At 35.1% G+C, this 72,089-nt stretch overlaps 1 pseudogene; it reads right to left on the bottom strand.

The window, feature by feature from the left end:
- Positions 1-46,054: 46,054 nt before the first annotated feature.
- LOC103020522 (serine/arginine-rich splicing factor 4-like) lies at positions 46,055-53,774 on the bottom strand (annotated as a pseudogene).
- Positions 53,775-72,089: the final 18,315 nt, after the last annotated feature.

The raw sequence follows: 72,089 nt of genomic DNA, 5'->3' as shown, positions 1-72,089 counted from the left end.
GGAAATTAACCTCATAATAATTTTCAAACTTCACTACAATCAAAATAAAAACATCTATTATTAACAAAAAAATAAGGATTTTAGTTTTGACATTTGTAAAAATAAAAGGGACACCAGTCCTGACTAATACAATATCCATTTTCATTCAAATCTATGAATAAAATGATATGCTCTGAATTCAGTTTTGCCAAGAGAGTGTGTGTCCTTGCCAGTTGTGCTTGATGTATATTTTAGAAAAACAGCCTATTACCTCTCTACACACACACACACACAAAATGAAAGAAAATAGTACAAGGAGAGAGAAAAAAATATTTCCGAAGTCTATATAATTATACACATTCTAATTACCTGGCTATTTGTATGCTTCTGAATTTACATGACTGTCTTAAAGAAACAAATAAACAAACAAAAGAAACCAGTCATTTAACTCTCATTGCTCCTTAAATGAAAAGCTGTAGACCCTGTAATGGCCTCTAATTAAATAAGTAGATATGATAGTAAGTTAAATAGGCAGAATATTCTCCCTTGTATCAGGAGTACTATATACTCTCAGTCTAAGATTTTACTACTTTAGAACTGCCATTCATATGATCACAAATGGAGAAGGGATGGATTAAAAAAAACAAAACACAAATCAAACATGCAAAAAATATAACCAAGAGCATATATTTTTCTATAATAGTACAACTTTCTTATTGAAGATCAGAATAGAATTAAAGTTTGAGTTACCCATTCTTCAAGGTCAGATTCCTAAGATATTTTGTGGAATTATTTGGAAATCAGAAAGATTGCATAACATCAAAATAAAACACTGGGTTGCAAACTAGGCTCGTTAAGTGGAGCTCCTTCATTGTCCAACTCGGAAGTACATCATTCACGGGGTACATAATGTGAAAGGTATTCCCTGGGTTTGTGCAATACAGCAGCTCTACAACTGAACTGATTCCATAAGTTCCATTATGCTCAGTGGTACACTTTTGAAGCCTAGTGCAGATCACTGAGGTTCTCTGTATTTCCTATTTAGTTTGTGGCAAAGGTTAGATGATGCTGTAATTTAAATAAATTTTCCTGAAAGTGGTCAGAAGCTATTGACAGATAGTTAGTACCTAAGTAGGAGTCCTGCAAATTTTATAAACTCATCATGTCAGCCTTACCACTATTTAAAATTAGCATGATATATTATGAGAAATTCGGCAATTAAAAAATTATACTGTGTGAAATATGGCAACCAATCATTCATATATAAGATATTTTTTCTTCCCAGAGCTGAAATACAGGGTAGTGTTTGGGGGGATATTTAAATAGCATGTAAAGATCCAAATATTAGTGAATACCCATATTTTAGGGTTGTTGCTCAGAAAAGAACTCAATTGGTATGAAAATGGTGAGCAGCTACTTTGAATATGCTGCATAGGTGCCAGCAATAATAAATGCATCAAAATGTAGTTCTTTAATGGACAGCTGCTGACTTACTTTGATATCAATAGTAAGAATCCTATACATTTAAGAAAACTTAAATCTGATTAAATATAATTTTAGAATCAAAATGGACTCACTACATGGTGCATTATCTCCAAAGTGAAATTCTATTATTGAAATAACGCAGTTCTTTGAGGTCAGTTGACATAGGTTTGTGAAGTTAAGGCAGGTCATGTATTTATTTGTTTGGAGACTAAGATGTACAATGTGCAAAACATCCCCTAGGATTCTGTAATGTATTAAAATGAGTAAACATAGTCCCACACAAAACCTATATTTTAATTGGAGAAGTACACAAATATCTGTGATGTAAGTCCAACTATACTACCCATAATTTTCCAGTAGCATACACTGTGCTTGAGAGTTCAAAGGAGGGACAACAAATTCTCTTGGAGAGATTGAGGAAGGTTTTAATAAAGGACAGGGCATTAGAATTGGGTATCTAGAGTAGAAGTAATTTTGATTGGTAAAATTGATTATTAGCAGGAAACCCAATAAGGAAAAACACCAATAGAGAATTTACGTTGGAGACTGTGATAATAGCAACACAGTTTTGATAAAATATAGGATACATATAAATTATTACTTGGAAATAATGCTGGGGAAGTTAAAGCCAATGAGTTTGGACATTATTCAGCAGATAGTTTAGAGATATTACAAATTATTTATCCTTCAAAATATATTCAACCACAATGGGATTGCTGTGCTGCTATGAAACTACTTAAGTTCAATTATTTCTCAAACACATATTCTTGCTTGTCAATTAGTCAAATCATTATCTCTAGTTGAGATCATTCTTTTGAGCTCCATGTCAATTGATAAATTACCGACTGAGAACTCCTCTTGGCTAACAACTTATTTTCTCCCCTTGGTCATTCTTCATCCACTCTGATTTTTAAAATGCTCTCCTTCATGGTCCCATTATCTTCTTAACTACACAAAGCAAAAAAATTGTGCACTATTTGTACTCCCCCTTTTAACAGTTGTTTCACTGCATAGCAAATTACCTCAAAGCTTGGAAGCTTAAAATACAGTGAAGAATATTTACTGTTGTGTGGTGCTGCCTCAGGTTCCTTATGAAGTAGATGAACTGTTAACTGGGCACTCACTCATCTAAAAGCTTGAAGAGAGCTGGAGGATCTGTGTCTGAGACAGCTCATTCATGACGCTGTTGGCTTCAGATCCTCACTATGTGGACTTACCTCTCCATAAGGTTCCTCATGACATACAACTGGCTTCCCTCAGAGACAGTGACCCAACAAAGAAGCTGTGCGACCTAGTGGGAAGACCTTTTATAACCTCATCTTGGAAGTGACCTACCATTAATTTTTCTGTATTCAATGGTCACACAGATCAACTTTGGTATCATGTGGGAGGGAACGACACAAGGCTGTTAATACCAGGATATGGAGATTAGTTAGGGGCTACTTTGGAAGCTGGTTACCACACACTCTCTATCTCATCTGCCCAATCCCTACCAATTGTGACGCTGAAATAACTCAGAAATCTGTATTCTTTTGTTTTAATTTCCACAGCTTCTTCTTTATTTTAGAACTTAAATTCTGTTTCTGAATTATTGCTTTGGCAACTGGGTTCTCTACTTCAGGTCTCTTCCTTCTCCAATCAGTTCTCCATTTTTTCTATGATGAATTTTCAAACCATATTTCTGCTCATTCAAATACACTACTTAAAAACCACGTAATAGCTCCCCATGACTAGAGTAGAAGGTTCAAATTGCTTAGCAAGGCATATAAAAGTATTCAAAGATTTGGATTCTACTTAACTTGCAGCCTCATTTCCTGTCATAGGTAACTTCAATCCCAACTTCCCTTCAACATAACTGCAATATAAAATCACTTGTGGTTCTCTGAGCAGGAGGTGCTTTATCTGAGTCATTACAAATGTTGTCTTTCTTATTACAACATCCTTTCCTATTTTTTTCCCCTGCCTGGAATCCTCTGAATAATTCTTCATTTATTTGAAGCCTTTGTTAAACGCCACAGATGATTTATTTAGTCTTTTTCCTATGCCATGACCATTACTGAATGCATCACATTGTACTGAGGATCTTCCCAAACTGTGTGGCACATTATTGCTGTGGCAAGAATGGGTTTGTAGCTGTCAAGGCTCAGGTATTGATTGTCTCAAGTTCCAGGCCACTTGACCCAGGATGGCAAGCAGCCTTGTCTGTCCCTAGTGTTATTACAAAGATGGAATCATTGGTTCTCACTGAAAGGATGTGAAATGATCCAGGAATTTTCTTAACTTAATATTTAGATCTGAATATAATCTCTAATCTGTGTTTTTATATTTTGTAAAATTAAATAATTCTTATTGAGGCTCAAACAAAATTGTAATAATATTCTTTAGAAACTAATTTCTTTTTAAAATTTCCTTCTAAACCCACTTACTTTAAAATAATATAATTATTGAAAATAAAGTCTTAAATATAATTATTCTACTGTTACACTTAAAATTAATTTATTATTAAAAAATAAATTTAAAATGGGATCTAGGAACAAAACAGGAAATTAGAATCATAATTTGTTTCTGAGAAAATTTTACCTTTGTCTTAAAAGACTTTTAACCATTTTTAAGTTTTTTTTAAACTATAAGCATATTTTAATATTGTCTTTAAAAAACTTACTTTCTTTTCCTTTAGCAATCAAACGAGACTCAGATTTTCCTCAAAGCACACTACATTCTACTATGTTGGAATTATATTTATATATGGATAAATTGCTCTTGATGTTTTCATCATAGTCAGAAATACTATTCTGTCATTTTCATATTATGCTAATCAAGAATATGTATTATCATATGATACATTATGTCTTCAGTAAAGAAGCTGTGAAAGAAAACATACTGTATACTGCTTATGGTCTGTCTTTTTCACTAATTATTCAAAGGGTATTCTTTTTTAATGAGAATCAAACTTAATTACTTAATTATATAAAAGACCAGAATGGTTTTGAAGAAGTTACCCCATCCTATGAAGTTCATAATATGTTACCAAAACAATGCCCTAATTACATAATTAACTGATAAAATGGATTGGCTCAAAGGATATACATAATACAGGTATTTTAAAAATGTAATCACAGAACTATACTATAATCCATATTTGCCAAGTGCATAATCGAGATTTTGTTTTACTTGTAAATTTACTTGGAGAGGACTAGAAACTAGGACATATAAAGCTAATAAAAATTTTAAGAGGACACATATACAAAATCTTAAAATAATTAGAATTATGAGACACATATCAACATGAATGCTGTTCTTAAATGAATTGACACTTAAAATGGAAAGCGTACTCCTTGGAAATAATTGTAATTAAAATCAGTAAATATTTACTGAGGTCCCACAGAGAATATGGCACTATGTACCTTTCAAAGTGTTATAAGGCTTTGGTTGCCTAGGATTCTTACTCCTACAAATGGCTAGTTGAATTAACATAGGCCAAGGGCCCTCCGAGAGACTGACTTCTTATGAAGTCATGTCATATTTCAAGACCTCAGTTTCTTCATTAGAAAAATGAGACTATCAGTCTTGTTGGCCTCTGGGATTTTTTTCTGCATCTACCTTCTTTTTTTAAAAAAAAATTTCCTTTACTGGAAAGAAAGAATCAGATTATGACAAAACAACAGGCAGCTTAACAAGTAGTTGAAAGATAGCTAGGAGACATTATTCTTCAGGAGATATATGTAAATAATCATTCTATTTAAAGATCAATTGTTCAAATTTATGATGAAACATTTCTGCAGATGGGACAAAAAAAAGCAGGAAGTAAAATAGTATGCAGAATAGAATGTAAAACAATGGTGGCAAGTCTGGGGAAAAAAGGAAATAAAACAAAGAAAAGGTAAAGTGCCAAATACTTATACTTTGTAAAATTATAAAAGGTCTTTTGAGGCCAATTTCTCTCCTGTGTATCACCTACAATAATATTCTACGTTTTTATTATTTTAACTCCTGGTATTGAAAATTCCTCAGACTGACAAATATGGTTCAATAGCTGTATTTAAATATGCTCGTATTTAGAGGGGTTTCTAAAAATGGCTCAAAAATAAATATTTAGGGAATCACAGAGTGGTGTATCATGGAAGTATGCCTGATTAGACGATCCTTTCAGTGTCTTCTTTTCTTTTCAAAAGTTTTTTAAATTTAATTTCTTTTTATTGTGTTAAAATACACATAACAATATTTTCATATTAACCATTTCTAAGTGTAAAATTTAATGGTATTAAGTGCATTCATAATTTTGTACAACCATTACCTCCATCCAACTCTAGAATTCTTTTCATCTTGCAAAATTGAAACTCTATAGCTATTAAATAATAACTCCACATTCCCTCTCCCCCAGTCTCTGGCAATCACCATTCTACTTCCTATGATTCTGAGCACTCTAAATTACATCATTCCTTTTTATTGTTGATTAATATTCCATTATATGGATCCACTTCAGTTCTTAACTCTTTGATTTATAAGCTCATTTTTTTTATAGCTATGACCCATAGGGGAAGGAAGATTTATAGTCACAAGGAAACTTTAGACATACAGATGACCAGAAAGCACACGAAAAGATGTTCAGCGTCACTAATTATTAGAGAAATGCAAATCAAAACTACAATGAGGTATCACCTCACACCAGTCAGAATGGCCATCATTAAAAAAATCTACAAACAATAAATGCTGGAGAAGGTGTGGAGAAAAGGGAACCCTGCCACACTGTTGGTGGGAATGTAAATAGGTGCAGCCACTATGAACAGTATGGAGGTTCTGTAAAAAACTAAAATAGAACTACCATATGACCCAGCAATCCTACTCCTGGGCATATATTGGAGAAAACCTTAATTCAAAAAGATGTATGCACCCCAATGTTCATTGCAGCACTATTTACAATGGTCAGGACATGGAAGCAACTTAAATGTCCATCAAGAGAGGAGTGGATAAAGAAGATGTGGTACATATATACAATGGAATATTACTCAGCCATAAAAAAGAACAAATTAATGCCATTTGCAGCAACATGGATGGACCTAGAGATTTTCATACTGAGTGAAGTAAGTCAGACACAGAAGGACAAATATCATATGATAGCACTTATATGTGGAATCTAAAAAAAAAAGGGTACAAATGAATTTATTTACAAAACAGAGTCACGGGTGTAGAAAACAAACTTATGGCTACCAGGGGATGGGGGGGAGGGATACATTGGGATATTGGGATTGACATATACACACTACTATATATAAAATAGATAAGTAATAAGAGCCTGCTGTATAGCACAGGGGACTCTACTCAATACTCTGTAATGCCTATATGGGAAAAGAATCTAAAAAGAAAAAAAGAGTGTACATATGTACATGTATAACTGATTCACTTTGCTGTACATCAGTGTTTTTCAAATTACATCACATTGATAGATAGCAGTGCTCTTGAGATCGTCTTATTTTTAGAAATTACTAAGACCAACCAAGGCTGGTAGTGGATAGAAGAGTGAGTTCTAGTTATCTGCCCTGGCTGAACATGGTCTATGTAGATAAAATGATGTAAAGAGTGGATTCTGTTTTCAATTATTTAAGAAAAATAAGACAGGGAAATAGTCTACTAATAAAAAAATTAAAGAGCTGTTTGTGGAGGGACCTGAGTATGTCTGATTGACTCTGTGTTAAATCCTTTTGGTTGCAAGCAACAGATTTTGCAGACTACACTCTGCAATGAAGTTGTGATGTAAAAATACACATCACATCAGGGAACAAAAAGTCACAATTCCAGAGATGAACAAGAGCCATGATATTGTTGGACTTCATGGAAACTAGACCTGGAAGGTAATTTAGGTTACCAGGAAACTCTAGAGATGGAGTCTCTTTCTCAGTAGTTGCAGTTCACTTCATTGTTGTTTAAGCTGGTCTCCAAAACAGAATTGTCCCCTTTTTGTGCCAGTTTGTCAATAATTGGATTCTCTCAATATTTCTCAGATTAAATTCCTAAAAGAACTTTGCCACCTTAAGCAATTGTCAACATTTTGCTCCAGCCAGAATTTTGTATCAGCTGTCTCTTAGGCTACTAACTTAATCTTCAATTTCTCTCCATGCCTCCCTATTTATTTCTTCAGTCATCAGATATCAAGCCCTTATATTAGTGAGCTAAGTGCTATGAATAATGTGGCAGATTTGAAAAGAAAGATCTTTGAGCTTATTGCTTAGAAGGGGGAGACCAACAACTACCAGAATGAACAAATTAATAAAAAAGTTAATTAATTAACAGGTAGTGGCAAGTGCTAGGGTATGTCAGAGGGATTACTTAGCTAATTCTAACTGGGTGATCAGAGAAGGCCAGAGGAGCTGAAACACAGTGAGGAAGCAGGGTCATGGCAGGAGGTAAAGTCCTAGACATACACAGTGTCCAGATCACAAAGTCTTCCTTAACTATTAGTGGGAAAATATTTCCTCACTTCAATGTTTTCTTATCTTTTCACTGGTATTTTAATCTTGACTTTTATTCACTCATTCAAAACTATTTGTTGAATGACTATCAGGTACTGTTCTAGGCTCTGTGGATACAGCTTGAACAAAACAGATAAAGATCCATGCCCTTGTGGAATTTGCATTCTAATAGTTGAAGAGAGGCAATAACTGATAAATAAGTGAAGTAAATAATTACTTATCACATTTTTACCTGGATTCAAACTCTTAGGCTACTTCTCTTTTATCCTCTATAGTCTGTAAACCTCTCATGGGCACGGACCACATCTTGGTTGTATATTTATCCATAGTCTGTTACACATCTCGTATGTGGAGGCACAATAGAATACTAGGAGAAACACTGTATTTGGGTACATGATGATTTTCATTTGATGCTGGCTCTACTCAAGCTAGCTATTTGACCTAGAACCAGTGTCTTCATAATCTCTGAACTTTAGTTTTCTTAACTATAAAGCAGGGATAATAATGTATTACTATCTAGGTCATAGTATTTTGTGAAAACCAAAGGTTCCTCATTATTCCTTCTAAACTAAAAAAAAGATACATATTTTAGTATAATAAATGTTTATTGAAACACATTGATAAAACTGCATTCACTATGGTAAAGTATCATTTTTTTCAGAATCATTTTGAACATGATGTTAGTTTCATTTTGGTGCTTATTAAATGAAAGCCCGATCTAATTGTTCTCAACACTTTCTATTCCACATAACCCTAGTGAAATCTGCTGGTATCATGTTTCATAAGATCAGACAAAATAAAATGTTAAGCACAGAAGTTTCAAGAGTAGAATATTACTTTTCATGCCTTTTGGGAGGATGTCTAAATGAGAAAATGTACTTCCATTTAAAAATGGATGGATTTTTTTTTTTAAGACGATGATAACTCCAAAATGAGTGAAGTCAGGGTCAGAGTTTTTTGGAAATTGAATACTGTTGGCTGATAGTGAATCATCTGAATGAAGGACATAGACATACCCTCTTGGTGGTGTTCTATTGTGGAACAGCTACTGGAAATTATATCTAAGTTCCACAGAAGCAATATTATAGTAATTGTTAATAAACCTGGGCAGAAGAGTCAAGCAGTATCATACACGTGAATGTCAGTTTATATTTAAGTAAAAATTGTTCAAAAGCAAGTTTGAAAAATATGACTGTACTGCTAATCAGGAAATAGAAGGTACAACTTAACAACTAAAAAAATCAATACTCTCAAAATAAAAAGTACCAGGAAAAAGCATAAAACATTATTTTGAGTAAAAATTTCCTGTTCTAAGACAAAATCTTTAAATTTTTTAAGAAAAACTGTTGTGATATAAATGATGAGAATAATAACAATTTTTTTTATTAAAAGGTTTTTTTGTCCTTTTTGTAAAATTTCCTTTTAGACACTCTGGTCTTTCTTGCATGGGAAAAAATTCCTTACCGGTGATTGACAAGAATGTTAATATCAGCAAGCAAATAACAATAGGAAAAACTCACAAATAAATTATATGTAGCTTAGAATAAGCGTAAAGTTATCTTCAAGCTTTCCTTAAATGCCACTAATAAAATATTTGGAGTACTTAGATGCATGTGCTTCTTCAAAATACTGGAAGTGTAATATATTGCCTTAGAAATCTTCTCCTGACACTGAAGTCATGTAATAAATTAAAGTATAAGAAGATTAAAGGTAGGAAAAATTAATTCATATGTGGGGTTTGTATACTCTCTACTTGAGGCTTTATTTATTTAGCTCCAAAATGAAACTGAACCCTGGTGTTTGATAAATTTTTTGATTAAAATAGGCACCTAGCTATAGAGATATTTTACTTTTTTCAAGAAATATAAATTTATCTCCATTATCTAGTATTTGTCAAATTCCAAATGCATTTTAGACTCATATCACACCCATCTTTTAAAGCTCATTCTGTGGTTCTATATTTGTACTTGCTTTGCTATTTTTTTTCTTAACTCTGATTTCTGATTTCTTTGAAGACATTATATTTAAGAACCTCTCACTATATATATATATATATATATATATATATGTATATATATATACACACACACTCTCACAAATATGTATTATATAAATATTAAAAATCTCCGCTGAAAGACACACACACTCACTAACATATATTTATGGAGTATGGTGAAATAAGATTGATAATTCTTCTTTAAAGTCATGTTGTGAATAATTGTCCAAAAATATAATTTCTTTCTAAACATGCTGATTTTTGGAGTTTGAGAGAAGTTTAAAACCCTGTAGCAAGAATGACAAAATATTCTGTTCCCTATGCATGTAAATATTTCATTTATTCTAACAGCTATATAGATACTCTGTACATAATTAACATTTTGTTACTTCTAATCATATTATAACAAAGTATTTTACAATATGTACAATTTATTGCAATGGAATTCCTTGCTTATTTTCTGAGACAATAGAAAGAAGTGTTCAATACAAAGAGTTAAAAAGAAAGAGGCAGAAGCATAATCATGGTCTTGAACATATAACTTAATCAGTAATTAATTCATTTATTTAATAGTCTTTCATTGCATACTATTTTGTTAGTCATTATGCTACATACTGGGAAGAAAGTTAATGTGGAACACAAGACGTTATATTATAGAGATTAGAAGATTTGAATTAGACTACAGTTTGATTTTCAATTCAAAATACATAGTATCTGGGTCACCCTGGACAAATTACTTAAATTGGGATAACTATATCCAACTCATAGTATTGTTATGATTAAAGGAGACGATGTTGAGAAAGAACTCAGTACATTGTCCAGCACATAAGCCCTCAATAAATAGTACTACTTTTACCATTCTTATTTAGAGGTGGAATTTGCTTTCCAGAAACTTACAGCTTGGTCAGTCAACCATACCTGCACTGTGTGATAGGAACTAAGAGAGAAGTGAACAAGGTTCCAAGAGAGCTTGGAGAGGAATGCAGTTCATCACAGCACAGTCTCAGGGCTGTGACAGAAGACACTATAATAAAGGAGTAAGCAAGCCTGTAGTTTTTCAACATTATGGTCCCAATTGCTGCAGGATGATTTGCTCTCAGCTTATCTGGTGTTATTTGTCTGTGCAGACTTCAGAGTGGTCATTCAAAAAATGTATGCAGATCAAGCCTCTTAGATAGCCTCAACCACCAGAGGGCAGACAGCAGAAGCAAGAAAAACTACAATCCTGCAGCCTGTGGACCAAAAACCACAGTTACAGAAAGATAGAGAAGATGAAAAGGCAGAGGGCTATGTACCAGATGAAGGAACAAGAAAAAACCCCAGAAAAACAATTAAATAAAGTGGAGATAGGCAACCTTCCAGAAAAAGAATTCAGAATAATGATAGTGAAGATGATCCAGGACCTCAGAATAAGAATGGAGGCAAAGATTGAGAAGATGCAAGAAATGATTAACAAAGACCTAGAAGAATTAAAGAACAAACAAACAGAGATGACCAATACAATAACTGAAATGAAAACTACACTATCAATAGCAGAATAACTGAGGCAGAAGAACAGATAAGTGACCTGGAAGACAGAATGGTGGAATTCACTGCTGCGGAACAGACTAAAGAAAAAAGAATGAAAAGAAATGAAGACAGCCTAAGAGACCTCTGGGACAACATTAAACGCAACAACCAGAGAAAGGACCAGAGAAAATATTTGAAGAGATTATAGTCGAAAACTTCCCTAACATGGGAAAGGAAATAGCCACCCAAGTCCAGGAAGCACAGAGAGTCCCATACAGAATAAACCCAAGGAGAAACACGCCGAGACACATAGTAATCAAAGTGGCAAAAATTAAAGACAAAGAAAAATTATTGAAAGCAGCAAGGGAAAAACGACAAATAACATACAAGGGAACTCCCATAAGGTTAACAGCTGATTTCTCAGCAGAAACTCTGCAAGCCAGAAGGGAGTGGCATGATATACTTAAAGTGATGAAAGGGAAGAACCTACAACCAAGATTACTCTACCCGGCAAGGATATCATTTAGATTTGATGGAGAAATCAAAAGCTTTACAGACAAGCAAAAGCTAAGAGAATTCAGCACCACCAAACCAGCTCTACAACAAATGCTAAAGGAACTTCTCTAAGTGGGAAACACAAGAGAAGAAAAGGACCTACAAAAACAAACCCAAAACAATTAAGAAAATGGTCATAGGAACATACATATCGATAATGACCTTAAACGTGAATGGATTAAATGCCCCAACCAAAAGACATAGACTGGCTGAATGGATACAAAAACAAGACCCATATATATGCTGTCTATAAGAGACCCACTTTAGACCTAGGGACACATACAGACTGAAAGTGAGGGGATGGGAAAAGATATTCCATGCAAATGGAAATCAAAAGAAAGCTGGAGTAGCTATACTCATATCAGATAAAATAGACTTTAAAATAAAGAATGTTACAAGAGACAACGAAGGACACCACATAATGATCCAGGGATCAATCCAACAAGAAGATATAACAATTATAAATATATATGCACCCAACACAGGAGCACCTCAATACATAAGGCAACTGCTAACAGGTATAAAAGAGGAAATTGACAGTAACACAATCATAGTGGGGGACTTTAACACCTCACTTACACCAATGGACAGATCATCCAAAATGAAAATAAATAAGGAAACAGAAGCTTTAAATGACACAATAGACCAGATAGATTTAATTGATATATATAGGACATTCCATCCAAAAACAGCAGATTACACGTTCTTCTCAAGTGTGCACGGAACATTCTCCAGGATAGATCACATCTTGGGTCACAAATCAAGCCTCAGTAAATTTAAGAAAATTGAAATCATATCAAGCATCTTTTCTGACCACAACGCTATGAGATTAGAAATGAATTACAGGGAAAAAAATGTAAAAAAGACAAACACATGGAGGCTAAACAATACGTTACTAAATAACCAAGAGATCACTGAAGAAATCAAAGAGGAAATAAAAAAATACCTAGAGACAAATGACAATGAAAACACGACGACCCAAAACCTATGGGATGCAGCAAAAGCAGTTCTAAGAGGGAAGTTTATAGCTATACAAGCCTACCTAAAGAAACAAGAAAAATCTCAAGTAAACAATCTAACTTTACACCTAAAGAAACTAGAGAAAGAAGAACAAACAAAACCCAAAGTTAGCAGAAGGAAAGAAATCATAAAGATCAGAGCAGAAATAAATGAAATAGAAACAAAGAAAACAATAGCAAAGATCAATAAAACTAAAAGTTGGTTCTTTGAGAAGATAAACAAAATTGATAAGCCATTAGCCAGACTCATCAAGAAAAAGAGGGAGAGGACTCAAATCAATAAAATCAGAAATGAAAAAGGAGAAGTTACAACAGACACCGCAGAAATACAAAGCATCCTAAAAGACTACTACAAGCAACTTTATGCCAATAAAATGGACAACCTGGAAGAAATGGACAAATTCTTAGAAAGGTATAACCTTCCAAGACTGAATCAGGAAGAAACAGAAAATATGAGCAGACCAATCACAAGTAATGAAATTGAAACTGTGATTAAAAATCTTCCAACAAACAAAAGTCCAGGACCAGATGGCTTCACAGGTGAATTCTATCAAACATTTAGAGAAGAGCTAACACCCATCCTTCTCAAACTTTTCCAAAAAATTGCAGAGGAAGGAACACTCCCAAACTCATTCTATGAGGCCACCATCACCCTGATATCAAAACCAGACAAAGACACTACAAAAAAAGAAAATTACAGACCAATATCACTGATGAATATAGATGCAAAAATCCTCAACAAAATACTAGCAAACAGAATCCAACAACACATTAAAAGGATCATACACCACGATCAAGTGGGATTTATCCCAGGGATGCAAGGATTCTTCAATATACGCAAATCAATCAATGTGATACACCATATTAACAAATTGAAGAATAAAAACCATATGATCATCTCAATAGATGCAGAAAAAACTTTTGACAAAATTCAACACCCATTTATGATAAAAACTCTCCAGAAAGTGGGCATAGAGGGAACCTACCTCAACATAATAAAGGCCATATATGACAAACCCACAGCAAACATCATTCTCAATGGTGAAAAACTGAAAGCATTTCCTCTAAGATCAGGAACAAGACAAGGATGTCCACTCTCACCACTATTATTCAACATAGTTCTGGAAGTCCTAGCCACGGCAATCAGAGAAGAAAAAGAAATAAAAGGAATCCAATTTGGAAAAGAAGAAGTAAAACTGTCACTGTTTGCAGATGACATGATACTATACATAGAGAATCCTAAAACTGCCACCAGAAAACTGCTAGAGCTAATTAATGAATATGGTAAAGTTGCAGGATACAAAATTAATGCACAGAAATCTCTTGCATTCCTATACACTAATGATGAAAAATCTGAAAGAGAAATTATGGAAACACTCTCATTTACCATTGCAACAAAAAGAGTAAAATACCTAGGAATAAACCTACCTAGGGAGACAAAAGACCTGTATGCAGAAAACTATAAGACACTGATGAAAGAAATTAAAGAGGATACCAACAGATGGAGAAATATACCATGTTCTTGGATTGGAAGAATCAACATTGTGAAAATGAGTATACTACCCAAAGCAATCTACAGATTCAATGCAATCCCTATCAAATTACCAATGGCATTTTTTACGGAGCTAGAACAAATCATCTTAAAATTTGTATGGAGACACAAAAGACCCCGAATAGCCAAAGCAGTCTTGAGGGAAAAAAATGGAGCTGGAGGAATCAGACTCCCTGACTTCAGACTACACTACAAAGCTACAGTAATCAAGACAATATGGTACTGGCCCAAAAACAGAAACATAGATCAATGGAACAAGATAGAAAGCCCAGAGATTAACCCACGCACCTATGGTCAACTAATCTATGATAAAGGAGGCAAAGATATACAATGGAGAAAAGACAGTCTCTTCAATAAGTGGTGCTGGGAAAACTGGACAGCTACATGTAGAAGAATGAAATTAGAATACTCCCTAACACCATACACAAAAATAAACTCAAAATGGATTAGAGACCTAAATGTAAGACCGGACACTATAAAACTCTTAGAGGAAAACATAGGAAGAACACTCTTTGACATAAATCACAGCAAGATCTTTTTTGATCCACCTCCTAGAGTAATGGAAATAAAAACAAAAATAAACAAGTGGGACCTAATGAAACTTCAAAGCTTTTGCACAGCAAAGGAAACCATAAACAAGACGAAAAAACAACCCTCAGAATGGGAGAAAATATTTGCAAATGAATCAACGGACAAAGGATTAATCTCCAAAATATATAAACAGCTCATTCAGCTCAATATTAAAGAAACAGACACCCCAATCCAAAAATGGGCAGAAGACTTAAATAGACATTTCTCCAAAGAAGACATACAGACGCCCACGAAGCACATGAAAAGATGCTCAACATCACTAATTATTAGAGAAATGCAAATCAAAACTACAATGAGGTATCACCTCACTCCTGTTAGAATGGACATCATCAGAAAAATCTACAAACAACAAATGCTGGAGAGGGTGTGGAGAAAAGGGAACCCTCTTGCACTGTTGGTGGGAATGTAAACTGATACAGCCACTATGTAGAACAATATGGAGGTCCCTTAAAAAACTAAAAATAGAATTACCATATGACCCAGCAATCCCACTACTGGGCATATACCCAGAGAAAACCGTAATTCCAAAAGACACATGCACCCAAATGTTCATTGCAGCACTATTTACAATAGCCAGGTCATGGAAGCAACCTAAATGCCCATCAACAGATGAATGGATAAAGAAGATGTGGTACATATATACAATGGAATATTACTCAGCCATAAAAAGGAACGAAATTGAGTCATTTGTTGAGATGTGGATGGATCTAGAGACTGTCATACAGAGTGAAGTAAGTCAGAAAGAGAAAAACAAATATGGTATATTAATGCATGTATGTGGAACCTAGAAAAATGGTACAGATGAGCCAGTTTGCAGGGCAGAAGATGAGACACAGATGTAGAGAATGGACATATGGACACCAAAGGGGGAAAACTGCGGTGGGGTGGGGATGGTGGTGTGCTGAATTGGGCGATTGGGATTGAAATGTATACACTGATGTGTATAAAATTGATGCCTAATAAGAACCTGCAGAAAAAAAAAAAAAAAGAAAAAGAAAAAAAAATGTATGCAATATTGTTGGAAACTATACAATATAATATCTAAAATTAAACTAGATAAGTATTTAGGGTAATGTATTATTATTTTAAAGACATTTCTATTTTTCAGCAGATATTTTACCATATAATTATTAAGTAGGGAATTGCATTTGAAATCTTTATTAGTATAAAATCTCTCTGTAGAGTTGGAATCGATGTACAGATCTCCTGTTTTACAGCTAGTTCATGGTCATGAGCAATCTACCATACTGGCAGTTTGGTTTGTTTATTGTTTAATCCAGCTTTTTATGTAAATCCTAGATCCACTGATCTCGCAGTGTATAAACATGTAGAGTCTTTTCTTTTCATCAGCTCCAAACAAGACTTTATTATGTGTTACTTATAAAGCACGGCTTGCTATTTTCAAATTGGTTTTGACACAAAAGTTGAGAAATAAGAGAAGATGCCATATCAAGAATAGTGGCAATGCCTTTTTCTCAGGTTAGCGGTCACCCCTGACTCCCTAACTGCTGACAGGAGAGCATTTCAGACAGATGGGTCCCCAGGGACGCTCAGCAAAGTAGTAATAAGGAATGCATTATGAACATCTTCCACTTTGTGAGGAGGGCAAAATGCTGCAGAGCTGAAGGAGAAAAAAGAGTATGCAGAGAAATGGAATTAAAATGACTGACATTATCTAGCCAGCTGAGGAAAATTATAGGTTAGTCAAATAGATAACGATTTACTGCCCAAGCTTCTTAATCTTTGTGATTGAGAATCAGAAAATACCTTTTGAGGCTGCCTGCAGTCAAGCTCAACCATACATCTTTTTGGGAGAGGGGATCATCTAGCCTGTGGGTTCAACCCTCATGAACATTTGTACCCAGTGGGAAATCAGTTTAAGATGAACATTGAGTACTACCATTATGAGTAGGATTGGCAAAAACAAAAACAAAAACAGGACATTCAGTTATATGTGAGTTTTAGACAAACAGTGAATACATCTTTACTACAAGTATGTCCCACATATTGCATAGAATATACTTATACTTAAGTATGTATGGGGCATAGTAATATTAATACTAAAATGCTAAAAAAAATCTATTGTTTATCTGAAATTCACATTTAACTGAGTGTCTCATATTATTGTTTTAAAGCTGGCAACCTTATTTAGGAAAGAGTATGTCTTAGAGGGCTTCTGGTTTAATGTGTATGGAAGAGTGAGAGGCATTTTGCCCTCTGCCCAGAAAATTTTTTAATTCGTTCAAAGTAACAAAGCTAGTGAACAAACGTTATTTGTTGTTTTTGATTATGATAATATTAACACTGACTACCAAGTTTCAGCAAATTTATACTAGGCCCTGAGATTAACTGCTTTTCATCTGTTATCTCAATTAATCTATGAACTGACTATTAGTACTTTTGTATCAGTTTTACAGATGAGGAAAAGGGGGTTTTGATTTATTAAGTGTTTTATTTTGTCCATGATCTGAGAACTAGAAAATTTGGGGATCAGTATTAGATACCAGTCCTGCTTTATTCTAAATTCCAACCACAAATGGATGGGCTTCAGTAACTTGTAAAACACGTGGAATATTGTTTAAAAATACAAATGTTTACTGAATCAGAATCTCTGAGGTTGTGACCAGAGTGCCTCCATATTAAACGTGCTGATCATTTTCCCAGTTGATTCTTATACTGGTAAGCCATGGACCTGTAAAAATACTATGTTTCAGACTCAGTGATAGCTCTACTTCTGATTCTGATTGGCAACTCAGAAGAAATGGAGTAGACTTTAGGCAGCACCATCGGTTAATGCTGTATTTTATTCTCAACAAAAATTTAAAAAATACCTAATAGACATCTAAGCTCTTTCAGATTATTTCACTATTCTGGCACCACAGCTTGACAATGATCTTCTCCAATTTGTGCTCAATAATGTTCTCTTTACAGAATAACATGCTTTATAGGAACTGAATTACTTGTCCATATATTATTGTTTCTGTGATTCTCTAATGATATTCTCCTCAAATAAGGATAAAATAATATTTCAAAATAAATCAAATATTATCTGAATTATCATTGCTTATATGATACAAATTTGAAACAAGTACAAATCACAGAATAGAATTAGGGAGGCATAGTTAAACAGCAGAAACTCTGAGAGACAGTAAATTAAGGCATGCAAGTGTCTTCTGATGGTAGGAGACAGGAAATATAGATAGAATTCAGGACTTCTGAATCAGGAGAGAAGAGTTTATCAGGCCCACTTAACCCAAGGAGACTATAAAAAACATTAAACCATATCCTGTGAAGGCACACACATGTTGATTTTTAGAAGGCATTTGTAGAATCTTTGGCAATTCTAGGAGATAAACAGCTTCAGCATTTCATGAATTTCTAAAATGGAAAACAAGAAAAGTGATTGTTGTAGTTATTAGGAAAACTGCTCATTCATTTTAAAGACTGAGCTCTAGATAATTGAAAAAAGAAAGACTGAGAAGTCTTTGCACTTGTTCTTTGATGCTGATGCAAGGATATGAATTGTGTGACTTGGGATAAGGAGCATAGTCAAAAATAGATTAATTGCCCTAATATGGACTATACAAAAACATGGTTGATAAGAAATTGGTATGTCAATTACCCACATTTTAAGACATATTAAGTAGACTTAATATGTCTACTCTCCTTATAACCCCCGGACCTAGCCAACTGTATGTATCACATGATTCTGTATTTCCAGCTAGCGATGATTTGATTTCCAATTTATTTTCTGGCCAGAAATAAATGTGTTCTTTCCCTGGATTTTGAATGAAGAGGTACATGAACAGCTGTACAGTCAGAAGCAGGATAGGGAAAAAAAGGACACATTGGATATAACTGATTAGTGTTAATTGCTCATTATTAGCACATGGGCACGTTAATTCCTGCTGCCCAGCTCTACCCACAAATGTCAACATTCTTTCCCTTTGTAATGTCAGAATGATAAGAATTTCCTGAATTTCTATGAGGTGTCTTTTCACCCTCAAAATAGCCCATCTCCTTTGATTTTAGCTATTTGGAGTGGATTTCTCTTTCCTGAAATGTAATACATTATAATTTAAAGAATAATCTACTAGTACTTCTCTCTTTTTCTACCTCTCTCATATCATCTATGAAGTGGAAAGCAAGCAGAAAATGAAGTTTTCACTTAGTGGCAAGTGGAAATGAGTGTTAAATGCATGTATGATCTTTGAGAAAAAAGAATCAGAAATGATCACGATCTCCCTCATAGGTCTCTCTCATTAACTGAACTAAGAAAAGCTTCAATACTACAATCTAAGCTACATCTGGCAAGGAGCTGAAACCTTTTTGAGTGCTTTGTGACTTTCCTGCATAGCTTTTAATCACAACTGTCATGTGAGTTTTAAACATTTTGTATACAAGATTATAATTTTTCTAACTCTTAGAAAAGGCAGCTTTATTTCGTAGTTTTTTTTTTCTTTTTCTAGACCTTACCTGTTGTCAGAATGGAATTTGGAATACCCAATTAAATGGAATTTAAAGCATATGAAGCAATTGCGAGCACGAGCATGCACATGATCCATTGTAGCTCATGTTGCACCTTGATACCAAGATGGAAATAAAACTGCTTTGCTTGTGGTTGTTGCCAATTCAGGAAAAGACATTTATAGAAACTGTGAAGAAACAGCTGTGATTTACAAAAAATGACTCATTTGTTAATGCTCTAATAAATGACATTCACTGACTTCATTGAACCCAACTCATGCAATATAAAATGAGATGGTATTTTGGGTCTCAAAATTTAAAGTCAAGTATGAAGTCAGCTATAATTTACGGTTGCCCCTGTATATGTATAAGCAATTCAATTAAATATATGGTATTAAAAGTTGAATTTTATGTTTTTGTTATAGAGAATTACAGGTGAATATGCAATTATTCATATACATAGAATATTTTGAAGACTGGAAAGCAAAACTTCACGCCGTGACCCTCCCACTTACTAGCTGTATGATTTCCTAGAGTTCCCAGATTTATAAAATAAAGATAACCAGAGTAGGCACCCTATAGGATTATTGTAAATATTAAAGGAAATAAAACAAATAAACACTCAACACATTGTTTGATACTAAAATGACCTGAAAAGCAATTAAAACTCAGGTGAAGTAAGCTAGAGAACAAAATGCTGTACACAAAGTTAGTTAATAATCTTTGATCAGGGAATGGCTAGATATAGGGAGGCTGGGATGGAATGAGTTGACCCCCCCCAAAATTCTGAGTATTTTTGACAAATTTAAATTGTTACTCTAGGCACTTAACCTTAACAATAAATAAAATTTCATCTCTATGATTCTGACTGTCTGCAGTAAGTATATAACTCTCTGTAACTTTCATAAAAGATAGAAATGAGTCCCTTCCCAAGGCCCTATACAAGTTAGACACTCTATCTAATGGTAGTTTTAGTACAGGGTGGGAGAAGATGGTGCAAGGCTCAACCACAGAGCCAAGGAAATAATGAGATCTTTTAGCTTGACCACTTGGAGCAGTGGAAAAATAGAGCCAGGATCAAGCAGTGAGGGTAGAAGTGAAGGACAGGAAAGGAAGAGGGGAGAAAAGAACCCAATAAAAAATGTTGCAAATGTAATTTGAGAATAACTGTAAAATAGTACCCAATAGGAAATTAAAATTTGCTTTACACTATCCTGTTTGTCCTGATTTATGGTCATCGTTTATGTTCAGATTCTTCATGGGCCATGAATAGCACATTCAAGCTGCAAGTAAATTCTGGATACAATCTGTAACATAGGACTTTGAGGGGGTAGTATGACTACTGGGATCAAGGTTATCTAGCCAGTTTTCTACATCATAGGCTGTAAACCTACATGTTGGGCAAAAGACATCTGTTGCCTCTCACAGGAAGTAGAAGTCTGAACACTCCAGTTCACTGTATCTTAGTATCAGAGTTGCCAAGAAAAACACAACTCAGTAAAGCTCTGGATAAAATAGTGCTGTACTTACATAGAGAAGAGACAAAGAAATGTTAGCTCCAATAATGGGTATCAGTCCTCCATAGCCAGCAGATTCTTCCCAAAATTAGTCAGAATTTGTCATTTTTAACATGATCATAGGTCCCATGAGAGAATTCTTCTTTGAGCTAGTTGTCCCATTGCAATTATTAACATCACAGTCTTTTACTCTCAAATTATTCTGATGCAGACGATTAATTATGTGGTCACCATTAATCATATGCAACCTCATGCTGGGGATTCGGGAGAAGTCAAGTTAGCTTCAAAATCGGTAGAATTTCCCATTCCATTTCAATCCCACCTAGTGGAACTGCTGAAGATAAACTGGTCTAAAAGACATGAGCCATTGCTTCAGGTGTCGTTTTCCAACCATTTTGTGCTAAATGACCCACAGTGAGCTGGCTTGGGGTTCAGTGAAGGTCTGGAAGGGATCCATATAGCTGTCACTACACAGCAAGTCCTGATGGATTTTTCTTCCTAATCCTTCTTCTCACTAGTAAGTTGCAAAGAGAACTTTGGAGACTTGTTTGTATTTATTGACCATTTAAAAAATGAATTATTGTTTAGAAAACACTACTCTTGTTAGTTTTTTTATTGTTTGGAGAGTTCCAGAATGCTTTTAAACCACTTTTAAAAGAATAAAGCAAAATGCAGGTCAGTTGTCATAAATTCAACCAACAGGCAATGTATTGAGAAGGTAAAGAACGAAAGGTTCAGCAGTGAAACGAAAATGTCCATTTAAGTTGCAGGTAACTTACTGAAACAATCTCGAGGACAAAACACTTTCATTCTCTCTCCTCTCCTCCCCTCTCCTCTCCTCCCCTCTCCTCTCCTCTTCCTTCCTCTCCTCTCTTCTCCTCTCTCTCTCTCTCCCCACCCCCTTCCTTTGGTAGGGCTACTGGGGACAAAGCTACTTAGATTATAGACCAGTTTCTACATAATCATAGACAATTAACTTTTATTCCTCAAAACAATGAAGTTTTAATACAGGCACAAATCTATCACTCTAGCATAATATCTTCAACCAACTCAGTGGACAGGATGCATTTAATTCATCCTTCTGAGTTCAGTAAGACAAATGCAATGTGCTAGTTCCCAGAAACTATTAGGGGGGTACTCTCATTTTCAGCCCCCTTGATGTAGAAGGTAAGGAGAGTATAGTACATTTGACCTCAAAGTTTGCTATGATTCTTGCTTAGAATTACAGATGAAAAGAGGAATTCGAAGCTGCCAAACAGGCTAGGGCTCGCAAACTAATTACATCACTTTCTCATTGTGAAACTATAACCAAGTTATTTGGTCAATTAGAGACCCAAATTTTTACTTTAAAAATGGGGATTTGTTTATTCATTTATTAATTAGTATTGGCTTCTGTTATGTGCGAAGTGCCATAGCACTGAATAAAAATTGATAAACAAAATGAACATGGTTTCTGCCCTTATGAAGGGTATAATCTAGTGGATACTCATTTATTCTATCATCAAGAAAATAATAGTATCTATTATTATTTCAGAATTAAGTGAGGTAACTTATATAAAGCTCTTAGTCTAGTTCCTGGAATAATATAAAAAGTTGTTGCTTGTCATACTGCTAACGAAATAAATGAGATATTGAGTCAAAAACTGTTGTAGCAGAAAGAGAAGTATAATTTATATACTTTTTATCCATTCTCTATCACTAGTACCACTCTAATAAAGGCTTGATTTCCCTGAATTTGGGGGGTAGTGACTTACTGTATCATTGTCCTCATGAATAAAGGCAGGGTTGTGAATTCCATGAAAGATAGTCATCTCCTGTTTGTGTCTGGCAATATCTGATGTTTATTTTCCCCCTTATCAGTTATGAGAGAAATAGACTTTTGGGTTGCTGGTTCTTAAATATACAAAATTAACACATATGACCTGCAAGTAATAATATTATATCAAAACAATATTGTAGCAAAAACATTAGGGCATGCATTATCAACAGGTTTCTTTATCATCCTCATTTATAGTTCTCTCAAATGGCGTAACTCCACTAAATAGTATGTCTAAGATATAAGCAGAAATGCATCATGGCATATTTGTATATATATGATAAATATAGATACCCCTAAAGACTACTTTAAGTAAATAAATAAAATTATATACGTTTTATTAATTTTAAAAATTTTATAAATATTTTAAAATTCAATATGATGGTACTCCTATAGAATGATCTACTTTTCTGAAGATATATTTATGAAAAATTATGAGCATGCTTTCATTTGGCACTTTTGAATTTTGATATCAAGATGTGTAATTTATTTTCTTGAAAAGCAGGTAGTATGAAAGTACTATTTCTTCACCAATAACATCTTCACTTTGAGGTGGCAAAAGATGAATGATTCTTACAAAAAAATTTGGAGGAAGATAAAAATCAAATCTCTTGATGATGCCACACTGAATAAAAGCCCACTTCCAGAAAAATAATTTTAAAAACAAAATTTTGTTGTGTTGTAAAATATGTAAATCAGGCAACAGAAATAATTATCTAGCCAAAAAAAGAAAAAAAAATAAGCAATCAAATATTGAGTAGCCTATCCTAGATTTGAGCATGAAAACCTGTGCTTTTACCATAGCTTTTCTTTAATTCACTTTAACTCTTCAATCTTGCTTTTATTATGCATAAAACCATCAGGTTGGAATATTTACATGATCCTCAGAGTAGATAGTATAAATAGCTTCCTGTGTTGGGATATAATTCTCCCTGGATCTGATTTTTATGCTCATCCTCTGAGCAGGAAGCATATACAGCTTTGTTGAGAGATGTTTGCCTAACAGCCTTGGAAATAAAAATGGCAACTCCTGTAGATATTTAGAGCTATCTCTCCCTGGACTCCCTCTACAGTAATAAAGCTAGAGACATCTCCCTCCCCTCTCCAGAGACATTTCAGGTCAGCATAAGATAATATTTCTATCTTCAAAAGACAGGAGAGGAGAATTTGCCAGAAGCACCTATATAAAATCAGGATCTCAAAATTTTGGAGTCCCTCAGGAGCATCCATCATAGCACTCTTCCTAAATCTTAAATCCTTCCTAATGGCTTAATTTGCATTATCTAATTTAACTCTCATAAAGGTCCAGATAGATACTATTATTTCCATTTTACAGATAAGGAAATTGAGGCTTAGAGAGCTAAAATAATTTGCCAAGGTAATCTAAATAGAAAATGTCAAGGCTGGCATCCACACCTGTATAGTCCACCTCTAGAATGGGCACACCATGGCAGGAAATAATATTGCCTCAAGTGAGGATTAAAGAAATAAATTAAAAAGTAAATATAATGGTAGATTATCAACATTTTATATTATATGTAAATATACCAGTTCCTAATTATCTTAAGCCAGAAATCTCAATTTATCCCAGTCTCAGGGAATGAAATTTTGCAAGTTTTCAATGGTAATGAAAGACATTTCTTTCAGGCACAAACCAGCATCAGCTAATGAAATTCAGATAATCCTATATGACCATAATAAAAATACTTCTGTGCCATACTCGTGTTCCAGTTGGTCTGCCACTTGAATAATACATACACCCTCTGGTCAAAATCAGAACAAAATAGCATGTTGTGATAGTTCTTACTTTGCAAGGCTTTTAAAAAAGACAAGACGATAAGAATAAACATATGAAGCATGTAAAGAACCTCCATGTAAAAGGGAATCCATAAATCTCAGTAGACTGAAAATATATATTCAAAGTAAACCTAACTGAATAACATATGAATATTATAACTAGCTGAAATGCAACAGCTTGTTGGTTAGCTATGGAAAGTCATCAGGTTCATTTCAGTGTGTAGCTTGTGTTCCTTTTCTAGAAATAAGCATGAACCAGATGGAATATAAATATCAGTCAGGCCTGCGGGGTTTATATCCTACTGAACTACTATTGAATTTTTCTCTTCTTTCTTTTTGTGGATTGCCAATATTTGAAATTTCTTCAAGTATTCCAACTTCTTAAAATAGCATATAGTATTTTGAAGTCAAAACTAAAGTAAAACGCTAAAAACTCTCAACTATGTTTCATTATATGAAACTGATTTATTTACCAATATAAGTAGAATAAGTTGTTTTCTAAACATGTAGTCACTTCCACTAGTTAAGAGAATGTAGTGTTATGTCCCTCATATATATTTCACACATATGAATTTTAATATACAGTTCATATATAAATATATTTATATATATATTTCATTTCATATAAATTCACATATATCAATTTTAATATAAGGTTCATATATATAAATGTATACTCAATTTTGCACTTAAAGTAAACAAAACCAAACAAAAAAGGTATCTAGATTGAGCATGACTTCAAAGTTAACAAGTACTTCTAAATCTTAGCAACTAAAGTGATGTTTGATCATCATAGGGACTTCTCGATATCAGAACAAATAAAGCTATGGAAGACCAAATCATCACAATACCAATTAGTGTATTAAGTCCAATATAAGATAAAATAATTCAACCAGGAAAGTCAAAGAATGCAGTGATGGTCCCAATGGAATCCTTGTACATGTAGGATGCCAAGCCAATGACATTTCCTTGCCAGGAGGCTTAAGCATTATTGCAAACTAAGCCAGAGGAAGGTTGCCCACTGAGACTACAGAAAAGAAGGATCAATATTTTCTCCATTGGATATTTCCTAATAACAAAGAAAGATTCAGAGAATGCAGTACTTCCTCACATCTAGAAACAAAAAAGTCCATTACAAAACCCACTTTGTCCATAATATCTCATTTATAGAACACAGCTGTGCTTTACTTTTCATGAGCAACGAATATTTCTACTCTGTAAGACAATACTGATGAGTGGTGAAGGGAAATCACCCCTGCTTGCAACATGTGCCTTACCAAAGAGAAGGCAAACATGCAGCTCTGCAAAATTATGCTATTGTCATATGTACAAAAATCATATGCTCTAAAAGAAAATGTGTGATGTTTTTCATCAGAACTCCTTAAATTTTCCTGGAAATCCATGTGATATTCAGCACATCTTATTGTGTCAAGGGTTCCTAAGATCATCCTTGGGCTTGATGAAAAGCTAGAAGGACTAAGATGCTCTTACATTCATGCTTATTGTTTATGACAGCAGAAGGATACAGATTAAAGTCAGCAAAGAAGAAAGGGACAAGGAGCAAAGTCCAGGAGAAATCAGGGGCAAATTTCCAGGTGTTCCTCCTAGTGAAGTTGCGTGGAGATGCCCTTAATTCTTCCAGCAATGATATGAGATAACGTGTGTGAAGTGTTGCCACTTGGGAAAGCTCAGCAGAGCCTTGTGTAGAGATTTTTATTGGGAATCCGCCCACATGACTGGCCTTAGTTACTCAGATTCCAGTCCTTCCCCACTCTCCCAAGCAAAAATCAGTCTTCACCATAAATCACATTGTTAGGATAAATGGCACAGCAGAGTGGTCCAAATCCTCAAGCATATGTAATCCTAATTACTGCGAATATTCCAAGGAACAGTCCTGAAGGCAGGCCTTTCTTTGAAATGTATAGGATATGAGCATCCCAAGTCAGCAAAATGGACTCTTTCCTGCCTAATTACATCTTATTGGTCTTAATTCCTTTGCAGTATATAGATATAGTAATAATAATATTTATGTTATGTACTCCAGAAGTTATTTTGAGAATTAATTTTGATGTGTCATGTGAAAATCCCAAGCATGTTTTGAGTTATTACTGTTACCATACTGATGATAGGTGATGAGTCAATAAAAACCAAATGAAGAATGTGACTTCCTTCAACCATATAGATAATATTTTGCTGCTATTTAGCAATTAATTCCATTTTTTAACATGAAAATAAAATTCCGTTTAAGAATGGGCATTGTTTGCACTATATGCTATCCAATTATATAAGTATCAGTGTGGTATTAATTTTTTTTAATATTCCCAGTAAACAATATAGACAATGAACTAATCTTACAATATGGTAATTTATACATATATGTGTATATATGTATATAAAATACAGCAATTGATATATATGGAGGTACACTGCAGATGGAAAAATGACAGGCAAAAGAGATTCAAACCATATATTAAGTAATCTATTTCTCAAAAGAGATAATGATTTAAATTGGGATGTAAGTTTAATTTACCTCAGTGAAATGCTATGAGAGAAGGGGAACATTTTATTGTATTTTTCTATTCCCCATCTCCTGCACAACCCCTGCCCAAAATAATAAATGTAAGTAATGCATTTTATTCTTTGATTTCCAGGTGTGAATGTTTACACTAGGTAATTTACACAAGGTATAAATTATTAGGCACTGAATAATATTTGGACATTGTAGTGAACGGTTCTCAATGGAGGCTGTTCACATTTTTATGAGGCTTTCTCCACACTCTGCTGGTTTACTCACAGTGAAATTAACAGCACTAAACCCTACAACTACATTACCCAGCCACTATTATGTCATAAGGTACAGACTCATGATACAGCTTTTGCTAATAAGATACACGGTCATGAATCTTAGATTTGGAATTAAATTAACTGGAGAAAGAGACAGAATGTCAGCCATTCATTTTGATAGTGTGAAATGTGGTAGAGATAAAGGGATTCTAGAATTTTCAGCCTTGTCAGTAGCTTCTAGATTCAGCAGCTTGTTGACTGTGGCAAAGGTGGAATGGTTCTGAAGCTGGCAGGTCTCATGGTGCTTTCCTGTTATCCATGCTTCCAAATAGCGGAAGCAACTTTGTCAGGCTTGTTTGGGATTGTGTTTCTGGTAGTCAACCCTGGAAATGCTCCTAGTGTATTTTTCTTCAGTCCTTCCAAAAATTCTGTGAGATCACTTAATAAACCCCTTTCTAATTAAACTAATTAAAGTTGATCATCCTGTAGTACAAACAAAGGAAGAGGAGAGAAGAGTAGAATGGGTAAGAACACTCAAATTACGGCATCTTTGAGATACTGTATCAAGTTCCAATTCTGCCACTAATTCTCACTTTTAAGATTCATCCTTCTAAAAAACTGTACCAGGACTTCCCTGGTGGTGCAGTGGTTAAGAATCCACCTGCCAATGCAGGGAACACAGGTTCGATCCTTTGTCTGGGAAGATCCCACATGCCGCGGAGCAACTAAGCCCATGCGCCACAACTACTGAGCCTGCGCTCTAGAGCCCACGTGCCACAATTACTGAAGCCCGTGCGCCTAGAGTCCGTGCTCTGCAACAAGAGAAGCCACCACAATGAGAAGCCCGCGCACGGCAATGAAGAGTAGCCCCGATCTCCGCAACTAGAGAAAGCCTGCGCGCAGCAACGAAGACCCAACACAGCCAAAAATTAATTAAAAAAAAAAAAAAATAGTACGTACCATGAAATATTATTTTTTGGAAGGTAATGGATGTTAAGCCTTTGCTACTTCACTCAACAATAACCAAAGCTGATGATATTATTGCTAATGCCATGTCAAATTCCTTAATTATGTCTCATAGACAAGAGGTAAACATTCAGGCTTAGAAAGGAAAAAGTTGTTCTTCAAGCGTTAACTGTTAATTAGCCAATATATAATTAAAGGGTATACTTGAAGTTGTTAGAATATTGAAGGCTATTTATTTATTTATTTATTTATTTATTTTTCTTACTCAGGTTCTATACTGTTCATCTCATTCTTTGGAGGCTGCCATGTTATCATTAAAATTGTTGTAATAGATTAGATGAATATGGAATTTTGCATCATTCACCTCAGTAATTCCCGAATGGGGTGCATCCAACTTCAGCAGAATAGACCAAAATAAAATACAAAATTGAACAGTAATCCTTCAAATTATTCTGTCAATAGGCTTTTTCGATTATTCAAGAATGGGAAAACTTATTAAATAAATAAATATTTTCCAAGCTGACTTAAAATAGAATTTGTTGATGAAAAGTGTACTAACAAATAGAATCAGAAACACCTGTCCACGTGTGCATACATACACAAGTGGCCATTTAAGTGAGATGAGGGTGGCAAAAGGGGCTGAACTAAATTATTTATAAAGTCTGTTCCAATACTGATAGTCTAAAGGTCCATGAAACTGTGAAACTAAAAAATGGGTAAATTTAATTAGGAACAGTTTCCTGGTGAGTTTTGGGTTGGATACGGACGAAAGGAGAGAGGCAGCAAGACCAGCCAGCTGGAAAGGAAAAGGGCTACGTATGGTGACACATCAAAATAAGCATTTACATATTAAGCTCAGCCTCTGCCTCCTGAAGTCATATTATGCAAAGACATAATTGTCCCTCTCTTAATAAAACATAAGTATTAAATAAGTTATTTTTGCTGCTCTAGTATGTACTTTCATCACGCTCAGGAAAAGTTGCTTACTATTCATCAGTTCTTTGCTTTGCTGACATTTCAGGGTGAATGCAATAATTCCATGGTTCACTCCTGGTTGCTTCACCCTGGCAGTGAGCATTTGCACATTAACCGATGACAACACATGCTGTCTCTATCCAACTTTGTACATTTCACACTGTGAAATGCTACTGTATTATCATTTTCTTTCATGCTACACTAGTAAATAAAAGCATCAACCTTTGAAGACACTTTGTTTGTTACAGGAGTCTATTTCAGACTATTAATGTATTGTGTACAGAACTGGTAATTTTTTTTTATGATAAGGAAAGTTGAATGAGGCCTGACCTTTCAAAACTCTTTCATAGATATGCTTAATATATGTGATTTCCTAATTGGTCAGGATTGGTTTAGAATAATTCAGTATAAATATTCAAATAACATGTCTCCAGTGGGAGTGGTAATTCACTGAAAAAGAGACCAAAAACTGAATACTTGTTTTAAGTGAATTCAGATAAAAAGACTAATACAAATAAATGTAATGCTTTCCTATCTCTTTGGACGAATCACCTCAAATGTACTCAAGTAATATAATTTGTATTATTTTTTATTTTAATGGAAATAAAAAGTACTAAAATTCTTTAACTCAGAATCCACAACTAAGAAAGAGGAAAAAACTATTTAGAATATAAAATTAGTAAAGCTCAGTAAAAACTCAGTAAATATAATGGTAAACTAGTTCAGTCTATACTTTCTCCAAAGCAACTATAAATCCTAGTCCTTCTACATACTATAAAAGTGGTATACCTACCCTGAAAATATTTAGACACATATGAGTTAAAATATTCATGAATACTTGATACAACACTGATTGGGGATCACTGATTATCACCCCAGTGGTTCCTGTTTCTTGTTCTGGCAATGATTCATGCATTTCAGAGAATCATGAAAATTTAGAGCTAGAAGCAGTCTCAGTATCTACATGGAGACTATTAAAAATAATCTATATTTTATAGATTATAAAACTGAGAATTTAAGTGACTTATTCAAAGATCCAACTAGAAGTTATAAACAGAATTAAGGGCAAGATCTTATAATCATTCAAGCACCTTTTTTATGAAACAATGTTGGTTTCCAAGATGAACCTTCCCAAACTGAAATATGGTCCCGGAAAAATTTTCCTTAGTCTCATAATTTTTTTAACCAAATTCTTTTCTCCTGTAAAGAACATTTTGTGTTGTTTGTATGTAAAAGACACTATAGTTCTTTGTTATTGAAGTGTTGAGCTTTGTTTCCTGTAGATAACTGTAGTAAATCAAGATAGAATTTGATCATTGAAGATTTTGCTTAATGAAGTTTTCAAGGATAATTGATGAACACTGTTACTCTAGCCATGTTATTCCTTCCAGCAAGGAAGACTTGATCCTGTTTGAAAACAAATATAGGTTGACACTAAAACCTAAAATCAAATTAAATAATTTACTATAATATTCTACTGGTAACTATAGTAGTTTACCATTGCAATGTAAAAATATTACCACAAAATTAGACTTAAAATAACACATATGTATTATCTCACAGCTTCTATGGATGAGGAATCCAGACATCCTCTGCTACGGGATCTAACAAAGCTGTAATCAAGGTATCAGCTTGGGCTGTGGTCTCTTCTGAGGCTCAGTTGAGGAGGACCCACTTCCATGCGTATGTGATTGTTGGCAGCCTTCAGTTTTTGTGTGGGCTGTTGGACTGAGGGGTTCAGTTTCTTGCTATCTGTAAGCAAGGACTAGAGGCAACACTTGATTTCCTGACACGCTTTCTCAGAAAAAAACCCAAAAATTATGGGAACATTTTGCCATAGCTTTGTCTTGCCAGAAATGTTAAAAGAAGTTCTTCAGAGAGAAGGAAGATTATACAGGGCAGAAACTCAAATCTACATAAAGAAAGGAAGAACATAGGAGAATAAGTGAAGGTAAAATAAATTTTTTTAATTTTTCCTATTCTTAATTGATCTAACAGATAATAGTTTGTTCATGATAACAGTAACAATTTATTTGATTATGAATAACTATATATATGTATGTATGTGTATATATATTGCTTAGGAATTTGTGATATTAATATTATTATAAGATACTTGAACTACTGTCACATGGTATAGTATTAATTGAAAGTGGACTTGGATTAGCTGTAAATGTATATCGTAAATTATAAGGCAACCACTAAATATATTATAATAGATATGCTAAGAAAGGAGAGGAAATTGAATAATATAAAATGATAAGTGTAAAAGGCAGAAAAAGTGTGAATGACAAAAATTAGGAACAAAGAACAAGGACAACAAATAGAAAACATGGTAGATATCAATCCAACTATATTAGTAATAATCACTTTAAATAGCAATGGTCTAAACATATCAATTAAAATACAGTGGTGGCCACAGTGGATCAAAATCAAGACCCAAATCTGTGTTCTCAACAAGAAACCCACTTAAAGTACAAAGACATTATAGATAGATAGATAGATAGATAGACAGATAGATAGCTAGATAAAAAGTAAAGCAACAGATAAATGTTACATACTAACATTAATCAAAAGAAAATATACCTCACTAAAGAAGATATACAGATGACAAATAAGGATATGAAAAGATGCTCCACATCATATGTCAAAAGGGAAATGCAAAATAAAACAGCAATGAGCTACCACCACATTTACTGGAATGGCCAAAATTTGGGACGCTGACAACAGCAAATGCTGACAAGGATGTAGAGCAACAGGAAATCTCATACATTGCTGATAGGAATGCAAAACAGCTCAATCACTTTGGAATGCAATTTTGTGGTTTCTTACAGCTAAACATAATTTTAGCATAAAATAAGATCCAGTGATTGTGTTCCTTGATATTTACTCAACATGAATTTGAAACATAGGTCTACACAAAACCCTGCACACAGATGTTTATAGCAGCTTTATTAATAATTTACAAAACTTGGAAGTAACCAAGATATTCTTCAATAGGTGAACGGATATACTATTGTACATCCAAATAATGGAATATTATTCAGTGCTAAAAAGATAACGAGCTACCAAACCGTGAAAAGAAAATGTGGAAACTTAAATGCACGTTACTAGGTAAGGAAAGTCAATCTGAAAGTCTACATAGTGTATGATTTCAACTATATGATATTCTAGACAAGTCAAAACTACGGAGACAGTGAAAAGTTCAGTGGTTGCCAGAGGTTAAGGGAGAAGGAAAGATGAATAGGCAGAGCATAGAGGATTTTTAAGGCAGTGTTACTATTCTGTATGATACTATAGTGGTGAATACATATCAGCATACATTTGTCCAAACCCATAGAACATACAATAACAAGAGTGAACACTAATGTAAACTATGAACTTGGGGTGATAATGATGTGTTAATGTAGGTTTATCTATTATAACCAATGTACCACTGAGGTGCAAGAGGTCAACTATCAGAGAGTTTATGCATGTGGGGGAACAGAGAGTAGATGAGGACTCTCTGTATTTTCCAATCAATTTTACTGTGAATCTGAAACTGCTTGAAAAAAATGTTTATTAATTTAAAAAGTGGTTTGACAGTACTTTTCTAATGAGATACATCCAAAGTACAAAAAGAACTGCAAACAATAGCTTATAATAGATTCAATAATCATATTCTTGGTGGTAGTGTTGGTATAGTGATTTTAAGGCTAAGTGTGTATTTTGGGATAAAGGAATGAATACTTATGATAATTTGGTTGATAACTGGGAATTATCAGTATGAGAAAAAGAAGATAAAAAATACAAACAATTTTGTAAGTTTAAACAGAAATATCACACCCCTGAATTTGAAGCGTCAGTTTAAATACAAAGTATTTTATCTTTTAAAAATATATGTATTTTCTGGACTTCCCTGGTGGTGCAGTGGTTAAGAATCCACCTGCTAATGCAGGGGACACAGGTTTGAGCCCTGATACGGGAAGATCCCCCTTGCCGCAGAGCAACTAAGCCCGTGAGCCACAACTACTGAGCCTGCGCTCTAGACCCTGCGAGTCACAACTACTGAGCCCACGTGCTACCACTACAAGCCCACACGCCTAGAGCCCATGCTCCACAACAAGAGAAGCTACAGCAATGAGAAGCCCTCACGCCACAACGAAGAGTAGGCCCCTCTCGCTGCAACTAGAGAAAGCCCATGCACAGCAAAGAAGACCTAATGCAGCCAGAAATAAATAAATAAATAAAATTTAAATATATATATATATATGTATTTTCTAACTCTGTCTGCTATAAACAGTGACCAATTGAGTAGCAATGAACTCTCCTAGAAACCAAACTTCAGTCTATAATTACCATTTCCCCATTAATGATTCCTTAGTATGATGACTAGTTGTATATATCAAGTTGGATTGGCTGTAGTATCCAGTTATTCGATGAAGTACTAATCTAAGCGTTGCTGTCAGGTATTTCATAAGTGATTAATATGCAATCGGTTGACTTTAAGGAGATTGTTCCTTCCTTGGTAATTTAGGTAAGCTTCATCCAATCAGTTGTAAGGCTTTAGGAGTAAAACTGAAGCTTCACTGAGGAAGAAGAAATTCTACATATAGGCTGCAGCCTCAACATCTCCCCAGCTGTTTCCAGTCTGCCATCCTGCCCTCTGATTTTAGACTTTCCTAGCAAGTCCCAGTAAGCCAATTCCTTACAGTAAGTCTCTTATGTACATGTATGTGTAAGTAAGTGTATGCACATATTTTTTAAATAAATATGTTAAAATAAATTTCATGTTTAAAAAACTTATTTTAATGTGGCTAACAGAAAATCTAAAATTACACATGGGGCTTATATTTGTGGCTTACATTTTATTTCTAATGGACAATGTTGATCTTTAGGCTCCCTATCCATCTTACTTTTTTCTTGCAAGGTATTTGGTGAAGAAATTAGGTGGTTTATCTTACATTTTACTTACTGGTAAAGATTCATACAGCCAAGACTTTACTTACTGTATCTAAGTTTCAGTGTATATTTTTGCATATATGTTATTTCCATTGGTGGTTAGAACTCAAGAGCTGATCAAATCTAGGCTTGATTTTGTCTGGGCATGAATACCTCATCACTGACTTCCATCAGATGTCACATAATGTGTTGTGTATATCTTTATGGTGCTGGTAGCCTCTGCCAATGATTGATTACATTATTTTATCTGTGCTTGCAAAATGGTGAGAATATAATTTTATAATCCCTTACATATTTATCAGTTTGAATACTTTAAAAATGAATAACATCTATCCATCAATTATATGGAGAAAAAAACAGTTTTTCCAGTTTGTGGAACTCATACTTCAATAGTATTTTTTGACTAAACAGAATTGTTGTTTATAATGGCTAAGGAAAAGGACCCTATCAATGAAACTGCTTTCCTGCAGGTCACAGAAATACTAAGGACAGATTTCAAATGTCACTGACAGAGGATTCCTGCCAACAGATTACAGTTCATAACATACCCACTGAATCTCTATGGTTTGATTTAGACCTACCAAGACCACTTGCAGATTCAATTACGTAGCATGCAGATATAGCATAAGGAAGAGCAGTCCTGAGAGATAATCCTGTTCACATCCCATTAAAGCAATGAAGAAGGCTCTTGAGGAGCAACTAGCATTTCAACAGCTCAGGTCTGGGGTCCAAGGTCTGCATATGATTAGACCAACCCAGCTAGAAGTAATTATCTACAGATTACTTCAGGCATCCTCTTAGGAGGAATTGCTTATGAGAGGACACAGTATCATTCAGTCTGAATTCAGTAATTATAACAATTCATTAGAAAGATAGAAATATAACCTCTGCTTGATGGATTAAAAAAAATGCAGAGCTCAAAAATTCACTACTGCCTCCAAAAGTATTCCAAGTCTCACCATGCCAACATTATCCTCTTTCTTTGTAGAAGCTTTACAGACTTCAAAAGTACTCTAATTCAGAAAATATGAATATAATTTGGAAACATGAAACATTTTACATGTTGATGTAGAAACAAATTATATGAACTGAACTCATATTAGGTGTTTGGCACAGAACAAGGACACTGTTTGGGAGTGAGGGGGAGCCATTTATTTATTAGATAGGCACTTTTTGATCCCTTTACATGAGTCAGATATTGTGCTGTGAAATAAAAATAAGAAAAGGTTCAAAGGTTTGTAGTTTACACTTAGACAAATAATAATGTTACAGTGTGATAAATGCAATACTAGTGTGCAATCTGGGGGCATGCCTGGGAAAATCATCCCAGAAGTGGTCACAGTTGGGTTGAATATTAAAAGATAAGTAGGAATTAATCCAAAAACATAGAGTTATTTAAGGGAAGGAGCATGTGTAAAGCATTCTTGCCTATGAAATAAAAGATGATACAGCATAGAAGCAGAGACTATCTTACTTGCTTATTTTTGACAGGGATTTTCCTGTTATATCTATATGCCTGGCATATATAAAGTTTGCATAAAATTATTTTGGTGAAGGCCACATTACTAACGAATTTAGGCATCAGGCTTTGAAGGACAAGTTAAAGGATATCAAAATGAAATGCAATCTTATTTACCACTACATTTAGTAATATGTAGTCATTCTCCACACACAGCTGTTCTCTACATACTCTGTAGTCATCTCTCCGTGGCCACACAGACCCAGTCTTTCGTAGCTAAGTAACAGAAAGCCTTGTTTCAATTTTGGTGGCCTGATTGTACTCCCGGATTCTATTGTATGTGATCTTGTCTTGCCACTTGATGTTAATTATAGCCTGTAGCCCATGCAAATGAAACTGAGATGAAACATGTGATTTCAATTACAGGGCCGACTCTCACAGTCTGAAGCTGTCACTGCTATCACTTCTCTATAAAGTATGAGCTTTGCCTCTATCTGGACTTTTAAAGCTACCTGTAAAAATGCTGATCACATCAAAGAGCATTGTAGTATGGCATATTTAACAGTCACCCTAGATACTGAACTCTAGTACTCATCTTCAATGAGTAAACCACAGCAAACAGGAAGGAAGGAATGGAGGGAGGGAAGGAAGCTACCAAACTAACAGAATACAGGTCTTCATATCAAGTATAAAGTCATTTCTTTATTCCTGGAGAAATTGCTATTGTTTGACTCTGATTCCTTAGATAAGATTCTTCACATCAAAGCATTAGATAAACTGCAAGCAGTTATACAAGTATTAGTTATTTAAAATAACAAAATCTTACAGATATTTTACTCACTATTCTGCAGTCTCTCACTACACATAGATTAACCTAGAACTTAAATACTGGAAAAATATATGTTATAGTCAAGTGGCAATATTCTATGTGCACCACCCCTGTAGGCAAAGAAGAATACTGAAAACAAATAGAGTATAAGTTATTATTAATAATGTAACAAGTTACCATAATAGAGGGGTACTCTGGGAAAAAACAAATTGGTTTACTTCTAATGTGTGTGTTAGTATGCCCCTGTGCATTTTGTGTATATGTGTGTATGTGTTTCTTCTTTGGTAAGCAAAGTACCAGGAAACCACCTTGGAAATGTCTAAAGATGGTAGACTTCTTGGATTCACTTTCATTGTTCACTTAAAAAGATGTAAGAATCAGAACATATAGCCTCCTCGATCAGGCTGGATACAGGGTCTCCTAAAGTCACCGAGAATACTATCATTCAGAAGAGTAGATGTAGGACAAGATGCAGTTTGGCATGTTTAAAAATCACACTGGAGTTCAGTGCTCATCTTCATCGAGCAAACCACAGTGAACAGAGGGAGAGGAAAGATAATTAGCACATCGTTTTTGGAACAGCACCTACTGTGGATCTCCCAAAGAGAAGCAGATTCACTGACTCTACGTCTATGAGGCTGCAAATAAAGACATGTCTCCAAATCTAGATTTAGTTGGCTGCCCACAAACCTGGAAAGTAGTTTTGAAGGGAACTGAGAGAGCTGAGATTTTTTTAAAAACTTGAGAATACTGACCTTAGCCAAGCTTATCAGTGAGTTAGTAGGATCACCCTCCCTTATTATCCTAATCAAAAAATACAATAGAAGTCATTGCCCTAGCAGTGGTTCAGCATCTTCTACCAAATGTTCAATAGCCGTATTATATAGTATTTATTTATTTATTTATTTTTTATTTTTTATTTTTTTAAGAATTTTCTTTTTTTTTTTTTAATTTTTTTTTATAGCTACTTTTTATTTATTTATTTCTTTATTTTTGGCTGTGTTGGGTCTTCGGTTCGTGCGAGGGCTTTCTCTGGTTACGGCAAGTGGGGGCCACTCTTCATCGCGGTGCAGGGACCGCTCTTCATCGCGGTGCGCGGGCCTCTCACTATCGCGGCCCCTCCCGTTGCGGGGCACAGGCTCCAGACGCGCAGGCTCAGCAGTTGTGGCTCACGGGCCCAGCTGCTCCTTGGCATGTGGGATCTTCCCAGACCAGGGCTCGAACCCGTGTCCCCTGCATTAGCAGGCAGATTCTCAACCACTGCGCCACCAGGGAAGCCCTATATAGTATTTAGATTGGATGACCATAGCTCACAGATTTCTTAGATTCTGCATCTGATTTACACATGTTGTCCCCAAGAAATGATATTAGTAAATATTGTATCTGTCAGTGTATCCTGATTTGGGTGATATATGACATGGTCCCTCTACATTTAGACTAAAAGGCAGAAGTGAACTGATTCCACTCTCAATTTCTCTCAGTCTGTATTTGGAAACTTGATCTCTCTACACATCTGGGTTCCTTGGAACACTCAGGGTTGGGCAGATATGATAATATCAATACTATTAATAATTGTATGGGTGGGACATTAGGAATTTAGACAACATGCTAAATGTTTAGTCAAAGAGTCTCATTACATTATGATTATTTCTCACTGGGTGGAATAATAGCTCCATTTTCTCACATTCATGGAGATAAAATCTAGGACTTTGTTCTTTTATTGATCAGTAATGTGCTTCTGTGAAAGCCTACAGCCTTCATTCCTTTATAATTATCCGTTTAATCTCTAAGTAACATGGATTCTAAGTAGAAATTCATCTCCACGTAATAAGATATTCAGCATTTTCTAAAATTATCCTAAGCCTTGCAGTCAAAGTGAGGGGAAAGATTATATGGAACATATGCACCACCACTATTTTCTTTGTGTTTAGACAGAGCAGGCTAGAAAGCTTGTTTGAGAATCAGGAATGTTTGACTCTGGTTTTGTTATTACCTAGGAAATCAATTATGTCAGGTTATATATTTCTGATTTTTGCAATGATAATGTTATAATACATAATATTTGAAGATCCTTCTTTTGTTTGAAAGTGATGTAACTCCTTGACTATGATATAATAGGACTGACTACACCATCTAAATTTAATTCTCAAATTCTCTTTCATTAAGTGGACATAGCTCCCTAGGAAAGATTTTCTGATACAAGTAGATGTTAATGAATCTAAACTCCAACATTTGCCAACTGGATAACATTGGACATATATAACGCTAGATATTTAAAAAACTCTCAGCCTCAGATTTTGCATCTCCAAAATGAGAGAGCTGGAAGGATGACTCTTTTTAGTTTTCTAAAATAAAGAATCTATTCCTTAGTGGAGAATTTGTTTCTTAGAAAAATAAGAACTTTGTCTTTTTCCCTATCCTCTGTGAATAACACATCTCTTCTTTTGTGTTCCTCTGTCAGGATAAAAGCCTTTTGTCCTAACTATGATAGGTTAAGGCTTTTAAGAATGTATAGACAAGAGAAGTCAATTATGGGTTTAAGCTTTGGTAGTATACTCCAAGTTTCTACAGACAACTGGGTGATTTCTCTCCTTTTGCACTCTCCTTGCTCTGTTTGGATGCAGCCTGGAAGAGAAAATTCACTTTTCAGCTAGTTGCACTTATGAAAAGAATCTGGGAAAAATCTCACAAGCTCTGAGCCAGCTGCAGAGAGGCTTGAGTGGTTCCTTAATGACTGCAGCTTAGGGACGTGGGAGTGTGGCCACCAATCTGATTTCAGATAAGCACTGTACTTTTGTGAGACTATGGAAATAGTAGGTCAGACACGACAACTGGGCCATTCAGCACTTGGCCTTGGGGCTAACCTGTGCTTCTTCTGAAATCAGCAAGGAAGCTGCAGAGGCCTGCCATTCCTGGAAACCACCTCAGATTCTCCTATCATGGGGACTGGTCCAGCCTGCATTATGGAGGTCATCCAATCCTATAAATCTGCTCTGACAGAAAAATAATATTTTTCCAACCTGCTGCAAAGTTAAACTGTCAGTTTAGACATTTGCCAGCTTTTTATAAAAGCATCATCAAACCATAAAACAGCCTATAAATGAATATGGTTCCTTCTTCTAGTAAGGTGATTAGAAATAATTATTTCACACATATGCTATGTTTTATAGCCTATTAAATAAAACTTACATATCATATTCAACTTCATTTCCCCTTGTTTTAATCTTATTTTTCCTAAATATATAAGCATAGTTCTATTGTTTGAAGGTAAAACAATCTTCTAAAGAATGTCTTAGTGTTTTATACCTGTTTGTATGGTGTTTCTTTCCTCATACCAACTAACTGGATTGTTGCCACTTCGTTAGCCAGCTCTCAATCAAGTAAGGCGAACACATGAATTGAGAGATTGCTGCATATGGCAGACAGTACTGAGTAACTCTGCCGGGAATACTTTCTGCCAATTTTGGGTTCTAAATCTGTTTTGTGTGCACATAGTGTCCTCAGCTGAGAAGAGAATTCCAGCTTCATTCAAGCCACAGTACGCCTTGTTTTCCTGTTGGAATCAGGATGTATTCCTGAAACTGTGTGCACAGAACAGTAAACCAATCACAGTGGAATGAACTATCAGTCTGAAATGCCTAACATAACAATTTGTTCAGCCAGTAATAAGAAATAGTTTTGCTTTACATTTGAAAGTCTGGCATTTAACTTATGATTTTGTCAATATACACCAAAGGCCACAGAAAAAGAGCTATGATGAATCTGCTATCAACCTAACTCTGGGCAGTTGTGTGTTTTGTTCTGGTGAGTTTCTGTAAATGCATAACAATAATATTGCCTAGGTTCAAAAGAAAATGTGAAGACCATTTCCTGAATAAAGTACATGTACCTGGCAGGAAAATCATGTGAGGAAAGTTTGAATGCAAAGGTTATCAGTTTATTACAGCAACCAAGAGCAGTGCTTATATTAAAGAAGGTGTTTAGCTTTTTATTGGTTTGTCCTTTCAACAAATATTTATTGTGTATCTTTCTGAGAAGCACAATATACCACTGGCTAAGGAAGCCACAGGTGAATATTACACAGGTTTTGCCCCAGGGAGATTAAAATCTATTGGGATGAGTAAACATATAAATGTAATAGAGGGAGCTATAAATTACTCTCACTCCTCAAGTAGATTATACAAACATCTTAAGGTCAGTACCATGTTATGTCATCCCTCATCCTTCCTCAGCTTAGGTTGATCCTGAGATAAGGACTTGAATGCAAGTAGTTAGTTGATTTGAGAAGTAACCTTAGAAAGTACTGGTAGGGAAATGAGGAAATGAGACAAGAAAGGGAAGGAAACCAGTACTGGCTGCATTAAAGGAGCAGGCTACTGCCATGGCACCGTGGGGATAATCCCACTGGAAATGCCCGGAGATTGCCTAGGACACACTTCTGAGTTAACCCGCTGAAGGAAGGGGTAAAGAAGATTGTTCTTTATCCACCAATTCCTCCCATAATATTGTTTGAGTGCTACTGCAGGTTGCACTAACTCCTGGACACTTCCAGCCTACCCTGAGCACTGACCAAGTACATTCCTGTGGCCAGATCTCAGGTAGAGACTTAGATCCAGACTACAGCTCCTATCAGGAAGCTGTAAACACATCTGGAAATGGTGAGTACCAAGGGGATATTTGGGTGACAGTGACTATGTCTACTTACTCCCTTAGCTGTAGCTCATACATAGATTTAAACACATTGTGAGCATTTTGACAATACCAATTTATGTAACAAATACTATACATTCTGTCCTCTATTGTATTTTCAGTTCCTGCAATAAATAAATAGATGATCTTCTTTCTCTCTAATTCCTACTTCCATTTATTTATCACTTGTTATTATATAAGTGAGTATTATAATGACTTCCTAATTGATTTCTTGGCCTCCAGTCTGCACCTGCTTTAATCTGCCATATAGAGTGTTATCAGATTAACATTTTGTGTCTTCCTTTATTAAGCAGCTCCAGTAGTTTTTTCCCATGCCTATTAAGGCATTCCTAAATTTCTTAGTCTAAAGGTCCATAAAGGCTGCATTTGCATTCTATAGAATACTTTTTCTTGTATCATTTTGTTTCATCTTCTCAACAATTCTGTGAATAGATACTATTACCCAGTTTTGGTGATAATCCCTTAAAAGTTTGTGATTTTCCCCAAAGAATTTAAGAGAAGTTTTTATATCTTACACTAACACAAGGCTTGGAATTTGAAGCCAAGTGTGCTGTTATCATTTATTTGCAGTCCATTTACCCATTCTCTGGGTTTCTCTGTCCAGCTATGTTCCCAACAATCCCAACTCATACTCCTTTGCTTGTGATTGGTGCTAGAAGGCACCAACAGGAAGTCAGCAGCCCTCATGGGTTTGTAAGCACAGGATGCCACTGGAACCAGTGCATCACTTCAGTGGTATTGGATGTTCTCATGTGTGACTTAACATTTACTGTGTATCAATTTGATAACTCATAATGTGCAGGGTACGTAAAAACAGTCTTATATGTCATACACACACATAAAGGTGGGCATGCACACACACACACATCAAAAATATGTAAATTGAGACTTTCTGTCTCAATATTAGTTTGTCTCTATCTCAGAATAAAACACATATTTTAATGTGAGGTTCAAGACCACATTAACTTGCTAAGGAGATGGGCAAGAACTTATCTGTTTTACTACTGTAATCTGACCATCTGTCTCCAGCTTGTCAGAGAAGTTGGAAAAGCCAAGAGGTAAGTTGTAATTAAAGCAAGTATTTCTTTGACAAGAGCTATGCTATGAGTCCCATCTCCCAAAGGGGACTGGGGTGGGATGGTAGTCTTCTGACCTTAATCTTAGTGAGAGAATCTTCAAAAAGATAACTCAGCAAGCTTGATTGTCTTCCCAGCAGTGTGGTGACACACTGGATGAGGGTCAGACTCACAAGTGAGAATTTTAAAGGGCAAAAGGCTGTAGCTGAAGCTGCCTGCTGGGCAGCTAAATGAAAATAAAAGTATAATTGAAAATAACTGCACTCCCACTGATGGTATATCAAAGGGGCATCTTTCCTGTACTATTACATAAAAGAAATCTGGCCAGATTTGGTTTAGATACTGCAAAGAGGGACAAATGGAGGGGCAATTGGACTTTAGCAGAAAGAGGTTGGGAAGGTGTTGCCAAATGCTTAGGAAATGAGGGAGGAATCTTGAATGTCCAGCTGGAGGAGATACATTTGCATGTGTCAAGGGAAGTAGAGAAGAGAGAGCCTTATGACGAGAGAATTTTCTAAGTAACCCATAAAAGCACCTCTGAGAGAGAGAATATCAGCTTTAAGCTTTTGCCACAGTCAGAGGAAACATGGCAAATTGGTTCAGGTAGGTAATATATAGAGAATCTACACATTTTTTTCCTACTATAGATAGTCACTCCAAAAGGGAAAAGAGAAGCTTGAATTTTAAACAAAGTTTAGCAGCTTTATTATTGTTGTTATAATAGAGTAGATAGAATGACTACTAACCTTACACACTTCTTTGACAAAATTGTTTGGAGGACCTTTTATTTTCTAAAGTGAACAAAATTAGAGATCAAGTTCTAGTGGGCAGATTGAAGACATTTACCCTCCTATGACCATAAAACACATGCACATTTGACATCAGTAGGTTCTTAAGGAAAACAGACCATTGTTTTCTGAGATAAATTTCCTAAATATATTTGATCTTTACACAAGGAAACCAAACTAGCCTGAAAGGTTATCTTCTTGACATTAAATTGCATGTAAAATGGACTGAGATAACTTTTAGTATCTCTCTTTTTAAAAAATGTTTCAAATATAAGAAAATCCCATTATATTAATGGCATTAATTTAATCTACTTACCAGATAAATGCATATTATTTTACCATTAACATCTAAAGTACATAGAAAAAAAGGTATATCTGAACATTGAGTATAAATTTGATTTCAAAATATTGAAGCAAACTCCCTTCTAATTGTTTCATGTTTAACAAAATAATTCATAGTATATACAACCCAATGGATCAGAGGCATCATATAATCAGTATGATTTTATGATGCCTTTAAACAAGGGCTGAAAACCTCTGATTTACAAGTCAAAGCTTTAAAGATCAACACAAAAGCAAAATGAATGAATGAATGAATGAAGGCCCTAGGCAGGTTTGGGGAGAGAGGACTTAGAGATCACATTGCCCCAATGAAAACAATATGACATCATTTATACATTTTTAAAAAGGTTTCTCTAAATAAGACTATACAAAGAAAGTTAAAACAAAGCAAAAATGAGAAAAGAACAATCATCATGTAAGATAGTAGATAAAGGCACAGAAAAGAAAACAAAATGTTAAGAAATACTGAAATGGCCAATTATGGTTTAAAGTTTCATTCTGAGATAGACCTGTCATTTTAATGCATTTTAACATAATTTTCTTAAGCCAGAATTTTGTACATTGTAGAAAAGTTTAAATATATTACACTCCACACAGATAATCAAGAAGTATTCTCACAACCAGCAGCAATACTTGGATACAACCACCGCTCTCATTTTCTTCCCCCCAGAATTCTATCTATGGATTACATTTCCCTGGATAGGCTTTGCAATCTGGCTTAAATATCTTACTGTCCTTGAGTTTATCAGTGCCTGCTTACTATTTTAATTTTTGCCTCTTTTGGCTACGCATTCTGTAGCTATTCCTTCGAAATACTCATCTTAAATACAGCTATGATGGAAGCAACTGTACACAGGAGAACCGTATAAGAGCTCATTATGAAACAAATTGAGCCATATTCAAATATACAGTAAAAGCAGATGAGATATGAGAATTCACGTGATCATAACTTGTTGTGTCACTAATGAGGTATTTGTCACATGACTTCAGTATCTTTTTTGAACTAGGATATTAAAACAAATATGCCATACGGTGAGAAGCAATTGTCCTTATGGTAGACTATTCCCATCACTTTTTAATGACAAGGAGAATATCCTTATGGGTGAACTGTCTGGGTCACTTTCTAAAAGACTTCAATATAGAGGAGGGTGATTTAAGCAAGATTGTTCCACCTACCTCTTGCTAGAATTACTGTAATTTTTCTGCTAAGAAGAAAATGGGCACCTCTGAATGAATGGATGATCCCATGCTTATGGCTGGACACATCTGAAACATCTTGTCAAAAGTGAAAGCAAAGAAACTATCAAATTTACTACAGATATGACAGAAGGATTCAGGAGTGTGGAGAAACACACACTGACCAAAGAGGACAATTTGAGCATCAATAAAAATAATTATCAAGTAAATTTAAAACATCTGAAATTTTCATGCGTGTAAGTTTGTGATGATAGTGGGAGAAATGGGTATTTTTGAAGGATTCTAGGAAATCAAATCATTGTTTTTAAAATTGATGAATCAAGAGAAAGAAGTCAGCATTAACAATAAAAGCAATACATATGTAACTGGAGTGTAGTAAAAGTTGGAGACGTTAAGAGAAATAAGTTAGAAAGTAGGCAGGAGCTAGACCTTAAAAGATACTGTAAGGCATAGTTAGCCTTTATTCTAATTGCAATAGAAAGCTGAGTCTTTGAAGCTGGTTAATGATATAATTAGGAAGAAAGAAAAAGTAGAGATAATAATAATGTTAATTTTTTTTTTTTTTTTTTTTTTTTTTTGTCAAGCAAAAATAGTCTTCAAATTTAATGGAAACAGGGGTCACTATACTTTGCAAGACGGGGAAAAATAAAATTTAAAAAAAATTCTTTTCTTTTCTTTTTTAATATAAAACAATATAATCACAATACCAGAATATGGAACTCTACAGTTTATTTCCTATGGGTTACTGCAGGTATCAATTTTCCTCGACTGTGCTATTCACAACTTTGTTAAGTCCAAAAATATGAAACCGAAGTGGTAGGAAACTTAAGACTTAGCACTTTCACTAAATGGCATACATCAAAGGGCATCAATTCAAGGGCAAAATGGTTGAACTCACCATACCTACCTATGTCATCATTCCAGCCTTAAAGCCATCCAGGTACTGAGCTCCCTGTAGGAAAGGCCAGGCCTCAAAGCCAAGGCATTTTGGATATTCTACTGTGGGCCATGAGGAAAGGGGGTTTTCAAAGAGAAGACTGCTTTCAGTCGAGCAGGAAGGCCTGACGCCAGGAGGCTTTACAGAGAGGAAGCGCTTAGACTTAACAATTGTAGACACACCATTAGGGGAGTTAAAAATGTACAGCAGTGACATAGGTTCTACTTCAATCACTTGTGCTACGGCTACCAAACATGTACGAAAGACTTCTTGGGTAGTTCCAGCTGTGGTCGTAGCCAGTTAGGACCTTGAGTGGGACCTAGATCTAGACCGGGAGGGCGATCTGGAGGCAGACCTGGATCTAGACTTGGACCGGGATCGGGTTTTTGACGCGGACTTTGATCTGGAGCGTGATTCTGACGGAAGGTTTGGTTTTGATTTGGAAATTGGACCTCGACCTGGACCGGGTCTCCTGATTGGCGCCAGCATCCTCACTCTCCGCCCGGCCTTCCCTCTGGCCAGACTCGGACTTGGCGTGTTCCCGCTCCTGCGAGCCTGAGCGGGATCGAGATCTGGGCTGGGAGCGGTCGTTGTCTTCCTTCTTCTTCTTCTTCTTGCCAACTTGCTGTCTCGCTTGCCGCCTCGTTTTCTGCTCCTCTCGCTCTTGCTGCGGCTGCGGCTGCGGCTCTCCTCCCTGCTTCTCCTCCTCCCCTTCCTCTTGTCCTTGCTTCTGCTTCTGCTCACGCTGCCCCGCTTCTCCTGCGCGCCCCACTCCTGACTGCGGCGTCTACTTTTGCTCTTGCTTTTCTGCCTGCTGGGGCTGCGGCTCTTGGACTTGCCGGTGCTGTCGCTGTTCTGGACCTACTCCTCGGCCTGGTCCTTGCTCTTGCTGCGACTCTTGTCGGCGCTGCGGCTGCGGCTCTTGCTCCGGGAACGGGAGCCTGAGCTAGACCGGATCTACTCTTAGAATGACTGCTTTTGCTGCTGCTGCTTCGGCTTCTGCTCTTACGAGAATGTCTGCTTCGAGAGCGAGACCCTGAGGGACTCCGGCTCCTGGGGTAGGACCGGCGTCGTCTAGAACCCGGCTTGTCTTCAACGAATCTGATTTTTCTGCCATTGACTTCAGTTCCATCTAACTTTTCCAAAGCCCTTTTCATATCAGAGTAAGACATACATTCAATCACCCCTTCAATTTTGCGTCCCTTGTGAGCATCTGCATAGGTCACTTCTCCCGCCTGACGCCTATAATCCTTTAGGTCTTGCCAGCTGCACCGACTTGACAAATTCTCCCCAATAAGTCCGTATTCTGTGCGGGTAGGAGGGCCATATTTATCTCGGCCACTTCTTCTATAACCATATCCACTGCGTCCAGAACCATAACTGCCATCTCGTCGCGGGCCGCGGGCATGCTCAACGATTACTCGTTAATGATATAATTAGGAAGAAAGAAAAAGTAGAGATCATAATAATGTTATTAAAATTAAAAGGAGGAAACATGAAAGAAAAGATCTCATTATCTGAAAAGGGAAATGGGTGTTGGTATTCTGACAAAAGAAGGGTGAGAATGTTGTCTCTGTCATTGGAGAGTTAAACTTGGTAAGGGAATGGAGCATAATGCTGTACAATATTAAATGTCCATCTGTAACTTTGTAAAATACATTTAAGTGACACAAATCAGCATGGATGGTTGTGTTATTCACTGAGCATTTCAGATGGAGGTACATGTCAGGTTAAACTTAGAATTAATTCAGACTTGATGTTTCCAAGTGGATATGGCAGGAGAATAAAGATGTGAAGAAGTTAAGAGATTTACAGGAGAGTGATTGTGGTGCTGAAGCATGAACTCTAAACGGGTTACGGGGAGGTGAGGACATGAGTGAAAAGTTTTAAGTGGACTGTAGGTCCTGAGGAGATTGAAGAAATGTTGGAGTGAATACTTGAGTAAATGTGTGATAATAAAAAATGTGGTGATTAAAACTAGAGTAGAATACTAAAAAAAATGTAGATTTGACAGGTGTTATCATTTTTGATGATGAAAAGTGGAATATGAGCATGGGAGTGCTTGCTTAGGGTGGAACAGAGGAAAAGATCACTGATATTTAATATTTCAAAAAACTGAGGGACCAGAAATGGCTCATCTACTATGTTAACATGAATGTTGAAATGCCAAAGTTGATAATAGTAATAGTAGATAAGGAAGAACAGTTAGATTTATTGCAGCTGCGGTTTGGTCATATAAGTGTAAGAGAAATTTCTAGAACCAAAGAGAATACAGTTCCAGGTAGGAGTTTAGGTGAATTGATTGGAAAATGATCCCTAAGTAAAGTAGGAAAAAATTATAATCAGGGAGTAAATGAGCTTAAACCACTTAACCTCATTTAATCTCAAGTCTCTCACAAACAGAGCAAGAGCATTGGGAAAAAGTGTTGACTAAGGACTTTTCAAATGATATCGGTCTTTATTTCTAGTAAGTGTCAAGGAGGTACTTATGCATTCATAGATCTGTGCTCTAGACAGTTATGTGTTTGGCCAACTACTTTGCCTCACTTTTTAGTTTGAAATGATTCTCAAACTTTGAAGAATGATAAGGAAAAATATAATGGTTACATAAAATTCTTCATTTTAGTTGATGCAGAGTGTTTGGTCTTACCAGTTTCCTAAATATTGAAGCAGGTCATTATGTGCTTGAGACTGAATCAGAATGATGGGCATCAATCACACAATGGAATTGTTATTATCATAAATTACATTTATTTGTTTTGGAATATTAAATAAATCTTGCATTTCTGGGATGAACTTCACTTGGTCATGATGTATTATTCACATACAATTAGATTCAATTTGATAACATTTTGTTTAGATTATTTGCATCTATGTTCAAGAAAGTATTGGTCAGCAGTTTTCTTGTAACAGTTTTGTTTGGTATTGGTTTCAGGGTAATGTTTACTTTACAGAATGAGTTGAAAGTGTTTTTTCCTCTCCTAATTTTTGGAAGAGATAGAATAGAATTGATATTATTTTTTCAAATGGTTGGTAGTCACCAGCAAATACATCTAAGTACAGAGTTTGCACAGTGACAATGTTTTTAACTACAAATTCAACTTATTTAAAAGAGATGAAGGTATTTAGGTTACATATTCCTTCTTTTGTTAGTTTGAGTAATTTTGTTAGTGTCAGTCAAAAAGTTAATCCATTTCTTCTAAATTGTCAAAATAAAATTGCTTACAACTTTCCCTTTTTCTCCTTTTTAATATCTGTAGATTCTGTAGTAATGTCACTATTCTTACTCCTGACACAGACTTGTGTCCTTCCTTTCTTTTTTTCCTGATTAACCCAGCAAGAAGTTTGTCAACTTTACTGAGTTTTTCAAAGAACAAGCTTTTGATTTCATTATTTTTCTGAATTCATTTTCTGTTTGCTATTAATGGATTTTGCTCTGATACTTATTATTTACTTTCACTGCTTATTTTGGATCTCATTTATTCTCATTCTCTTAGTTTCTTAAGAGGGAAGTTCAGATCAGTGATTTGAGATCCTTCTTATTTTCTAATATTTGTGTTTAGTTCTATAAATTTCCCCCTATGTACTGTCCTAGCTGCCTCTTACAAATTCTGTTATGTTGTGTATTCATTTTTCATTTAACTCAAAATACTTTCTAATGTCACTTTTGATTTTTTTCTTTGACCCATATGCTATTTAAAAGTGTGTTATCTAATTTCTAAGTATTAGGGATATTTGAAAGATCTTCCTTTTATTGATTTTTAAGTCCATTGTGGTCAGATAACATGTTTTGTATGACTCAGATCCTTTGAGAGGGGTTTATGGACCAGAATATGGTCTATTTTGGAAAATAATTGGCATACATTTTAAAAGAATGTGTTTTCTGATGTGGTTGATAAGAATGTTCTGTAATGTTAACTAGGTCCAGTTTATGGAAATTGCTTTTTAAATTTTCTATATCTTTACTGATTTTTGGTCTAATTGTTCTATCCATTTTTAAGGGCACAATATTGAAATCTATGGCTATATTTTTGTATATGCCAAATTCTCTTTGTATTTCTATCCGTTTTTTGATTCATGTATTTTGAAGCTCTGTTATTAGGTACATCCATGTGTAGGATTGTTATTCCTCTTGATGTATTGATCCTTTAGCATTATTATTATTTTTTATTTTTTATTGAAGTACAGTTGATTTAAAATGTTGTGTTAGTTTCTGGTGTATAGCAAAGTGATTCAGTTATACATATATACATATATATATTCTTTTTCATATTCTTTTCCATTATGGTTTATTACAGGATATTGAATATAGTTCCCTACATTATGTAGTAGGACCTTGTTGTTTATCTATTTTGTATATAGTAGTTTGTATCTGCTAATTCCCTAATCCCTCCCATCACCTTTCCTTTTTGGTAACCATAAGTTTTTTTCTATGTCTGTAAGTCTGTTTCTGTTTTGTAAATAAGTTCATTTGTACCATATTTCAGGTTCCACATATAAGTGATATCATATGGTTTTTATGTTTCTCTTTCTGACTTACTTCACTTAGTATGATAATCTCTGGATCCATCCATGTTGCTGCAAATGGCATTATTTCATTCTTTTTTATGGCTGATTATATATATAACAAAATGGAATACCAATACACAATAGAAATATAAACACACACACACACACACACATCTTCTTTATCCATTCATTTGTCGATGGACATTTAGGGTGCTTCCATGTCTTGGCTATGTAAAAGTGCTGCTTTGAATATTGGGGTGCTTGTAGTTTTTCAAATTGGCGTTTTCTTCAGATATATCCCCAGGAGTGGGATTGCTGGATCATACGGCAACTCTATTTTTAGTTTTTTAAGGAACATCTATAGTGTTCTCCATAGTGGCTGTATCAATTTACATTCCTACCAACAGTGTAGGAGGGTACCATTTTCTCCACATCCTCTCCAGCATTTATTATTTGTGGACTTTTTAATGATGGCCATTCTGACCAGTGTGAGGTTATACCTCATTGTAGTTTTGATTTACATTTCTCTAAGAATTAGTGATGTTGGGCATTTTTTCATGTACCTATCTGCCATGTGTGTGTATTTTTTGGAGAAATGTCTATTTAGGTCTTCTGCTTATTTTTCGATTGGGTTTTTTGTTTGTTTGTTTGTTTGTTATTGAGTTGTATGAGCTGTTTATATATTCTGGAAATTAAGTCCATATCAGTTGCATCATTTGCAAATATATTCTCCCAGTCTGTAGGTTGTTTTTTTGTTTTGTTTATGGTTTCCTCTGCTGTGCAAAAGCTTGCAAGTTTGATTAGGTCCAATCTGTTTACCTTTGCTTTTATTTCTACAACCTTGGGAGACTGACCTAAGAAAACATTGCTACAATTTATGTCAGAGAATGTTTTGCCCATGTTCTCTTCTAGGAGTTTTATGGTGTCATGTCTTATATTTAAGCCTTTAAGCCATTTTGAGTTTATTTTTGTGTATGGTGTGAGGGTGTGTTCTAACTTCATTGATTTACATTGGCTGTTCAGATTTCCCAACACCACTTGCTGAAGAGACTGTTTTTTTCTCCATTGTATATTCCTGCCTCTTTGTCAAAGATTAATTGACTGTAGGTGTGTGGGTTTATTTCTCGGCTCTCTATTCTCTTCCATTGATCCATATGTCTGTTTTTGTGCCAATACCATACTGTTTTGCTTACTGTAGCTTTGTACTGTTGTCTGAAGTCTGGGAGTGTTATACCTCCAGTTTTGTTCTTTTTCCTCAGGATTGTTTTGGCAATTCTGGGTCTTTTATAGTTCCATATAAATTTTAGGATAATTTGTTCTAGTTCTGTGAAAAGTGCCATGGGTAATTAGTATCATTAAATGAACTTATTTATCCATTGTGTTAGTTTTGTATTGTTCCTGTGTCTTATTCAGTCCAGGCTGCTTTAACAGAATATCATAGACTGGATCAACATCATAAATTTATTTCTCACAATTCTGGAGGCTGGGAAAGCCACAGTTCAAGGTGCTGGCAGATTCTGCAAGGGCTTGCTTCCTGATTCATAGATGGCAGTTTTCTCACTGTGTCTTCACAGGGTAGAAGGGGGGAAAGAGCTCCCTGGAGTCTCTTTTAAAAGGGAACTAATCCCATATATAAGTACTTTGGTCCCATATGTAAGACCTCCCAGAGGCCCCATCTCCTAATACCATCACATTGATGTTTAGGATTTCAACATATAAATTTACAGAGGATGCAGACATTCAATCTATAACATCCTGTAACAAACTATCAAAAATTTTAGTGCCTTAAAAACAACACAAACGTTTTATCTGTTCTGTAGGTTAGAAGTCTAACCCAGGTCTCTGTGGGCTTAAAAAATTAAGGTGGCAAGGCCATGTTCCTCTCTGGAGGATCTAGATGAAATCTGTTTCCTTGCCTTATTCAAATTCTAGAGACAACCCAAATTCCTTGGCTTGTGGTCACTTTCCTTCCTTTTCAAACTCAGCAACATTTCATCTCTCTTGCCATTCTTCCATAGTCATATTTCCCTCTGACTATAGTCGGGTAAAGTTCTCTCTTGTAAGAACCTAAGTGATTAGATTGGGCACACCTGGATAATCCAAAATAATCTCCCCATTGCAAGGCCCTTAACCTAATCACACCTGCAAAGTTCCTTTTGCCATATAAGGTAATATTTTTTCACTGTTCTGGGATAAGGACATGCACATATTTGGGGGGAGGGGTATTATTCTGCCTACCACACATTTGGCATGATGTATTGTCTGAAATCTATTTTGCCTAATATTTATATAGGCACCACAGTTTTCTTTTTGCTTAGTATACACATGGTCTTTTTTCATCCTTTCATTTTTAATCATTTGTGTATTTAAAGTTTGTTTCTCATAGGCAACATATGGTTGATTATTGCTTTTCTATGCAATCTGACAATCTTTGCCTTTTAATTGGGGTATTTAGAATATTTACATTAATATGATTATTTTTAAATAGTTAAGATTAAATCTATTACTACTTGTCCCTTCTGTTCTTGGTTCACCTTTGTCTGTTCTTGCCTTTTTTTAAATTGAGTATATTTTATTCTATTTCTTTTTATTTTTTGCTTATTAACTACAATTCTTTTTAAATAAACTTTAGTGGTTACTTCAGGATTTACAGCATACATCTTTAACTTACCACAATCTACCTTTAAGTGTTATTATACCTCTTTACATATAAAGTATAAGAATACTTGGAAGAGCATGCTTCCTTTTTTTCCTTTCCTAGTTTTTGTGTTATCTACATTATATTTCTACATGTGTTTTAAAATCCATACTGCATTGTAATTATCTTTTTAAACTGTCATTATCTTATAAAAAGGATTATATAAGAAAAAATCTTGTATATTTACACATGTAATTGCCACTACTGTTAAACTCTTCATTCTTTTGTGTAGATTCACATTTCCATCTGATGTCATTTTCCTTCTATTTGAAAGATTTCCTTTAACATTTCTTGTAGTATAGATCTGTCTGCTGATGATAAATTATCTTAGCTTCTACATATCAAAAAAGTCTTTATTTCACCTTCAGTTTTGTAAGATATTTTCCAGAGTTTAAATTCAGTGTGGATAATTTTTATCATTCAGTACTTTAAAGTTGTTACTCTAGCACTTTCTCCCTTGTCTTGTAAGCAATGAAAAATGTGCTGGTATCCTCACCCTGGCCCTTTTTCTTCTGTTCATGATGTATCTTTCTTTTTTCTGAATGCTTTTAAGATTTTTTCCTTTATCCTCAGTTTTGAGTAATTTAATTATGATGTGTCTTGATGCAGTTTATTTTGTGTGTGTGCTTGGGACTTATTGTGTACATAGCTTTGTAGTTTCTACCGAATTTGAAAACAAAATGTGGTCACCATTTTTTTAGATTAAAATTTTTCATTTCTATATTTATTTTTATATGGTTTCTATTGCTACATCTTCAAGCTTACCAATCTTCTTCTTTCTGCAATGTCTAATATACCATTAATTTCATCCATACTTCGGATGAAAGTAATTTTCATCTCACACTTTGTAGCTTTTATCTTTAGAAGTACAACGTGTCTTTTTTAACACATTTTATTTCCACACTTAACTTTTGAATAGATATAATAGAGCTATATTAACTGTTTTAACAACGTTGCTAATTCTAACATCCACATCAGTTCTGGGTAAGTTTCAAATGATTGATTTTTCACCTCATCCTCCATTCTATTTTCTACTTCTTTGCATGCCTGGGGATTTTGATTGGATATGACACATTGTGCATGTTACCTTTTTCTGTGCTGGATATTTTTGTATTTCTATAAATATTCTTGAGCTTTGCTCTGGGATGCAGTGAAGTTACTTAGAAACGGTTTATCTTTTCAAATATTGCCTTTTAGCTTTGTTGGGCAGGAGCAGAGAAGCGTTAACACTCGGGTAATTATTCCCATCTACTGAGAAAAGGCTCTTCTGAGTTATTTATCTAATTCTTCATGAATTATAAGGTGGTTCAGTTGCTGGTAGAAACAGCCACTATTCCAGACCCTATGTAAGCACTGAGCACTATTCTCTTTAATCCTTTGGGTGATTCTTTCCCTAAGTATTTTCCGGGTTTGAACACAGTCATTGGTACTCTGTTGAATACACTAGGAGGACCCTCTGCAGCTCTCTGGAGTTTTTTTTTTTTTTTTTTTTTTCCCTCTGTGCATTCACTTTTCTCCCATACTCTGTCCTGCAAACTCTAGCCACCTTGGTTTCCCCAGACTCTCAGCAATGTCTTCTCAACTCTGGGAGTCCTCTGAGCTCTATCTGTATTTCCCGCCCCTGTCTTGTGGCCTGAAAACTCTTTTACCTGGGCAGTTATAGAGCTAACATCAACTGTTTCTCATCAATCAAGGAATGCAATCATTCATTGCCTAATATCCAATGTCTTAAAAACGATGATTTTATATTATGACATATGTTATTTAATATATGAAATTGTGGCTTTTCAGGTAGGATTGTAAATTAATTCTAGCCCAGTTACTTTATCTTGTCCAGAAGTAGAAGTTCCATTGATTTACTTTTGCTTTTAATGAATATCCTCAAGTTGACACATTTCCATTTCCTCCTCACATTTGAGAAGTATGGGGTGGAACTGAGAAATTAGGAGCGAGAGCCCTGTTTATACTTTCTGAAAAAATCTATTGGATATCAAATTTAAAAATTATAAAAATTATGTATTATTAACACAAAATAGCTACATAAGAAGAATGTTGCTTTGCCAATAGCATACCTAAACAGAGGCAGGATTTTGTTTTTGTTTGTTTGTTTGTTTTGAGGGAAGCTTCATTCTTCAGGGTTGGTGGGTTGATCTGGCATATCCTATTGTACATTCTCACCTTCAGAAAATTATTCCCTTTTCTTCTTTAAAAAGCTTCCTTACCCTAGAGGTTTATATAAAAAGAATTTATTTTGTTCTTCTCATATACTTTGCTATTGTCTGCCCTTCGTTCACTGAAAACTTAAGCACTTTTCCATCTTGATTCCATGTATATCCATATGGACAAGTCATGGAACAATCTATTCTACTAGTTCCTAAACTTTTTTAACTTTAATAGTCTTTGTATCACCCTACATCAGGACCTTGGTTTTACTTTTGATATTATTAACATTAGAAACTGCAATGCCTCCAAAATATTAAATCAATTCCAATTCCACTTTTTGTCCCAAATGTTATTTTTCCCTTATTAACTTCCACCTGCCTTCAGTTTTCTTTTTATTTTTCAGTTAATATTCCACAATTTATTAAAGTGATCAATTCCTTACAATATTCTAATTTCTTCTGACTGATTCTCTTCTAGGAATTATTTGGAAAAACACCATTCCTACATATGCTAACCACTTAGTTTCTCTACACCTGCCCTTATGAAGCTGAACATTGATGTGAAAATCATATACAATAAAGATAGAGGTCAATATAAATGTATGACCCCCACACTCAAAGAGAGTCTGCATATTGCCCAATAATTCTTCACATTTCACTAGTAATAATCATCTTAAGTGCCCCATATAGACTATTTCAAACCTTCTCATGCCTCAAAACATCCACATTTCTCCCTTAGTCTCTCTACATTTCAATAACTCACAATTTATTTCTTGCTATTTACAGGCATTTGTAAACAAATATTTTGTTTTTATTTGATGTATTGAAAATATTATCTACATATATTTTCTTCAAATTTTCATACTCCATTTAACCACTTAAGACACATTCCAGTATGACTTCAATCCTCTACTTACTGAACAGGTTCTTTAATATCACCAACCACCTCTGTTTCTAAATAAGACATTTCTAATTCCTCAGTTTCCTGAAAATCTCCCTGATAGTCGACTCTGTAGTCAACTTTCTCTTTTACCTGCTCTCACACACTCCTGGATTTTTATTTCCACCTCTCTGGCTTCTCCTCCTGAAATCTTTTTCTTCCTCCTCTATCATGCAGAATAACTTTGAATTTCCTCACGGTTCTTCTTTTTGTCTCTACCATCTTTCCATAGATAATCTTATTCAAGCCCATGACTTTAGTTAGCTACCATGCTATTCATAAACTGTTCTTGTCTAATTTTTGTTAGTGATACATACAGAAATTTTAACTTAAAAACATCAGAGTCATCTTTGATTCTTTGATTTCTCACTCTCTCCTACCTCCCAAATGCAACCCATTTCTAAGTTTGATATATTCTACATTAAAACCTGTCTTTAATCAGATCACTGTTTTACAGTGAGGTAGTGTAGCATCATAATTAAGACCATGGACTGTGATATAAAGTTTCCTGATACCCACTCTTTTCTATTACTAGTAGCATGATCTGCAGGAAGTAGTAACTCCTCTAAGCTGTATCTTCTCATCATATATTAGTTATAATAACTCATACATAAAATGCTTAGCATGCACAGACCTACACCCTTCACAAAAATTAATTCAAAATGGACTTTAATATAAAACACAAAACTATAAAACTCCTAGAGGATACATAGGAGAAAATCAAGATGATCTTGAATATGGCAATCACTTTTTAGATACAACACCAAAGACACAATTAATGAAATAAATAACTGATAAGCTGGACTTCATTAAATTTTTAAAATTCTGCTATCGGAACTACCTATCAAGAGAATGAAAAGGCAAGTGACAGAATGAGAGAAAATATTTGCAAAAGACACATCTGATAAAGGACTGTTATCCAAAATACACAAAGGACTCTTAAAACTTAACAATAAAAAAAGCAAACTACCTGATTAAAAAATGAGCCAAAGATCTTAGCCGACACCTCACCAAAGAAGATGTACAGGTAGCAAATAAGCATATAAAAAGATATTCTACATAATATGCTACCAGAGAAATGCACTTTGAAACAACAAGATACCACTGAACACCTGTTACAGTGGCTGACATCTAGAACACTGATAACTCCAAATGCTAGCAAGGATTTGGAGCCAGGAAGAACACTCCTTCACTGCTGGTAGGAATGCAAGATGGGTCAGCTACTTTGGAGGGCTGTTTGGCAGTTTTTTGAAAAACTAAACATACTCAACATAAAATAATATTCAGCAATTGTGCTCCTTGATATTTACCCAAAATTAGTTCAAAACTTATGTCCACAGAAACCTGCACGTGGATGTTTATCGAAACTTTGTTGACAACTGTCAAACCTTGGAAGTAACCAAGATGTCCTTCAGTAAGTGAATGGATAAATAAATTGTAGTGCATTCAGAAAATGGAATATTAGTGAGAGCTAAAAAAGACATGAGCTATCAAGCCATGGAAAGATATGGAGGAAACTTAAATACATATTACTAAGTGAAAGAAGCCAATCTGAAAAGGCTACATACCGTCTGATTCTAAGTATATGACATTCTGGAAAAGGCAAAATTTTGGAGACAATAAAAAGATCAGTGGTTTCCAAGGGTAGGAGTCCAGAGAGATGAATAGGCAGGGCAAAGAAGATTTTTAAGTAAAAATATTTTAAATCATACCATAGTGATGGATAGATGTCATCATACATTTGTTCAAACCCATAGGATGTACAACACCAAGAGTGAATCCTAAGGTAAACTATGGACTTCGGGTAATTGTGAGGTGTTAATGTAGCTCATCCTTGGTTAAAAAAGAAAAAAATGAACCATTCTGGTTAGTGATGTTGATAATGGGGGAGGCTATGCATACGAGGGGGCTGGTGATATAAGAATAATCTCAATACCTGTCTCTTAACTTTGTTGTAAAACTGGTGCTGCTCAAAAAAAAAAAAAGTCAAAAAATAAACTGCACAAACTTCAGAGGAAAATAAATATCTAGGATGGTGTGTGGCACATCATAAAGTCTCAGTAAATGTCCTTTATTATAATTGTTGTTGTCATTGTCATTGTTATTATTATCATCCATGGCCAGTACTACAAGCCTAGTTTATGTCAATAGGCCTTATCCTCTGTAATATCACTTGACTGGTTTCTCTCCTTCCACTTTTGCCCCTTCCTATACATATCTAGTCAGCAGTAGGAATAAGCTTTTAAAAATATAAATTGGAATCACATTATTTATCTGATTTAAAATCCTCTATGATATCCTTTTGCAATTAGATTGAATTTGAAAATATTTGTGTTCTGTGATGCCAAATATAATCTGGCTCCTGCCCAACCTTCCAACTTCAAAACTTGCTACTCTTCATTATGTTTCATTCATACCTCTTAGCCAAAAGAGGTTTTCTTTTCCTAAAGTATGCCAAGGCCTTTCTCCTGGCTACCCTTCTTCCCCCTACCTTCCCCATCCCCTCGGCCCAAGAGATTTTATCATTCTGGAATACCCATCCAATCACTCTTCCCTTCGGTTGTTTGCTTTCAAATGTCAGATTACAACATAAATAACACTTCCTCAGACAGACCTTCCATAACCACACTCAATCTGAAAAATCTCCTCATTCTTTACTCTTAAAAAATTTCTGTTTCTTCCTGGACCGTATCATACTTTCTAATTAAATACTTAACATGTGTGTTACTTGCATATTGCCTGTTAGCCACATGACTCCATGAAGGCTGGGTCCATGACTGTGTTGTTGATCACAATATATCCAGAGACTTATATAAAACATAGCAAATAATCCAAGTCTAATAAAATAATTGTTGAATAAATAAACACTCAAATAATTAACTAAAAGGATGTGCATTTTGATTAAATATTAAGAGGAAAATTAGGGGCTGCATGTTTTCAAAGCTTTTATAAAATATTAATTTAGCTAATATTTATTGAATACCTACTATCTGCCAGGCTAATTACATAGGTTAATGTATATTCCTCATGACAAATCGGTAAACACAATTATATACATTTTTTCTGGTTAAAAAAATGAGGCTCTATTAGATTATGTAACATGTCAAATTACCCAACTTGTAAAGAACAGAGCCTCTAGATCTGTGATGTTCCAGGATCTTCCTATAACAACACAGCATGACTATCAGTATAGATTAGACATTGTGCATTCAAAATTGTTAATTTTTCAGAAAATTTACCTCAGAAACTGAGGTACAGAGAGACAAAAAATGCCTTACCAAATGCCATACAATTAACAAATAAGAGAGGAGGCCTCTGGACTTCCATCCAAAGTGTGTTTATCTCCCCTGTGTTGAAATACAAAGAGCAGCTAAAACAATAGTCAATCATTTCAGAAAATCTTAATAACTTATCTTGTTCCAGCAGGAGGTCCATAAGTAATTTACACTATTGTTAAAGAGTTTTCTTCCTTCCTTAGAGGGATTATGCCTGTTCAGTGCTTTAGGTTTATAAAAGGTGTTATATTAGCCTTTGCAATTTGACACTTTTGAAGTACAAGGGAAAAAAAAATGCAGGCATATTGCAAGGAATATGTGTTCTAATCAATGATTACTTTTTGTGTCCTTCAAATTTTCTTTATCAAACTTTTTATTATCATCTAGAAAAATATAATATTATTAAACAGATATTTTTAGATACTCAGACTTTCCATCATTTGTAAACCTAAAAGCTATCCTAAAAGCAGGATGACAGGAAGAAGCAAGACTAAATAATTACTAAAAGACATCCACCCAGTTTTTACATGATATCAGTATTACATCTGTCTACCTAGCATATTTATATTGTTCTGAAAAGATTATTACAATTTATAACTGGCATTTTTTTTTTATGTTTTAACAAAAGGATTTTTAAAACATAGTTTTAGGAAACCCAATAACAACAACAAAAGAATGCCAATAATAACACTTTTAATAAATATATAATACTTATAAACGAAAAATATGTGGCAAGCACTGTGCTCTGATCAACTTTTTCATGCTCAATCTCAGTTAATCTTCACAGTAACTTATTACTAAAAAGAAAATACCTTTATCATTCCATTTCACTCATAAGAAAATTGCACTTTGGAGACTTTAATTAACACCTATGACTTCCTAGCTGGTAATGAAAGAGCTGTCATTCTGATCTAGATCTCCCTGCAGCCCAAGCCCATAAACTTATCCAACACAATAAAACTGAACATTAAAATGATACCTTTGGAAAGGGCAATATTTTTCAATACTGTTGGAACATGCTTCAGAGTTTCCCCAGTGTGTCTTGAAGGGTTGAGAATCATTAACCTACACGAATAGCTTCGTAAGTATTTGCAAAAAGGAACAAAGTAAATTATATGTTTCCTCCATATTGAATAAACACCATTTTGTATATACTGGATCAAAAATTGATTGAGCTGTACATGCATGGTTACTGAAGTGGGTTGGAAGGAAGGAGTGTTCAAGCAGAGAGTCATGGAGAGAAGGAAAGAAAGGGTGCCTTTGTTAAAATGAAAGTAACTCAGTGTGATGAAAGTTTATAGTGTGAAGGTGTGGCTCGCCAACCTCTCCCTCACCTGATGATAACCTTAGCAAAAGCATTATCATTTTTTCTCAGGGATCCATATCATTCAATTTCCCTTTCTGTAAAGTAATTCTTACCTTGAAATAATAAATCTCACACTATAGGATTAATGTGAGAATTAGGTATAGCAAATGTACTATTATTAAAGCAGGAACTTATATAATGGTTAAATGGCTGGATGAAAGGGTGGATGAGAGGATATGGTAAAATGAACTTCACAGGTAGGCAAGAGGAAAGAGTGAGGGGACAAAGGAAATTTTGTGAAATTAGGAGTTTCAAATAAATTCTGAGTAGGATTGTTATTTTAAAAAATAACAATGATTGATTGTTATTTTAAAAAACAAGATTCTAAGCACATGAAAGAATTTAAAATGAAAAACAAATGTATGACCACATTTGTGTTTTAAGTAAATCACTGTTCTGTCCCTGTGGTGCTAGATTTAAGACAGATTGGGTGATTCAGGGAGACAGTAGAATCAGGGAAACAAAGTATGCAATCTACTTCAGTAATCCAAACATGAAGTTATTAGCCAGCACTGTACCCCACTGGCCCCGCCAAAAAAAAAAAAAAAAAAAAGCCAAAGATTTAGGGATGGAAAGGAAGAAAAGACTGTAGTTGATATTTAGGTTACAGTGATAAGCTATGGTGAACAATTGAATGTGGGTATAAAATGTAGCATCAGACAAATCCAGGTTTCTCCCTTGGACATTATTTAACTAGATAACGGGGCTTGAGAGAAGAAAAATGTGTTAAGTTTTGTCCATTTTGAGATTATAAAACAGTTGGGGAAAAAAATAGGTGGCAAGGACAGGAAGCTACTACTTATTTACAGTAAGACTATCACTTTTATTTTGAAAAGAAACATGTATGATCAAAGAGCAAAATATCTCATTTCCTACTAATGCTCCTCAGTATATAATAAATGCAAAGAAAGTTCTACCAATAATATAATTCCAAATGGAATAAGAAATGAAATCACACTGATTGTGTTCATATTAAACTTGTTTACCTAAATCCTATATTATTTTCCTAGAAACTAAGAAAGTTGAGAAGTTAAAAACAGGAATTTATTAATGTGATTAAGGGTTATGTTTTTGCTTTGCCCTTATGATGTAGCAGACCCCTGTAATCCTTGAACTACACCATGACACAGGCAATTGACTCTGCTAAATATACAAAGAGCTGATCCATTCATGTGTTTCATAAAATATTCATGAATTTTAATCTCTGTTCATAATGAAGTTTTTCCAAGAACAATAGGAATACCCTTAATTCCAAAAATTAAAATGACAAAATCTGGGACACATCAGTATACTATGTTTACACTGAAGCAAAGTAACCTCAGTATCCAGGGTCCTAGAGACTCTGACATGTTGAAAGACTTGAGAACTTATGTTTTCTCAAGTAAATGAATAACTGATATAAAAAAGCTAAGGGAAGGGTTGTAAGTTTTTCATTACTCTATCAATGAAAAGTCTGTGTTGTAAATAACAGAAAATCGAATGCAAATCAGCTTAAGGAAGAATAATCTTCATAAACTCACGTAATTCAACAGTACAAGGTTGGATGTGACTTTGGGAGTGGCTAAGTTCAGAATCGTCTCGGTCTGCTTCTGTTGAATATCTGCCATTTCTAAATGTTACTCAGTTGCCCCAGGTTTCTTCAGCTTTACAACATAAACAAACCAAGTGGACAAGAGAGTGTGATTTCCTTTTAGAAAATTGGTTCTCATTAGCTTTGATGTCCCTCCCTGAAGAAATGATCATAGCAAGGAAAATGAAATGTGTTGACTGGCTTTCCCAAGTCACATGCTCCAACTCTGGTGACCAGAAATGAGGCGGACTTCATCCAAAACATATGAGCTGAGTTTAGGGTAACTACAATGTTTCACAAAGCAAAATTGATGACTGTCGGTAGATGCAAAGGGTGTTGATGCTGCACTTCAAAATTAGTAAATATCCGTGCAATATAAATAACTTAGAACTGTTCCTGGACCCTATCAAGGACACAAAAAGTTTACTCAATCAATAAATCTTAGATGGTTCTCTGGAATTCTATACACACTGAGTTTATCAGGTTACTGCAATACATAAGCAATGATAATACAAACATAAAGAATTTGTCTTTATATGACTAGGTAATTCATTCATGTTGATAAATGTGTCAAATAAGCCTGAAAAAATTTCAACTATAAGATATTCTATTTTCATCTGTGAAACTGGCAATGTTTTTCATTTTTAAAAAAATTTATTGAAATATAGCTTATTTACAATGTTGTGTTACTTTTAGGTATACAGCAAAATGATTCAGTTATACATATATATATTATATATATATTCTTTTTTACATTCTCTTCCATTATAGGTTATTACAAGATATTGAGTATAGTTCCCTGTGCTATACAGTAGGTCCTTGTTGGTTATCTATTTTATATATAGTAGTGTGTATCTGTTAATCCCAAATCACTAATTTGTCCCTCCCCCCCTCCTTTCCCCTTTGGTAACCATAAGTTTGTTTTCTATATCTGTGAGTCTATTTCTGTTTTGTAAATAAGTTCATTTGTATCATTTTTTAAGATTCCACATATAAACGATATCATATGATATTTGTCTTTCTCTGTCTGACTTACTTCACTTGGTATGATAATCTCTAGGTCCATCCATGTTGCTGCAAATGGCATTATTTCATTTTTTATGGCTAATATTCCATTGTGTATCTATACCACATCTTCTTTATCCTTAAGCAATTTCATTTTTTTTTTAATTGGAGTATATTGCTTTACAATGTTGTGTTAGTTTCTGTTGTAACAACGAAGTGAATAAGCTATATGTATACGTATATCGTCTCCCTCTTAGACCTCCCTCCCACCCGCCCCCCATCCCACCCATCTAGGTCATCACAGAGCACCGAGCTGAGCTCCCTGTGCTATATAGCAGGTTCCCACTAGCTATCTATTTACACATGGTAGCGTATATATGTCAATTCTAATCTCCCAATTCGTCCCACCCTCCCCTTCCCCGCCCCCCCATGTCCACATGTCTATTCTCTATGTCTGCATCTCTATTCCTGCCCTGCAAATAGGTTCATCTGTACCATTTTTCTAGATTCCACATATATGCATTAATAAATTGGCAATTTTTAAAAGATACTGCTAATTAGTAAGGGTGGAATGACATGAACCTCATGTACAGCTTGAAAAAATGGAAATCTCTATAAAATTTCGGAGCAATTGTCAATGTAAATCAAGATCTTCAATACTGCATAATGTTTAAAATTGGAAACGATTTAAATTTCAAATAATGTTTAGATATGATGTTTTCAAGTGATGTTTACTACTGTGGAATCACATCAAATGTTTTGAAGATTATGTCAATATATGGGGAAACGTTTATGACATAATGTGAACTTAAATATCAGAGATGATTTTTCACATATAGTATATATTGATATACATGAAATATATAGATGTGTATATGTATGTGTGTATATATAAAACATATATATTACACACATTTGCATGCACACACACATCAACAAGAAAGTACACAATATTAATTGTGGTTTTCTTTAGGTCATCGACAAATTGACAAATCTCCATATATACTCTATATTTTAAATGTCCTTCAAGAAATACAATTTAATTTTATAATTAAAAAAATCTGTAATCTTCTTTCCTTCCTATACTTTCCTTCCTATAGTACTAGTGACTTAATTCAGATGATCACCATCTCTTTTCTATATCATTACAATATTCAAATTAATCTCCTCCCTGCCTCTCTGCCTCATATACATTCTCTTGAGCTTTGACAGTTATTGTTCTAAAACATATATTTGATTGTAATCTTTCCATATTTTAAAATATTCAAGGCTTTCTGGTACTGACTATATCAGTAATCTCTGTAATATGGTATGAAATGTTCTTCACTATCTGTCCTCAGGACTTATCCAGTTTCATATTCTGCTCCTGTCCATGTATGACCTACTACTATGGCTCCAGTGCTCCTACAATATCCAACATGCTTGGAAAATTATATACACTTTCATGACTCAGCGTAATGGCTTATGCCATTCTAGACCCTAAAATATCTTTTATTACCTTCCCAGTTGCCAAAGCCTCACTAGAATATTTTCTACTCTATTAAATTTTCCCCAAATTCTCCACCCCAGGTAGACTTAGTCTATCTTCCTGTAACCCCCATGCACAGAAAACCAAAACACTACTATTTTCTAAGTAAATAAGTAAACAAATAAGTGAGTACCTATATTCTGAATGAAGTCACAAAATTGTTTGAGATCCTAAAGGAACAGTATTCCTAATTCCTCTGAGAACTTAATTAAGCTGCCATTAGAATACAATTCCTCTTAGTACATCACCACTTGTTTCTTCTACCTTCGCTTCTATGGCATCTTCTCTCCCAGCTCTTTCCTTTCCTCTCTGTTGGTTCCTACTCAGTAGTTTTCTTTGTATCCCACACTGCCATCCACAGATGCACCTCAAAATATAGGTATTCTTCTTTACCTATATTTTTCTCTAAGGGAGTTATATAATTTCAGTTTATTTATGAACCAATATTGTGAGGATTTACAATGTCCATTTTAGCTCTAGACTCATATTTAAGTTTTTACTTGGTAAATACATATTAGTTCAATACCTGAAACTCACTATTCCCACAGCTGAACTCATCATCATTATTCTTTCTGTTATAGACTCATCTTCTTTAGCAATAAAGGCTATCAGTCTCAGAAATGTTTCTTTCCTAGGTCTCCTTTATTCCATAGCAGTAATTCTCATTTTAATTATTGTCACCCCTATATTTTCATTTTCTGCATATCATTTCAAATCTCTTTTTCTAGTGCCTAATTCAAGTTTCTATTTCTCTAGTTTATATCATTAAAATATAACTTGCTTGTTCTTGTTTCCCAAACCTTTTTAAAATACACTTATTTACATGCATTATTTTACATATATAGAGAGGAATTTTATGCTAATGTTTAAAGAACTTAGTTTTTAAGTCAGATAATCCTTATTTTGGTCTTTTTTTCAACCACTCAGAGGTGATCTTTGGAACATTACTTAACTACTCTAAGCTTCAATATTGTCTCTCGAATGCATATAATAAAACTTCTCTCTCAATTTGTAAAAAGGATTTAATTGCATGACATTTTAGATGTAGGGGCTCAATACTTTGCATCAAATATATAAAGGTGGTTATGTATTTATTGTGAGCCTAATAAGTAGCAGAGCATTGAAAGGGGAAATACCCCTATTTGTATACCATGTTCAAGATCAATTTTGAAATTACAAAATCTTTAATAGATTTGGAATTGAAACGTCACTTTTATTATTATTACACTGATATTGTAAAGTGTGACTTGTATCTGTGGCCATGTGGGCCTCATAAATTTGGATCCCAGAATTAAACAGACTTAGCCATCTGGTCATAAGTAATACGAAGTGGGAGATCCCTCCCCATAGGAGCATAGCACACTTCCTGTAAAAGTCATGGCATGGAAGAGGAGAGAAGAATGCATGCTCCCATGAGTATCTCACTTCTAGTACAGCAGAGACAGAGACGGAATTGGGCTACACTTGCCTAGTTTCCCTTTGTAAATTCACCAATCAGATCAGGTATCTCCTCTTTCCCTGAGAGAAGTGAATGAGCAGGTGGAGAGAGAGGGTAGAAGAAATTACATAAAGGGAAACATTTGGAGTAGGGAAGAACAGTTCCTCCATAAGGATGACAAAGCCCTTAGTATATGCTGGGTCTAACAGATGTGCAACAAATGGTAACTACTTTTATAGATTTATCTTCAAAAATAAGTTCTAGTTTTTAAAAATAAAAAATCTTCAGTTATCCCAAAGAACCTTAAAGGGAAAAAACAAACAAACAAAAAATTTCCTTTGTATGTTACTCAATGCCTTCTATATTCCGAGGAGCCCAAACTTTTTCTGGCTTCATCTCTTCTCACATTCTTTCAAACACATTTTATCATTCCAAAGCAGCTTGCTCAAATCCATATTTTAGGCCTTTTTTTTTTTTTTGGAACTATTTCCTTAGCCTAACATGCTATTTACTCTTCAGGCCTTCAGTTAAATACTAATTCTTCTTTTCTTTTGTCTAGAGTATGATCCTATACCTTTATTTAGCACTGACTCTATTATTCAGGATATTAATTATTCAGCAAATCTCACTTCCTTCTAAATTTTAAATCACTTGAGAGTTGAGTCTAAATTTCACATGTACTTTCATTCACCACCACCACCCCCATCAACCAGGTGTCATCATCATCACAATATACAGCATATAGGAAGTGCTTAATATATGTTCAATGAAATGAATTCATATTCATGAATTAGTTCACCTGTATTTCTACTTCCAGATCATCCATGTGTTAAAAATTATTAAATATAACTGGTGCTAGTGCTTGCTATTACTATATATTGGTAATTCAACTGGGTTTTACAGAAAGGAAGGATTGGCAACTCTTTTGCTTTCCGACAAATAGTACCAGATTTTTAAAATTAACTCTTTTTGCCCTGCTTTGATAATTCCCATGACTTTGGCCTATAAAAAGAGTGTTGAGACCAATGGCATTTGGAAAGTCAAAGGGTAGATTTTTATGAATTTGTATTTCCTTCCCCAGGGAGATGCTGTAGAACTTTTATTAGCTCTATGCCCTTAAGCCTCAAAGAGTTAGCAAAATCTAAATTCCTATTCCCTCTATGGAGTAATATCACCATATAGTTATAGCCACTATAAATGAAAGTCTGTATAATTTACTTTATTTAGAAGTTATTCTTAAAAGTAATAGAAACCATCTGGCCATCCACTCCCTTATTTACTTATGGTAGCCAGATTTATGAAGTTGTAGGCTCATGATTGCCTACATTTTATCAGCAATTAGTGTTTAGGTGGGAGGAGACATGAGGAAACACATCTTACTGACATACTGTTTTGAGCAAACACTACTTCTTTAATCTTCACAGAATTCTTTAAAGATAGGTAGTAGGGAAACTTCCACAGAAAAATTTCTGGTGATAATTCAAATATACTCAGTTGACTCCCAACCTTGGCCTAACCCATGTTTTCAAAAAGGAGAGGGCCTAATCTCTCCCTTTCTGTTGGAAAGGGAAAGATGGGTTTAGAATTGATAGTTTCATAATCGCTTGGAGCTTTCTCGGTATATCATCAATTGCATGTATGTCAATTTTTACTATTTTTTTATGCCTTATACTATAGTACATACTGAATGAGAAAATATTATTTATCATTAATCTGGTAGTTATAATACTCTGCATTTTAGTTAGTAGAATTTTTGAACATCACATTGCATTATGGCAGGGTTTTATTGAATTACCTTGTTGGGGTGGGGGGCGTCACACCTACAGAAGTAGAATTGTCCCCCTACCCAAAATTTGATTCAGATATCAAGACTGATGGTGCTACACACACACGTGCATGCAAACCAAGGGGATATGAAAAAGTCTATTACTCACCCAATGAGCCTTTCTGGGGAGAGCACGGTGGGTCACAAGCAGGTTTGAAAATGGCTTGAGAAGCAGGGAAAGTAGACCAACTTGGAGTTTTTATGATTGTTAAGGTTCGGACTGGGGTTACTGATCCTGCATGGCTTAAAATTTCTTCCCAAACCAAAGGGAGAAGCAAGCAGTCTTTCTTTTTTCAATTTGCTCAGACGTGAGGCAGAAGGTGAAGAGAGATGGCACTTTAAAGCCGTCAGTAGTTAAATACCAAAAATGCAGACAGAGTCCCATTTTACACATTAGGAAATTTTATATAAAGCTCTGAGAGGTAACTAGTTCAGGATCACAAAACTATTAATTGTCAGAACCAGAACTCATATCAGAGGGCAATTTCAAAGAACTTGTTTTTTCTACCATACCTACACTACATTCCTCAGAAGAAAGTGACAGGATTAAAAATTAATGAGTTGCTTGTATATTTCCACTTGAAAATGTTTCCTAAGACTTGCTGTGATTGGAATGGATCTAAAGAGTAAATGCAGTTGAAACATCTGCACTCCTTCTTATAGACACATTGTGTCAGATCAGGACCAGCTTTTGGAAATCACTGTCATCTAAATAGCAGAATATTTTGAGATGTGACTGTAAAACTCTAGTACTCTACTTCCTTCACCTGCTCAAATAAATAAAAAAATTCCTACCAGCTGTGCTGAATGTTATAACAGGGGGGTAAAACCTCTTTGTGAGGTCAATTTCACTTGTTCAGAAAATACAGGGGTTCAGCTTATAGAGTCAGCTTGGGTTCCAATGCCTGCTATTAGTTTATTTGTCTAGCTTTTGACTCCTATTGCTTAGGTCCTTCTTCTGATTCTTGCCTGTATAAAACACTCATCTCTTACCTCCTGAAACCTGACATTACAGCTTTTCCTTTATCTCCTATGTGCTCTAAAGTTGATGCTGGAGCATTAATGCTTCCAGGTCTCTGCTTTATCACCCACACCCTATGCATCCTATCACAGTTTATATCATGGTATAATCTAGCCTTCATTTTATACCCTACCAGGAGCATCAAATGCATAATTAGAGAGACCCTCTTGCCTGAAATAGTGTCCATTGGAACCAAAAAACAGAAAACTCATTTTGGGATGCTAGATATTCTCCTCCCCAGCACTGGCCTGCTGATTCCTCAAAGGTTTTCTTATCTGAACAAAAAGTTCAGAACTCATTTTGTTTTTGTTTTTATTTTTATTTTAAAATTTTTACCAGTACTCTTTTTTTTTTTTTTTCTGAGTAATTACTATCTTTCAGGGCTGTTTCCTCTTTGTCATGGAGACTTTGAGATATAGTTTATTGGAAGTCTGAAAGGTTGAGCCATTTAGAACAATTTTAAGAATCTGAGAAATGGCCAGGAAGAAATTTTCTCACTATTTACTAATACCTCATCATCTGGGTTGGTCTTCTTTGATTCACTGTTGACCAATAGTGTCTGATAAAAGATGAACTCTATTTTCATTGTCTTCATTGAATTATAGAAAGTAAATTTAATATTCTCAATTCTAGAAATCTTCTCACTTGAAACACTGAATCCATCTTCAATCTGTATCAGTGACGGAATAATGAAATTCTACCATTCACTTTACTCCTCAGACCTTCCCCAATAGTAAGATGGAGTTCTCTATTTTTGTGGGGGTCTAGAAACCTAATGGAATTTGTACCTTTTAATTTAGACTAGCATAACACAGAGACAACCAAATTAATTCTGTTTCTGCACTAAGTAGTTGGAGTTCTTGGAAGGTCAGTCTATATATTTCTGAGGAGTTAAGAGTCCACCCATGTCAGAGAGCAGGTTGCTATATTCATCTTTCTAAAAGACCACTGTTGAATTAATGATGCCCAAAGGAAGTACATTTTAACCCTTCAAAATTTACCAAAATTAATGTCTTTAGAAACCTCAGATCCACTAAGGAGTCAACATTACTCCTTGAAGAGACAGTAACTTTTTCCCAAACTCCATGATTCAAAATGCAACATCAGTGTTTGTGTTTACATGTGCACATTAATCTGAAGTAGATCTATATCACTCATTATGGAGAGCAGAGCCTGCTTGCCCAACTGATGAATTTCTACGATAACCTATGGCCCAGATACTTGAGTCAGCATTACCGGTTTTGAAAGCCACATCTCTGTAGATGAGGCAGTGCTCTATGGTGGAAAGAACATAAAATTTATAGATTCTCTAGATTCAAAATCTGGTTCTGACATGTGATAGCTGTGTGGTATTTGACGTGTTATTTTGTATCTCTAAACATTAGTTTCATCTTTTATTAAAAATGGAGAGTAATAATTTTTACCTCATAGAGACAGTATAAATATTTGAGTGAATGAAATCACTTCATTTATAGTGGCACCAATAACTTATAGCCACCAGTATTAAAAGCCAATTGTTTGAAGACCTTCAAGATGGTGGAGGAGTAAGACGTGGAGATCACCTTCCTCCCCACAAATACATCAGAAATACATCTACATGTGGAACAGCTCTTATAGAACACCTACTGAACGCTGGCAGAAGACCTCAGACTTCCCAAAAGGCAAGAAACTCCCCATGTACCTCGGTAGGGCAAAAGAAAAAAGAAAAAACAGACAAAAGAATAGGGACAGGACCTGCATCTCTGGGAGGGAGCTGTGAAGGAAGAAAAGTTTCCACACACTAGGAAGCCCCTTCACTGGTGGAGACGGAGAGGGAGTGGTGGCAGAGGGGAAGCTTCGGAGCCATGGAGGAGAGCACAGCAACTGGGGTGCAGAGGGCAAAGCGGAGAGATTCCCGCACAGAGGATCGGTGCCGACCAGCACTCACCAGCCCGAGAGGCTTGTCTGTTCACCCACCGGGGTAGGAGGGGGCTGGGAGCTGAGGCTTGGGCTTCGGTGGTCAGATCCCAGGGAGAGGATGGGTCGGCTGTGTGAACACAGCCTGAAGGGGGCTAGTGCACCCCAGCTAGCAGGGAGGGGGTCTGGGAAAAAGTCTGGAACTGCCTAAGAGGCAAAAGACCATTGTTTTGGGGTGCACGAGAAGAGGAGATTCAGAGCACCACTGAAATAAGCTCCTGAGACTGGCACAAACTGCAGCTATCAGCGCGGACACCAGAGGTGGGTATGAAACACTAATGCTGCTGCTGCAGCCACCAAGAATCCTGTATGCAAGCACAGGTCACTATCCACACTTCCCCTCCTGGGAGACTGTGCAGCCTGCCACTGCCAGGGTCCCATGATCCAGGGACAACTTCCCTGGGAGAACACACGGTGTGCCTCAGGTTGATGCAACGTCACGCCAGCCTCCATCGCCGCAGGCTCACCCCGCATTCTGTACCCCTCCCTCCTCCCGGCCTGTGAGAGCCTGAGCCCCCTAATCAGCTGCTACTTTAACCCCGTCCCGTCCGAGTGAAGAACAGACGCCCTCAGGCAACCTACACACAGAGGCGGGGCCAAATCCAAACCCCAGGAGCTGTGCGAACAAAGAAGAGAAAGGGAAATCTCTCCCAGCAGCCTCAGGAGCAGTGGATTAAATCTCCACAATCAACTTCATGTACCTTGCATCTTTGGAATACCTGAATAGACAACAAATCATCCCAAAATTGAGGCGGTGGATGCTGGGAGCAACTGCAGACTTGGGGTTTGCTTTCTGCATCTAATTTCTTCTGGTTTTATGTTTATCTTAGTTTAGTATTTAGAGTTTATTATCATTGGTAGATTTGTTTATTGATTTGGTTGCTCTACTCCTTTCTTGTTTTTTATACATAGATTGTTTTTTTCCTTTTTCTCTTTTTGTGAGTGTGTATGTCTATGCTTCTTTGTGTGATTTTGTCTTTATAGCTTTGCTTTTACCATTTCTCCTAGGGTTCTGTCTGTCTGTTTCTTTGTGTTTTTTTTT

This window comes from Balaenoptera acutorostrata, chromosome 1 (genome assembly GCF_949987535.1).
Source record: "Balaenoptera acutorostrata chromosome 1, mBalAcu1.1, whole genome shotgun sequence".
Taxonomy (NCBI): Eukaryota; Metazoa; Chordata; class Mammalia; order Artiodactyla; family Balaenopteridae; genus Balaenoptera; species Balaenoptera acutorostrata.
Note: the sequence above shows the minus strand (reverse complement) of the source record. Positions and strands in the feature narration are given on the sequence as shown.